The 69,602-nt window shown below is 42.3% G+C and overlaps 6 protein-coding genes across 8 annotated transcripts; 2 read left to right on the top strand and 4 right to left on the bottom strand.

Annotated features, from left to right (window-relative positions):
- Window positions 1–353: 353 nt before the first annotated feature.
- LOC101957130 (coiled-coil domain-containing protein 25) lies at window positions 354–1,038 on the top strand. Its single transcript, XM_078020231.1, has one exon. The coding sequence runs from the start codon at window positions 374–376 to the stop codon at window positions 944–946; it is 573 nt and encodes a 190-aa protein (XP_077876357.1). The 5' UTR covers window positions 354–373; the 3' UTR covers window positions 947–1,038.
- A 12,345-nt stretch (window positions 1,039–13,383) lies between these two features.
- LOC101961309 (HLA class II histocompatibility antigen, DO beta chain) lies at window positions 13,384–25,647 on the bottom strand. Of its 2 annotated transcripts, none has more exons than XM_005318844.4 (7): window positions 25,550–25,647; window positions 17,586–17,677; window positions 15,811–16,080; window positions 15,086–15,367; window positions 14,546–14,656; window positions 14,269–14,297; window positions 13,384–14,097 (listed from the first exon to the last, which is right to left on the bottom strand). In XM_005318844.4, exons 2-7 carry the CDS (start codon window positions 17,674–17,676, stop codon window positions 14,032–14,034), a joined length of 849 nt encoding a protein of 282 aa, XP_005318901.2. In that variant the 5' UTR covers window position 17,677; window positions 25,550–25,647; the 3' UTR covers window positions 13,384–14,031. The 2 variants fall into 2 exon arrangements, with proteins under 2 accessions (XP_005318901.2, XP_077876356.1); XM_078020230.1 differs by having other exon boundaries at window positions 15,811–16,077.
- Window positions 25,648–27,040: 1,393 nt separating this feature from the next.
- On the bottom strand, window positions 27,041–36,791 carry Tap2 (transporter 2, ATP binding cassette subfamily B member). The gene is made up of 12 exons (XM_005318843.5): window positions 36,593–36,791; window positions 35,676–36,168; window positions 35,473–35,587; window positions 33,243–33,373; window positions 32,817–33,022; window positions 31,373–31,570; window positions 31,080–31,208; window positions 29,058–29,246; window positions 28,704–28,877; window positions 28,384–28,543; window positions 27,892–28,028; window positions 27,041–27,522 (listed from the first exon to the last, which is right to left on the bottom strand). Exons 2-12 carry the CDS (start codon window positions 36,166–36,168, stop codon window positions 27,343–27,345), a joined length of 2,112 nt encoding a protein of 703 aa, XP_005318900.2. The 5' UTR covers window positions 36,593–36,791; the 3' UTR covers window positions 27,041–27,342.
- Window positions 36,792–38,549: 1,758 nt separating this feature from the next.
- Psmb8 (proteasome 20S subunit beta 8) lies at window positions 38,550–42,185 on the bottom strand. Its single transcript, XM_005318842.5, has 6 exons — window positions 41,406–42,185; window positions 40,532–40,679; window positions 40,262–40,373; window positions 39,732–39,861; window positions 39,143–39,347; window positions 38,550–38,873 (listed from the first exon to the last, which is right to left on the bottom strand). Exons 1-6 carry the CDS (start codon window positions 41,550–41,552, stop codon window positions 38,785–38,787), a joined length of 831 nt encoding a protein of 276 aa, XP_005318899.2. The 5' UTR covers window positions 41,553–42,185; the 3' UTR covers window positions 38,550–38,784.
- A 559-nt stretch (window positions 42,186–42,744) lies between these two features.
- Tap1 (transporter 1, ATP binding cassette subfamily B member) lies at window positions 42,745–51,501 on the bottom strand. Its single transcript, XM_005318839.5, has 11 exons — window positions 50,561–51,501; window positions 49,961–50,075; window positions 49,683–49,813; window positions 48,585–48,790; window positions 47,789–47,986; window positions 46,865–46,993; window positions 46,517–46,705; window positions 45,111–45,284; window positions 44,724–44,886; window positions 44,303–44,439; window positions 42,745–43,372 (listed from the first exon to the last, which is right to left on the bottom strand). Exons 1-11 carry the CDS (start codon window positions 51,159–51,161, stop codon window positions 43,166–43,168), a joined length of 2,250 nt encoding a protein of 749 aa, XP_005318896.2. The 5' UTR covers window positions 51,162–51,501; the 3' UTR covers window positions 42,745–43,165.
- A 187-nt stretch (window positions 51,502–51,688) lies between these two features.
- Psmb9 (proteasome 20S subunit beta 9) lies at window positions 51,689–56,623 on the top strand. 2 transcript variants are annotated; one of them, XM_005318841.4, is made up of 6 exons: window positions 51,689–51,848; window positions 53,856–53,923; window positions 54,676–54,807; window positions 55,389–55,518; window positions 55,768–55,909; window positions 56,447–56,623. In XM_005318841.4, exons 1-6 carry the CDS (start codon window positions 51,789–51,791, stop codon window positions 56,572–56,574), a joined length of 660 nt encoding a protein of 219 aa, XP_005318898.1. In that variant the 5' UTR covers window positions 51,689–51,788; the 3' UTR covers window positions 56,575–56,623. The 2 variants fall into 2 exon arrangements, with proteins under 2 accessions (XP_005318898.1, XP_077876355.1); XM_078020229.1 differs by lacking the exon at window positions 53,856–53,923 and having other exon boundaries at window positions 51,728–51,848.
- Window positions 56,624–69,602: the final 12,979 nt, after the last annotated feature.

The raw sequence follows: 69,602 nt of genomic DNA, 5'->3' as shown, positions 1-69,602 counted from the left end.
GAGGAAATGAAAAAAAACAATGAAAATCATCAAAGAGTCCTCCTGCTGGGTTCTGGGGTGGTCGCATGGCCATCATGGTGTTCTACTTCACTAGCAGCAGTGGAAGGGCCTGGGACACAGCGCAGAGCAGTAGACTGGAATGTCGATAGCAGCCACTCACTGGGCAAGAGTCGATGTTCCGGGTTTTTGAAAAGTGACACGATGCTCCTGATTTGGTTTTGGCAGGCAAGGAAAAGGGTTCCTCTCCAGTGTGAATTCTTTTGAGCATGTGAAAGGACTGGATTGAGTGAAGACTTTCCCTCATTACTTACATATTCTCCAGTGTGAATTCATGCATGCCTTTGATATTAATTCATCTGCTTACACTATTTACATGGGAAAGGATAAATATGAAAATGAAGATCTGATAAAGTATGGCTGGCCTGAAGATATTTGTTTTCATGTGGACAAACTCTCTTCAGCTCACGTATACCTTCAATTACATAAGGGAGAGAAAATAAAAGACATTCCAAAGGAAGTGCTGATGGACTGTGCCCACCTTGTGAAGGCCAATAGCATTCAAGGCTGCAAGACGAACAACGTTAATGTGGTATATACACCGTGGTCTAACCTGAAGAAAACAGCTGACATGGATGAGGGGCAGATAGGCTTTCACAGGCAGAAGAATGTAAAAATTATGACGGTGGAGAAAAAAGTGAATGAGATACTGAACCCATTAGAAAAGACCAAGTTAGAGTGGTTTCCAGACCTAGCTGCAGAGAAGGAAAGCAGAGACTGGGAAGAGAGAAATGAGAAAAAAGCCCAAATTCAGGAAATGAAAAGGAGAGAAAAAGAAGAAATGAAGAAGAAGAGGGAGATGGATGAACTTAGGAGCTATTCATCACTAATGAAGGTTGAGAACATGTCTTCAAATCAGGATGGCAATGATTCAGATGAGTTCATGTGAAAGGAGAAAAGGATTCTGAAAGCTGTGAATGCAGAGAACTTTGCGGACCTTGTGATTTCATCTATGTTCTAAATTATAAACAACAACCAAAATTCTGCCTTCATTCTACACAGATATTATTAATTTTGGAGTTTTTAAAAAAATCCCTTTTTTTGCTGACAAAAAAAGAACATATATATATTATAGTTGAACTTGAAGACAGCATATATAACTTTAGGAAAACAAAAATATTTTTGCCAGAACACGTCTCAGTACCTTGTGAGAGCTCACTGCCCTTGTTCTTGAGATAGACTTTAGAGTAAACCAACTCTGAAAAGTATTTTTGTGACTGTGGTTCATCCCTGAAAACAGATGTCTTGAAATGCTTTTCATAGCCTAAAATACCTTCACTTCTGTTAAGAAGAATGTGTTGGTGGGCAATTCAGGCCAAGATTCTCCCACTCCCAATTTCCTGATTAGAAAAGCAGAGTTTTGAAGGTGATAGTGATATTTCAAAAGATTGCTGGCTTCAACATTCCCATTCCCACATGTCGTCAGTCTGTTAGTGTAGTGGTCCTCAGCTTGTCCCAGCTCCTTTGTCCTCCTCCCTTTTTTGAAGTGAGGGCCTTCATCTTTGTAGCATCGTATTGAAAGAAATAGATGGTCTAAATCAGGTTTTGCCTTGTGCACCTTGCCTGAGCACCAAGTAATCCAAGCTACAGGTGCGACAACTTCTAGGCTCCATTTCTCTGCGCTGAGGGGGACCAGAGGGTGCTCTGTAAACCTAGAGGGAGATACAGGTTACCTGATTTTCATCTTGAAATTCAAGATGAAGCAAAAGTACACATTGAATTATCAAGCATTTTCTTTGCCAGCCAAGTAATTTACGTCCTGACCTTGAAATAGTAATTATTTTTGAGTTTTAACCCTTGAGATTGGATCTCTCAGTTACAGGCTCCTAACTTAGGTAACATTACTACTCAGCTGAAACACTCACTACCCATTGTAATTCTGACCAGGAGATACATTTTTATTGCCACATGTAAGGCAACCCCTGAAGGGAGTGACAAGACAAAACATCGAAAGAGCCTGCAGGACCCCTGCTTGAAGATTGTAACACCCAGAACCCTGCCTGGAGCTGTTATTCTAACTTGTCAAAAGTGACTTTCAGCAAACCTTGTAGCTGCCTAGCACTTTGGAAGTGTGGGTAAAACTAGAAGACATTTTCTTTTATTTTAAGTTGGTGTATGGGCTTGATCTGGAAAATTCCTGAGGCATAACTCATAGGCCAGATTTTGAGGGGTATGAAAATACCAGAGGTCAGTGTGTGGGCATGTGTGTCTAATGTTTTAGACTGGAGTTCTGTGATTAAAAAATTATAATAAAGTATTGGGGTTTTTTTTAATCTGGAAAAAAAAGAAAATCATCAAAGAGAGGTATTACACTAAAGGAAAAACTAAACAGAGGAGAAACCAAGTCAAGTTTAATACCAAAAATAAACAAAAATGGCTGGGAATACAAATAATGTCTCAACAATAACACTGAATGTTAATGGCCTAGATTCACCAATCAAAAGACATAGGCTGCCAGATTGGATTTAAAAAAAAAAAACCAACAATATACTGCCTCCAAGAGACTCATAGGAAAAGACATCCACAGGCTGAAGGTGAAGGGTTGGGAAAAATTATATTACTCACATGGACTGCGGAAGCAAGCAGGGGTTTTCATCCTCATATCAGATAATGAAGACTTCAAGCTAAATTCAATCAAAAGGGATATTGAAGGACACTTCATACTGCTCAAAGGACCCATACACCAACAACACATAACAATTATAAATATCTATGCCCCTCAAAATGGAGTATCTGCATTCATCAAACAAACTCTTCTCAAGAGTCAAATAGACCACAAAACAATTACTCTGAATGACTTTAACACACCTCTTTCACCACTGGACATATCTACCAAATGAAAGCTGAACAAAGAAACTATAGAACTCAATAATTCAATCAATGACTTAGATTTAACTGACATATATAGAATATTTCATCCTTCAACAAGCAAATACTCTTTCTTCTCAGCAGTACATGAATCCTTCTTTAAAATAGACTACATATTATGCCACAAAGCAACTCTAATCAAATACAAATAAGTAGAGATACTACCCTGCCTTCTATCAGATAATAATGGAAGAAAGTTTGAAATCAATGATAAAATAAAAAATAAAAGCTACTCTAACACCTGGAGAAAAAATAATATGCTACTGAATGAACAGTGGGTTGAAAAAGACATCAAGGAGGAGATTAAAAATTTCTTAGAGGTAAATGAGAACACTGATACAATTTATCAAATTCCCTGGAACACTATGAAGGCAGTACTAAGAGGAACGTTTATTGCATGGAGTTCATTCCTTAAAAGAAGAAAAAGTCAACAAATAAATGACCTAACATTACATCTCAAAGCCCTAGAAAATGAAGAACAAATCAACACCAAAAGCAGAAGACAGGAAGTAATTAAAATCAGAACTAAAATCGATAAACTTGAAACAAAAGAAACAATTTTTTAAATAATGACAGAACAAAAAATTAAAATTAAAAAGTTAAATAAAAATAAATAAATTTGAAAAACTCTTAGCCATGATAACAAAGAGGAGAGAAAAAACTCAAATTACTAATATACGTGATGAAAAAGGAAATATCACAGAAGACACTACAGAAATACAGAAGATAATTAGAAATTATTTTGAAAACTTGTACTCCAATAAAGTAGAAAATATCAAAAACATGGACAAATTTCTAGAGTCATATGATTTTCCCAAATTTAATCAGGATGATATATACAATTTAAACAGATCAATTTCAAACAATGAAATAGAAGATGCCATCAGAAGCCTACTAACCAAGAAAAGCCCAGGACCAGATGGATACACAGCTGACTTATACAAGACCTTTAATAAAGAACTAATACCAAAACTCTTTAAATTATTTCATGAAATAGAAAAAGAGGAAGCACTTCCAAACTCATTCTATGAGGCCAATATCACTTTGATTCCAAAACCAGGCAAAGACTTATCAAAAAAATAACACTTCAGACCAATAGTCCAATGAATATGGATGCAAAATTTCTCAAAAAATTTTGGCAAATCAAATTCGAAAACATATCAAAAAGACAGTGCACCACTATCAATTGGGGTTCATCCCAAGGATTCAAGATTGATTCAACATACAGAAATCAAAAAATGTAACTCACCACATCAATAGACTTAAAGATAAAAATCATATGATCATCTCAATAGATGCAGAAAAGCATTCTACAAAATACAGCACCCCTTCACATTCAACACACTAGAAAAACTAGGGATAAGAGAAACATATCTCGACTTTGTAAAAGCTATCTATACTAGGCTCAGGCCAACATCATTCTAAAGGGAGAAAAATTGAAAGTATTCCCTCTAAAACTGGAACAACTTAGGGATACCCTCTTTCACCACTTCTGTTTTACATAGTTCTTGAAACACTAGCTAGAGCAATTAGACAGATGAGAGAAATTAAAGGGATGTGGATAGGAAAAGAAGAACTTAAATTAGAACTATTTGCTGATGATATGATTCTGTACATAGAAGATCCAAAAAATTCCACCAGAAAACTTCTAGAACTAGTAAATAAATTCAGCAAAGTAGCAGGATATAAAATCAACACCAACAAATCAAAGGCATTTCTGTACATCAGTGACAAATCCTCTGAGAAGGAAATCTACCTCACTTACACACTTACAATAGCTTCAAAAAAAAAAAAAAAAAAAAAAACCTTGGGAATCAGCTGAATGAAAGAGGTGAAAAACCTCTAAAACAAAGACTACAGAACACTAAAGAAAGAAATTAAAGAATACCTGAGAAAATGAAAAGATCTAGCTGGGGCTGGGGCTGGGGCTCAGTGGGGGCACACTTGCTTGGCATGTGTGAGGCACTGGGTTTGATTCTCAGCACTGCATATAAATAAATAAAAATAAAGCTCTATCAACAACTAAAAAAAATAAAAGAAAATAAAATGATCTCCCTTGTTCTTGGATATGCAGAATTAATGTTGTCAAATTTAATTACTATCAATAGCACTATACAGATTTAATATAATTCCAATCAAAATTCCAATGACATTCCCTTAGAAATAGAAAAAGCAGTCATGAAATTTATCTGGAAAAATAAGAGACCCAGAATAACTAAAGTAATTTTTAGCAAGAAGAGCAAAGCAGGTGGCATCGCTATACCAGACCTTAAACTATACTACAGAGCAATAGTAACAAAAACAGCATGGTATTGGCACCAAAATAGACTTGTAGACCAATGGTACAGAATAGAGAACACAGAGATAATACAAAGAAATATGGTTATATCATACTAGACAAAGGAGCCAAAAATATATATTGGATAAAAGATAACCTCTCCAACAAATGGTGCTAGGAAAACTGAAAATCCACATGCAGCAAAATGAAATTAAGCCCCTATCTTTCACCATGCACAAAACTTAGATCAAAGTGGATCAAGGACCTTGGAATTAGTTCAGAACACTGCACCTCTTAGAAGAAAAAGTAGGCCCAAATCTCCATCATGTCAGATTAGACCCGATTTCCTTAACAAGACTCCTATAGCACAAGAAATAAAATCAAGAATCAATAAATGAGATAGATTCAAACTACAAGCTTCTTCTTACCAAAAGAACACTCAGTAAAGTGAAGAGAGAGCCTACAGAGTGGGAGCAAATTTTTACCACACGCACATCAGTTAGAGCACTAATCTCTGGGATATTCAAAGAACTCAAAAATCTTAACACCAAAAAAAAAAAAAAAAAACAAATAACCCAATCAATAAATGGTCCAAGGAACTGGATAGACAAATATATGAAAATAAATATTCATCATCTCTAGCAATTAGAGAAATGCAAATCAAAACTACTCTAAGATTTCATCTCACTCCAGTCAGAATGGCAGCTATTAAGAATACAAACAACAATTAGTGTTGGCAAGGATGTGGGAAAAGGCACACTCATACATTGCTGGTGGGACTGTAAATTGGTGCAACCAATCTGGAAAGCAGTATGGAGATTCCTTGGAAAAATGGGTATGGAACCACCATTTGACCCAGCTATTCCTCTTCTTGGATTATACCCAAAGGACCTAAAAATAGCATATTACAGGGATACATATAGAAATTTAGTGATCCTGTAGCTAGACAGCCACATCAATGTTTGTAGCAGCATAATTCACAATAGCTAAACTGTGGAACCAACCTAGATGCCCTTCAGTAAATGAATGGACAAAGAAAATACATACACAATGAAATATTACTCGGCATTAAAAAAAATAAAATCATGACATTTGCAGGTAAATGGATGGAGTTGGAGAATATCATGCTAAGTGAAGTTAGACAATCCCAAAAAATTAAAGGCCAAATGTTGTCTCTAACATGTGGATGCTGATCCATAATAGGGGTTGGGGGGAGCATGGGAGGAATGGAGGAACTTTGAAGAGGATAAAGTTGAGGGAGGGGAAGGGAGGGACATAGGTATAGGAAAGATGGTAGAATGAGATGAACATCATTACTCTAAGTACATGTATGAAGACACAAATGGTGTGACTCTACTTTGTACAACCACAGAAATGAGAAATTGTGCTCTATATGTGTACTATGAATGAAATGCATTCTGCTGTCATGTATAATAAATTAAATAGACTAAAAAAGAATTTCCATATCTTGCTTAAATTAATATAAATCTGAAGTAATTTCTTACACAGTAAATTCTAGAGTAACCACTAATAAAATATAGTGAAAAATTTTAAGGGAATTAGTTAAGAGAATTTCCATTACAGTAGAAAATCAGGGCTGCCACCCCCACCACAGGCTACAACTCCATCAGAGTGCACAGGCCTGGGGACAAGACTGCCTCCAACTAGGATTCAGAGGGGAGATCTGGGGCTGGGGTTGTGGCTCAGTGGTAGAGCGCTTTCTAGCATGTGTGAGGCACTGGGTTCAATTCCTGGCACCACATAAAAATAAACAAATAAAAAAATAAAATAAAATAAAGGTATGCTGTCCATCTACAGCTACAAAAATTTTTTTTAAAAAAAAGCGGGGGCAGAGAGAGACCCACTGTGGTTTCCACAGGCTGTTGCTGCCTGGAGCCTGGGAGTCAGGGTGCCCAGCTGAGCCCTGGTGGTGTCTGGTTTCACAGGGTCACAGCTGGAGATATTTACTTCAAGATGAATTGTACCATGTGTCTGTCTGACCATATCTAATTTAAATAACATTTAGAGGAGAATATGGACATAAAACATTAAAAATGCCCAGGTTTGAGTCAAGATTTGGGAGGTGTTGAAGAGATGAATGTATTCTGCATACAACAAGGGCCTGGGGGAGTCCCCAGTGTTTGTACAACCCCTCTCCTGAGCCCACGAAAATTTACTTGTTGAAGTTCTAATCCCAGTGTAACTGTGTTTGGAGATAGAGTATTTAAGAGATAATTGAGGCTAAATATGGTCAAAAGAGTGGAGAGGAGGGAAGGGAAGAAATAAAAGGAAGAGAAGGGAAGGGAAGGGTGGGGTGCACCCCAAAACCAATAAAACTGGCACCTTATGAGTAAAATAAATCTTCCTTTCTCTCCTCCTCCTTCTCCTTCTGCTTCTCCTCCTTGTCTCTCTCTATATATATATTAATATTTCCAGATCATGAACCCACACAAAAAAGGTTAGATTGCTACCAAGCAGCATGATATCCCACTTTGGGAAGAAGAGATTAGGACTCAATTGTTATTGGGCACTTATAACACTGCCTGGGAGAAAGGAAGCCAGGCCATAATACTCTCTGCTCCAGAACATTTGAAAACAAATTGGTAGAAAAAAGGGTTTTAGTCAAGCCAGTTTTGAAGGAGGATGAAAAAAAAAAAAAAACTTGTTTCAAAAGTTTCATCTCCAAAATCCTTGAAAATAAGCCTAGTTTTTAAAGAAGAGGCAAGGAAATGACATGGGCAGGAAATATACCTATAGAGACTTAGGGATCCTGCAGCTCCACAGGCCTGAGTGGGCATCTCTGCTCCCGTCTTCTGTGGAGACTCCCTGGGTGGGGTATCTGGCCCTTAGCTTCCTCCTTCAGCAGAAGAATATATTCCAATTCAGGGAGGGAGTGCCCCTCAAAGAGTCTGATTCAAAATTGGAAGGTGTTTTAGTCAGCTTTGAGTCACAGTGACCAAAAGAAGTGACAAGAACAACATAAAGGAGGAAAAGTTTATTTGTGTTTTTGGATTTCAGAGATCTCAGAGTCTGGACAGCCAACTCCACTGCTCTGTGCCTGAGGAGAGACAGAACCTCAGGGCAGAAGGGTGTGGAGGGGAAAATCAGCTCAAGACATGGTAATCAGAAAGCAGAGATAGATAGATGATAGATAGATAGATAGATAGATAGATAGATAGATAGATAGATAGATAGATAGGGAACTGCCCTCACCAGGAATAAAATATAAACCCCAAATGCAGACACCCTCAGTGACCTACCTCCTCTACCTACATCCTACTTGCCTACAGTTACCACCCAGTTAATTCCTCTCAGTGGATCAATTCACTTATTAGGTTACAACTCTCATAATCATATTATTTCACCTATGAATGTTCTTTTATTGCCTCACACAGGACCTTTTGGGGGACACCTCATATCTAAACCTTAGCAATAGGAAAACAGGCAGGTTTTATTCCAAGCCAGCTTGGAAGGAAGATGGTTGAAATATAATTGTTTCAACATTTCCATGTCAGAAAAGCCCTGGGACAGGACAGCTTTTAAAAGTGCATTAGAAAGAAAGACAGAAATTTCACAAGTTTTACCTTCTTAGGAGTCATTGTGGCCCAGGGACTCAGAAATAGGAAGGTTTTGCCTATTTCTGAGTCCCTGGAGCCTTCTCATATCAAAAGGAGCCAGGCCATCCTGAGATGAGGATCTATGCGTCACCATTGAACACTAGGTTTATCAGTGTGGGAGGCCACCCCTGAGCTATTGGCATAGCCTCTACTCAGATATGAAGCTAAGGAAATTTGGGTCTGGCCTTGCAATCATTTTGTGGTGTTTTATGCACAGCACGTGACCTCAGTCTTCACTCAGCTATAGAGGCTGCTTAGTAGCTCTGGAGTCCAGCATTACCCATTGGATTTGAACAGCCCACCTTCTACCTTATTTGGCAAAAGAACATTCCATGGATATCCTTTGAAGCCCCCTTTGTATAAATAAAGGAAATGCAGGCTTGCTTGCTCTCTCTTTCCAGCATGGAAGCTCGACCCATAAGGTTGAAGGAGAGCCGTTCTTTCCCCCATGTTTTGGGTACTACTTTCTGTATTGTGTGATTTTCCACCATCTTCTTCTTAGCTTTATATTGCACCCAGTTTGTCTCATCTGTGCGGGTCACAGGTGAGACGTCAGGATGCAGACAACTCTTCTCTTTGGTCCACAGGGTGAGCTTTCATGAACTGCATGTGGAGAGCTGCACTGACCTCAGTTCATTCAAGGAGCCTCATCTGTACCTGGACCTGATTCAGATGATGAGACTCTGGAGTTGACACTGGTTAGAAGAGGAAATGAGACTTTTGGAAGTCTTGAGTGGAAAGCAGTTTACTGTGTACGTGGAAGGAATATGAATGATTTGTGGTCAGAAGGATGAATTTAGTGGTTTTCAACTGATCACAAGTTCCTTGACACTCAAGAAGAGAACCTAGTTCCCCTCCTCATGAATGTGGCTGACTTCTTCAATTCACTCCAGTGATGAGACAAAGCAGAATTGAAGGTGTGCAGCCACAGACAAAAAGACACTGGGGTTTCCTGCTTGCTCTGCTCTCTCTTGGATCATTCACTCCTGGCTAAGTCATCTTCCACTGGACAGTCACCTAAAGAGAGTTCCCCATGGCCAGGAACTGAGGGCTGTGGCCACGAGCTACAGGAATGAGCTGTGGATGAGGTCCTTCCTTCCCTGCCCATCAGCCTTCAAGTTCTGGTCTTGAACATTGCCCATAGGAAAGTGGCAAGATCATAAACCCTGGTAATTTCAAGCTGCTCCATTTGGGAGTGATTTTTAAAAATCACTAAGTAAGAAATGTACAGGGAACAACTATGCAATTGAGGGATTTTTAGTTCAAAATCCCCAAGAGAAAGCTCTATTTGTATTTATTAAGTAAGTGTAAAAGGTCAAAGAGAGCCAGGTGTAGTGGAGCTCACCTGTAAGTCCAGCCTAAGGAGGCTGAGGCAGGAGGATTGAAGTTCAAAGCTAGTCTCAGCAATTTATCCAGGCCCTAAGCAACTTAGTGAGACACTGTTTCAGAATAGAATATAAAATGGATGGTGATGTGACTCAGTGGTTAAGTGTCCTTGGGCTCAATCCCAGTACAGAAGAAGAAGGAGAAGGAGAAAGAGAAGAAGGAGGAGGAGGAGGAGGAGGAGGAGGAGGAGGAGGAGGAGGAGGAGAGAGAGAAGAAGAAGAAGAAGAAGAAGAAGAAGAAGAAGAAGAAGAAGAAGAAGAAGAAGAAGAAGAAGAAGAAGAAGAAGAAGAAGAAGAAGAAGAAGAAAGAAGAAGAAGAAGAAGAAGTCAGAGAGAGAAAAAGAAATATAGTCTTTCACATTGAACCAGACATTTGCCAGTTCTGATGCTCTTACTTTTTCTAGGAGTCTGAGTTTTCCACTGGTATTGTTTGCTGTCAAACTAAAGAATTCCTTTACCGTTCATACAGTACAGATTACTATTTGTTATGATTTGGATGTGAGGTGCCCCCAAAAGCTCACATGTGAGACAGATGTACTCTAATGGATTGACTGTGTTTTACTCAGAGACTTGAAGGCATTGCCTCCCTTTCTTCTTGTTCTATGGTTTTTGATAAGTCATCGGGCAGAAAAGGAGGTTCCAGAGAACAAGAAACAGGAAAAGTAATGGGTAGGCCCCAAACCTTTGATGTTAACAGCCACAATAAGCCTTATGAGTCACCCGTCCAATTAAAAGGCTGATAGGTTGAGTGGCAGAGATGTGCTATTGGCAAGATATGCATTTGCAGTATAAATACTGAAGTGAAAGTCAATTCATGGGAAAAGATACACCATACCAACAGTAAGCCTATGCAGGCTGGGTGGCCACGGTGCTATCAGGAAAAAAACACATTTCAAAATAAAATGTATTGTTAGAGGTAAAGAATAACCCTTCATGAGGATAAAAGAGTCAACAGGAAGACAGCACTCAGAAATAAATGAGGCAAAAACCACAGAATTACATGGAGAAACATACAACTCCAGAATTGCAACCAGAGAGTTTCATACACTTCTCAGCAACTTCTTGAAGAATCTACTAAATAAAGAGTTCCAAACAACACAATGACTATGTCAGTAATTCACAAACTTTTTGGTATCACAATCCCTTAAAAATTGAGAATGCTAAAAGAACTCTGGTACAGAGTGGAATACTATTTATCCAGAAAAAAAGACGAAATCCTGTCATTTTTGACAACATATAGAACTGATGACCATTATGTTAAGTGAAATAAGCCAGGCACAGAGAAACAAGTACTATGTGATCTCACTCATGTATATCCTAAAAAAAGTCAAATTTCATAGGACTCAAGAGTGGTTACCAGAGGCTGCAGAGATTAAGGGGGTGGGGAGGATGGGTAAATGTTGATCAATGGGAACTAAAATATAGAAAAGAAAAATATCATCTGGTGTTCTATTTCACCGTAGGGTGACTATAAATAATAATTGTTCTATATGTTTAAAAAAACTATCAGAAAGAATTTTAATGCTTTCACCACCAAGAAATAATAAATGTTTCAGGAAGCAGATATGCTTACCCTGATTTAAACATCACATAATGTCTACATGCATTGAAACCTCACTCCATAAAATATGTACAATTTCTATATGTTGATTAAAATTTTTAGAAGAAGAAATGGACTTCGGTTTATATGGGTTATGTCAAGCAACACTAATATTTGTTTTGTGTGTCTTTAAATAGCAGAAATAAATGCATTACATGTCACACAAATAGCATATTTTTGTGGAAAATAGCTATATTTTTCAGCCCAGAACAACACTGAAATATAAGAAATTGTTTTTCATTTTTAAACTCTCTACTGTGAGACTTAGTAACGACAACTTGGTTATGTATTCTTCTCTGTTCAAACTGTAACAATCATTCTTTTGGTTGAAGTACATGAAGAAATTTGGCTGTGCTCTGAAATGTAGTTAGAAAGAGAAGAATTTTAATAGTTTTTCAGATATTATGGATATTCTTCTACAATATTAAAACTCAGCAAGCAGCAGAATTTTACAGGTTAGTTTCAAAATAGAATCTGAAAACTTGTCAATGAACTTATCATGTTCTGTTGTGTTAAAAATTAATTGGTTTATCTTACACTTTGAATGGATCTTTTATCCTTCCACTTTGCCACATCATGCATTGATTATTTGGAAATTATTGGTTCATGGAGTTATGCAGATCTTTAAAATGTTAACACATTTCATTAAACAATGCTTTCAAAACCATGTATGCTCAAATCATCACCAATAACATCAGGCAAATATTTAGAAGAAGAAATGTGGCAAACAAGTTTTTTATATTTTTTTAATTTTCTCTTGAAAATACAATTTTTATTGTCAATGAAATTTTCCTCCAGGTAATAGGCCTATTTGCTTGATTTTGAGAAAACTTATATCAAATGCCCAAATCTAAATAACCACACTGTTTCTCAATTATTCTTTCAAGGAAAAGTGATGATCCATTAAATGGTGAGGGGGCTAATTCCACTCACAACTCAAGCATGATACAACTGCCTTTCCATCTGTATGCAACAGGAAAGCTCCCTATTTTGTCAAACTGACTTTAAAAATATATACTTGAGGTTCAAGATTTAGCAAAATGAATGATTTTTATTGCTTCATCAAGACCATTCTTAAGCAAAACTGGCATTTGTTGTTTGAAAGTGCATGGCAGTGAAGAATACAAGACTTACCTATAGAGCTTGGTATCAGTCCTTCAACTGAGCTAAGGCACCAACAGTATTACTTACTATAGATTTTGCACCCACAATGCAAATAATGCAGTGAAAATAGCAAATAGTATACAGTGAATAAACAAAGAAGGGATTACAAAACTAGAAAAATCACCAAGTTGCAATCTCAAATATATTAACAGAACTAGGCAATTAGTATCAATGGTTGCTAACATCATAAAACTCTTCTTATGCAAGTAGAATTACATGTCTTTTGGTGAAAGATTACACAGCCACCAATAGATTTTCCAAAAAGATCAAACCAGAGTCTAATCCCACCTCTGCACCAGATGCTAATTGGTAAAAAATACAGAGGGCAAAGGGGCATGTTAAACTGCACCATGTTTATGCAGGCACCAAAATCCAGGGTGTGGGAAGTACTTCAGGTCAAATGACTGGAGCTTTTCCTGAATTAATCATAATGAAAAGATGGGATGGGGGAGAAACCTGAGATCTAGGAGACATAAAAGATAACTAAGTGTGGTGTGCAAGAATCACTCTTGGGTGAATAGGCTATAAATAACTACAAGAAAGAGAGCATCATAAATGGGAAGATAGAGACTTGATTGTCCTGAGGCACATGAAAACTTTTGTAGTGGCTGGAAAAGTGCTGTTTCTTGACCTAAATGGTGAATATAGGGGTTCTGCCTTAATCCATTAAATCATATATTTTGTGTGGTTATCTATATTTCTGTTTTATTTTGCAATAATTGTTTTTTTTAAATAGTAAATGGAAACAGCAACTGAGCATCTGTCCTCTGAAGACAGTGGAGACTGCAGTTGAAAGATAGATTTAGGAATTGTGGGGGTTAGGGCTGGGCTCTAGAAAAGCATAGTTGGGGACTGGAAAGAGTTAGGTCTTCTGGAAATTTCTGAACCATGTGTTTGGAATGGGAACTAATAAAGCACACAATGAGAGGAAGGACAGAGTTGGGGGATGCATGATCTCACAGCACAAAACTCCAAAATCCATTCAGGATTCCAAGGATCATGGAACAAAATATCCCAGAACAGTGACCTCTCCAATGTCCTTTCCTAAGCCACAGCACTACTTCAGGTTTCAGGAGAGAAGCTTTGATTAGGACCAGAGTTTGGCTTCTGTAGAATAGCTCTTGAGATCTGCGGAAACAGTGATGAAGGTCTCATGAAGCAACCCCACCCCCCATTCCAGGAACTCAGGAGACATACCACCAGCCGGGGCCACCCTCTGCCTCCTTTACCCCGTTGACTCCCTCTAGCCAATGCACTGTCTGAAGATGCCACACAGAGACAAGGAAGAAAAGATATTACCTTATCACCAGACTGAGTCTCCACAGATCCTGGAAAGAGACAGTGAAATGATCCATTTAGGACCATTCCATTTAGGACCAAATTTGATTATTCTGAGGGATGGGGAATGGCCTGCACTGTCAAAACTTGTGTCTGCTCACCCTAGGGTTGTTTCTGGCTTCAGGGATCCTAGTGAACCCTGTGAAGTACAGTCTTCCCTGCCTCAAATCTTGATGTAGGGAAAGTCAGAAACCAGGGAAGAAACAGGGCAGGTGGTAAGGTTTCAGAGGCTCATTACCTTTACGAGCCCTGAGATGGATGATGATCCCCACCAGAAGGAAGGTTAGCCCAAGTAGGAAGGCTCCAACTCCACTGAGTATCTTTTTCCAAGAATATTCACGCTGAGCTCCTGCAGAAAACAAGTTTAAAGTTAGTGAGTAGCACCCAGTAGTTGGTGCACCTTCTTAAAATTCCAAAGTCTATAGTGGACACCAGTGCTATATAGAGAAGAAAAATATTAGAAGTGGCACTCTGAGGTCAAAGTCTGCAACTACAGAGTTGCCTCCCACTTTTTATTGATTCTTATATTCCATAAAGGAGAGTAGTTCCCAGAGGGGGAAGCAAATAATGAGATGATTAAACCTCCTTATTTCTTGGAAGACTTGAAGATCAATAGCTGCCCTCTTTTCTCCCATCCTAAAGCAAAGACTCTGATTTTTGTGACCCTCCCAGATCAAGGGAAAGAATTGTGTTGTGACCAAGATAAATGGGGAAGTGACACTGAGCTTGTAAATGTTTGATCCTGAGTCAGGCCCAGAGAGTACAAGAAACTACTCACTCCACTCCACAGAAACGGGGCTGGGCAGACTGGGGTGCTCAACAAGGCAGCTGTAAACATCTCCAGGTGAAGGAGTCACTTCCAGCATCACCATGGTCTGAAAGGTCCAGTCTCCGTTCCTGATAAGACCAGTGGACAAAACGCCAGCTCTCTCCTCCTGTCCATTCCAGAACCACCTGATCTTTATGTCCCCTGGATAGAAGCCTGTCACAGAGCAGAGCAGCAGGTTGTGCTGATGCAGGAATGGGGTCTTCTCTGGGTACACTGTCACCTCTGGTTGCACTAGGAAGGGAGAGAAAAATGAGACCAGCCAAGCCAGAGCAGGAGCTTCTTTAGGGGCTATCACTACCCCAATCTCTATCCCAGATCACCCAAGTGAAAAATAAAAGTGTAGAGATATTGCATCCCTCAAAGACTAAGAAATAGGTTATTTCAATGCCCCCTGAAGAGTATTTAGATCTTATCAAGTCCTCTTACAATCACCCCTTCTATTGAGAGAAGACCCTGAGAACCTAGGAGGTCTGGGACCAAGATCACAGTGACCTGAGCTGTGAGGATAATGAGTGACTCACAGATAGCTGGGGACAGAACATATTCACAGACTCTCTGACCTGTAACCCATTTATCCTGAAGCAGAAATTTACCTGTCATAAGGAAGAAGAACCGTAGCCAGGCTCTCGTGGAGTAGACTCCTGAACCCCCACTAGACCCATCTTTCTCCTCACCTTTTCTCCCCACAGTGAAGGGGGCCCCCAAATTGTAGTTGTGTCTACAGAGCATGTCCACAGATGCCCTGCTCCTCTCCAGTATATCAGGCCGATTGTTCCACTGCTCAGCATCAGGCAGCCCCAGCTCTGTCAATGCCACAAACACTCCGAGATCACTGTCAAAACGTGCATACTCCTCCAGGTTGAAGATGAATCTGACCACAAAATGCACCTTCTCTGTCCCATTGGTGAAGTAACAGTCGGCCTTTGCCTGAATCACAAAATCTTCTACGGGGGGAAGAAAAGGAGGGAGACCATGAAACAGCCTCCCCCTCTGGGAAGTCCCATTCCTGCCACATTATGTCAGACCACACAGATCTGAGAGGAGGCTTTTGACATCAGTATGCTCAAAAGTATAATGTTTAGGGAGAAAAGAAACAGAATGTGATTCAATGCACAAAGACACATTTTTAAAACTTCAAATATATGCAGAAAAATAAGACTACATATTTTTAAAAGCCTCCCTCATGTTCAAGACATACCAGACACACTAAGAATGAATACCTCTGGAGAGGAGAGAGTAATAATGGAGACAAAGGAGGAGAGGAGGGTCTTCCTACTGACCAGTGACTACAAAGTGCTGTGGACTCATTGAGATTTTTTAGTTCAATCCTATGTCCTTAATAATAGTAAAAGAAAATTCAAATGAGGTTAATGATGCAGGTAGGTCAGGGGAGACCTTCCTGAAGAAATGACACTTGAGACTTGAAGAAGAATTGCTGTTGATCTTGAGTTGTAAATTTACTTTTATTTCTAAGTTCAGAGAGCCCTCGGCAACTCCTCAGCTGAGCCATAAGGATGATTTTCCTGGGCCAACCAGGCTCATCTCTCACTCAGCAGCCAATTTCAGGTGAGGTTCCAACCTCCAATTTTTCCACATTTATATTTTTCTCTGTTACCCTTTATAGTCTAAATAAGAAAAATCATCTGAATTTTTAATCATCATTTAAAATCTGTACCGATTATTTTTAATTATATTGCTTAATGAATAGTATAAACTCAAAGTAGTTTCTATTCTCTGAGAACCATGATACTTTTCCCCAGAGTCAGTTCCTCTTTTGTCTTCAATGAAACTCTGACATTTAAAGGGGATTCTGTTCTTAGCACCGTACATCCTGTTTTCTGCTCATAAATATGTGCTTTCATGGTCTAATATCACTGCATGTTTGCATAGCCTGTCTTCTTAGCAAGAAAAATAACAGTGGCAAATTATCTGTACCCAGTAACCTGAGAACAAGGATAACTAATGTATTCAACTTCTCAAAACTGCTTACTACAACTGAGACCACATAATAAGATCTAATAAAAAAAATGACTAAATAAATTGTTTCCAGTACAATTTGTCTATAAACACCCCTACTAGATAAAGACAGAAATCATTATAATTGTCAGAATAATAAACTCCTGGTTTAAGAATGGCAGCTATTCTCAGACTGTCTCCAGCTTTTACAGTTGCTGTGACTGATATTGATATAATAAAAAATGTAACAAGACAAAATGTTTCCCTTCTTCCTATCCTTGAATCTTTGTCTAGGAACTGGAAGTCCTTCTCCCAGGGTACATTGTGCATGATAAAGAAGAAAAGAGCACTTCTCTGTCAATGGGAAGAACTCTGCTTTTGGATGCCAGAAGCCACTTCCACTCCGTCCAGTGACCTGGATCTATAAGGAAAGACATCCCTCCCCCATGCCAATCCTAGCACACACACCCAGAAAGACTTTCTCTGCACTTACCTGGAGAGTCTCTGTCTTGAGTCATGGAGAAATTTAGCCTGATCAGATTCACTAGCAGAACTGTCACCCAGGGGGCCCATGCAGAGCTCATTCTGAAGGGCAGTAAATGAGACAGTAAAATTATCAACTTCTCTAGAATAGAACTTGCCTCAAAACTCAGTGGGAAAAAAAAAAAACATTGAGTATAGATAACTCTTTGGCCTCCATGGGATTGGAAACTTCCTCAGACTGTTAACCAATCAAGATAGAAGAGTTTTGCATCATTAGGCACTGGGCAGAATACTTTCATAAAGTTGTGCTATACTGTTCAAAAATTGGTCACCTGTAGAATCACTGAGAGTAGTTTAGGTAAGTGAGAAATGGGCTAAGATAAGAAGAAATACATATTCCCCATAGCATGGAGTACAAGGCATAAAGAACGAGGCAGATTGCTTCTTATATGTCCTGTTATACTTACTTAGCACTGTCCCTTGACTGTTCTGAAAACTTCCTATGGAATAGTTGACATTGACAACAGAGAGTGTGTAAATAAAGAAAAAGTGGATAGCATTCTTAGGTATATGTCCTAAGAGGAGTTAGTGAAGTGGTTATCAGAGAAGAAATAGAATAGATAACAGCCTGGAGAGTATGATTACCTGTAAGCCAAGAAAGAGCCACACAAAGAAAGAAAGGAATATGGAGAGAGGATTCTCAAAAGAATAAAATACTGCAAAATTGTTTCTTAAGGATAGAATACAAGAAAGCAATGAGGAGTTCCAGTCAGCAGGATGGCAGAATAAGACTCTCTAGTACATCTTGGCTGACAAAAACATCATTTAGAACAACCTCCCATGGAAGAAAATACTTTCAAAAGAGCTAAGGAAACCAGGTAAAAAATATAGATATAGCAACTGGATGTAGCACAGAATTAAGAAAAGATGCATTGAATCAGTTTTATATTACAGCTCATCATGAAGAGATACCTACATGGAGGAAGGAGAGTGGGGTAAGCATCCAGTACCAGGTTGCCCCCAGTGCTGGGCATGCTCCCAAGACCCAGACTCCTGGTCAGCCTGGTGAACTCAGTCTCTGTTGCTGCCTTGGTCTGGACCACCTCCAGCACTGGGATAGCTCTGAAGGTCAAGGAATTTAGGCCTGACCCTACAGGTAAAGGATTCATGATTATCTAATGCCAGGCCAACCCCTGTGTCCCCAAACTCCAGGCCAGTACCTGTGGACTAAGCTAACAAGATTGACCCTTATGCCAGAGAGGCTAATGTAGTCACAAGACTCTAGGCCAGCCTGGTGGATTCGGGCTCTGGATGCCCCAGCACGAGGCTGGACTCTGTGGCCCCAATATTCAAGGTCCCAGCACCAGGCCAATTCCTGCAGGATCAATCATCAGGCCAGTAAACATAGGCCCAGCCTCCAGTCCAGACTCTGTGGATACAGTTTCCAGGTCCACCCAGTGCCAAGTCAGCCCTTCAGGTTCACCCCAGCATCAAGTTGGCATTCCTGGCCTTAAGCAACAGGTAGGCACCCATAAAAAATGGCTCCAGGCCTATCCAATGCCAAGATTTCCCCATGGCCCACCCACTCAACCCTTCCCTGTAGATCTAAGCACCACATCATGTTCCAGAACAGTATTCTGTGTATCTAAGTCCCAAGCTGGTTCCCAAGGCCCCAAGACCTATGTCAGCCCTCACTGAGCTAGCATCTAGCGAGGCGCCTCCAGGACAGCACCAGCAAATACAGGATCCGAGTCAGTCCCCAGTGCCCTAAGTTCCAGGCCAGCTCCAGAACCAGGCCAGAATCTACAATCCTAGGCTCCAGGCTCCATGCCTGCCATTGTTCCAAGCCAGCCCTGGGGGTCCACACCAGTCTGTCGGGAGCTGCCCTGGATGCAGACAACTTTAAGTCTTGATGCACAATTATTGCATTCATTCTGGCACAGTAGAGCCAGGTCGCAATAACTTGGGTATTACCCCAGCTCAGATAACAAGGCGTGGCTCCAGGAGTAGGCGTCACCCACTGGGGTTGAGTTACACTCACCTGTTCCTTTGTAATCCTACCCCTTTGCCATTTGGGGGATAGAATGTTCCATGGAAACTCCCCTTGTGTGTCCCCTATATAAGAATAAAGAATTCTAGTGGCTCTCTCTCTCTCTTTCCACAGACCCTTAAGGTTGGAGAACTGTCACTTAAGTTATTGGAATAGTCAGATTTTGTGAACCCAGCATGAGGTTGCCAGCTAGGACAGATGGCGATATCAGTCCCTGTGGTGGTACCAGGCTCCAGAGGACCTAAGGTCCAGACTTGGTTTAGCAAATCCCCTGGTGATAGGCCATACTCCATAAATCCAAGACCACCCTTGAAGATCTAAACTCTAGGTTAGTCCATGGACCTAGGACCCATACCCACCACCTCAGACTTAGGCTCCAAACCCCGCCCAATGCCAGATGGCTCATGTAGACTCAGGCTTCAGGCAGGCTCCATTGAACTCAGGTTCCAACCCCATCCTGGGGTACTTAGGTTCCAGGGTCATTCTTGCAGACTCAATCAATCAGCTTGTCCACACTACTGGGTCCATTCTTTCACCCAACCCAATGAACCCTGGTGCAAGGCTCTCCCACCTGCTGACCAGTTGCAGACCAGCCTGCCCAAAGGCTTATTCAAATAAGAAGGCATCAGTGTAAGGCAACCAAAACAAAAATGAGAAAGTGAAGAGACACATACCATCAAATACCATTGTTGAATCCCCCAAATGGAGCTATATGAACTAAGAATAAGAATTATTTTAAAAGAGTTCAGACTTCCAGAAAAATAAATGAAAAATAATTCAATGAAATTGGGAAAACAAATAACTAAAATGAGAAATTTGATGAAGAAGTTGAAATTATTTTTAAAAGTCAAATCCTGGAGCTGAAAAAACAATAAATGAAATGAAAAGCACAATCCAGCAAATTAATCAAGCAGAAGAAAGAATCTGTGAACTTGAAAACAGTTTATTTGAAAAAATATAAAGGAGGAAAAAAATGATGAAAATTAATTATGAAATGTTGTGGGATTTATGGAACAACATCAAAAAAACAAATACATAAGCATAGAATTTTAACAAGAAGAAAAGATAAAAGAGTAGGAAGTTTATTTAAATAGGTTATAGCATAAAAATTTCCAAACCTTAGGAAATATAAAAATATCAAAGTATAGAAAGTTCAAAGGTCTCCAGAGTCTATTTAAACAACATACACCAAGGAGTATTATAATCAAATTGTCAAAACTCAAAGACAAAGAGGATACTGAAAGCATCCAGAGAAAAGAAGCAAATAGCATGTATAAGGGAATTTATATACACATGGTAGATTTATCAGCAGAAACCATACAGGCCAGGAGAAAATGAGATATTATATTTGAATGCTAAAGGAAAAAAAAACCTGCCAACTAAGAAAACTTTACCCTGCAAAACTGACCTTCAGAAAGAAAGGAGAGGGCTGGGGTTGTGACTTAGTGGTAGAGTGCTTGCCTAGCATGTGTGAGGCACTGATTCTCAGCACCATATATAAATAAATAAATGGGAAAAAGGTCCATCAATAACTAAAAATATACTTTTTAAAAAAAGAAATGAAAGAAAGATGAAGACTTGCCCAGAAAAACAAAAGTTGAGAGAGTTTATCCCCACAGGAGCCAATTTGCAAGTTAATGCTAAAGGAAGTTCTTCAAGCTGAAAGAAAAGATAATTAGTAACACAAAAACATAGGAAAGTTTTAAAATCATTAGTAAAAAAGATGTAAACAATGACATCAAGAATTTTTAAATGTGGGAAAGAAAGAGTAAAAATGTAGAGTGTTGGGGGTTTGTAGGTATTTTTAGCAACCAAAGCTAAGTTGCTTAAAATAGCCTGTTATAACTATGTGATGTTTCTTGTCAGACTGGTGGTAACCACGAAACAAAAATCTATCTTAGGTGCACAAAAGGTAAAAAGTAAGGAATCAGCTGGATGTGGGCATGCACACCTGCAATCCCAGCTACTCAAGAGACTGAGGCAGGAGGATGGCAAGTTTGTGGCCAGTGCAGACTCTTAGCAAGACCGGTCTCAAAACAAGATAAAGACAGGCTGGTGCTGTAGCTCAGTGTTAGAGCTCTTTGCCTAACATGTGCAAGATCCTAAATTCAATCTCTGGTACTAAAAAAAAAAAAAAAAAAAAAAAAAAAGTTTGGTTTTGGGGTTTTGTTTTTTTTTTTTTTTTTTTTTGGTTTTTTGATTTTTTGGTTTTTGGGGGTTTTTTACTGAGGAATCAATGCACATCACAAGGAAAAATCACTTGATTGCAAAGGAATGCATCAACAGACAAAGAAAAAAACCAAGGATCTACAAGACAACCAGAAGACAATTTTTTTAAAATTGCAGTGTAAGTCCTTACATTCATGCACTGACAAATGCTCCCTTTTCTTGGACCTCCACTGTAGAAGGGTCAAGTGTTGGACCCTCTTTGCTGGGGCACAATTGAAAGCAACACTAAAACCAGAACTTAATCTTGGCATTCAATAAACCACATATATTTAAAATGTAAAAAAGAAAATCTTAAATTAACCATAGTGTTTGGTGAAAGATATTTTTTTAACAAAAGGATTGTTACATTTTGATGTGTTTCCTAACATTAGGGATGGGGCAAAGGATCAGGGAAATCTATCACTGAGCTATGTATATACATAGCTCAGTGGTTACAGCTTAAAAATTAATGGTTAATTTTCCTGATCATGTCAAAACATCAACATATTCTGCATAGGTGCATTTGTGGAAATATTTTTCTCCTTTCTCAGTATTCTTCAGAAGTCCTATTATAGTTAACAAATAAATGTTGAAGAAATGTAAAAAAAATGCAAATATAGATAAGATTAAATTATCCAATCAAACGATATAGAAGACTAAGTGCATTTTTAAGTGAAATCAAACCATATGATTCCTACAGGAGACTCAAACCTTACGAACATACATAGGCTACAAGTAAAGAGGTGCAAAAAGATATTGCATACAAATGGCACTCAAAGAGAACAGGAGTGAATGTACTTATATCTGATAATGTCGCATTCCACGACTAAACACTCAGGGTCACTCAGGGTGAACTGGGCTGCATGAAATAATCACACAGAGACAGAGAACTACCTTTTTCTTTGGGTCCTGTGATGGTTTGTCTGACTTTAGAGGCTGGGGGGTGGAGAGAAAGAGAGGGAGCACCAGCACAGCCTTGCATTGAAGTGGTGAAATCAAACATAAATCAGTCTAACCAACTGAGTCATCACTGAGGGCAGCTGCTAGAGCACCACCCAAACCTACAACAGTTTCTTCCGGAGTGAGGAAACCACCTTTACTTAAATAGCAGTTGTTTGTTACTGTAGGGATGGAGAAATTGCTTTCTCTACCTATCTGAAGTTCTCTAGAGGGAGCCCTGTGAATTGGACTAACAAAAGACAGATTCAAGAGAAAAGAGCACAAGTTTATTTAATATAAGTCTTATGTGACATTAAGCCTGAGTGTATTTATAGTAGGTTTGATGAAGAACAGAAAGTCATGGGAATTGTGATGGAACAAAAGTATGAACTTAGCAAACTGGGAAAAGCTAAGCTAGTCTTGCTTGTTTGGGTTCCTCTCACTCCCCCTCCACCTTACCTGAGGGTCTAGAACCTGACTCAGAGGAGGTGGGCAAGATCAAAAAGCCCTTCTTGAACCCACCATTTCTCAGATTCCTTCAGCTTAAAATATCAAATGTACAAAGGAGTCATAGTACATGGGATGTGACATGGTGTTATCAGAAGCAATAAAAAGCATGAGGGGAGAAGAGGCATAAGCCTCAACCTGCCCCTTCTTGCTTACAATGGCAAAAGAATTCCAATAACATGACCACCCATCAACAGGAGGAGACAGGCTAAATGAAACATGATACTTTCATAAAATTGAATCCACATGACCATAAAATTTTAATTTACAATAGTATATTTAGAGAACTATTGTGAAAATATGAAGAAATATTGATTTCACCACTGCTTACATATACATTAAATTTCTCTAAGATGATAAACATAACTCTTAGAGCTGGATTGCCTAAAAACTGTGGGGAATGATGGGCATGAAGCAGTCCTCTGTATATTTTTATGTCTTTTCAATTTGAAATCCCATTAATATATTGCCTATTAAATAAACAAATAAGTTGTGTCTTTCAAAAAGAGAACGGTAGGAGTATAAGTAGACCCAGAGAATAAAGACAACTTCTTTGAAGTAGTTTTGTTGCAAAGTTGGTAAAAGCCTACCTTGTCCTTCTTGTGTGACCCAGGGTAGTTAAGGTTTTTGAAACTCCATTTTCTCATGCTTAGAATTGAGATAGTAATACCTGCCGCATAGGATTGCTTTGATGATAAAGTAAAGATGTATATGCCAGGCACCCATCATAGCCATAAGCACACCATAAGCACCCAGTGAATGGTTATTATTATTATAAGTATGATAAAAAAAATCATAAGATTCCATGAAACTCTAGATTCAAAACCCTTTCCGAGGACCACTAGATGGCACCAGACTCAAGTGGGTGGTCCTTCAGCTCACTACACCAGGACCCAAGGAAAAGCTGTTCCCTAACCCCTCCTTCTTTCCCCTCAAATGCTGACAACTCTACATTTCCTCTTCTTTATTTACAACTGCGGTGTGGCCTCCCAGAGACTATCCCACAGGGCAGGGGCTGTAAGGACTTGAAGCCAAATGCTTTTCCACAGAGTGCAGAGCAGTGGTGGGTTTTTGTTCTGGGGCCCAAAGAAATCCCTCTCCACTCATATTTTCCTTTAGAAAGAGTAAGACTGGGGGCTGGGGTTGTGGCTCAGTGGCAGAACACTTGCCTTGCACATGTGAGGCACTGGGTTTGATCCTCAGCACCACATAAAAATAAACAAACAAAATAAAGATATTGTGTCTATCTATAACTAAAAATTTTTTTTAAAAAGGGAATTTAAGGTGAGTAACAACAAGGGGAAATTATGGGACAAGGAAATCACATAGTGCTAAGAGTAGGAGAAATAATGAAGGGAACTCTGGACAAACTAGAATTACTAATATCTGCAATTACCAGGCAGATCACACTTGAAGGAATTTGTCTGTCTACACTGAATACTTTGACTACCAGGGAACATTTTCTGGATCCCTGACAGGCTTACCTGGGTGTTTCCTCTGAGATGAGAAATTGGTGTAGGGGGAGGGGAGATCTTAAGATCTTTAATTCTATTGCATCTTCCTGCACTGCCCATTGGGATGCCTAAGTTTTCTCCCTGTTCTATTGAACAGGATAGGACAGACAGATCATAAAATAGGCAAGCAGTTAAGGGAATATGTCCCCACCCAGAAAAGCATCTCTAAATAAATATCTCTAAATAATATTCCATGAAATTAACCTGTAGAAACATTCCCAACATTCCAGTCAACTCCTTTGTCCTGGGGCAGAAGAAAAAGGGAAGTGGGACAGATCTGAGTGAAGGCTACAGACTTAAGGGATAACCAATCAGAATACTGTATGCCTAACCAATAACAGCACTTTTCCAATACCTGATTAGCATAAATATTGGTCAATGCCCCTGCCCAGAAGCTATATAAGCCCCAAGACAGCAACCTGCTATCGGATCCCCTCTCACCCAGCAAGAGCTCTGCTTCTTTTTTTCCTTCAAATAAATCCTTCTCCTTTCACTTTTACCTTCCATTGATACCCATAGATTTCATTCTTTGAATTCATGAGACATGGACCCAGAAAGAAATCACTAGGTGGCAACTGGAGTCACTGCACCACTACAACAGCAGAGGCTGAAAATCCAGTTTCACTGTCACTGATTAACTGCCTGATTTCAGGCCAGTTTCTCTATAAAAAATCTGAGAGGTGGGTGGGAACGGAGCTCCTGGGTAGCAGCAGGATGACACAAAGGCTGTACAAGAGCTCTCCATTCTCACCCTACCTGCTCCCAGCAGCTGCTAGGCAGAAGAAATTCCAAACAGCAGTTCTGGCAAGTTCATCGCCCAAACTGGAAAGTACCTGCTGTTTCCGGGAATGTGAAAGTTTCTATTTCCTAGAATAGAGAGAGTTCCAAAACAAGTCCCTCCCAGCAGCCAGTGACGTGTGCAGTGTGGATTCTTGGTGGTTGGTACTTGTAAGGAGGACTGGGGTTTATTCATTTATCCAACAGATGTATTATTAATTGTCTATTGTCAATCAGGCCATGCGCTGGGGAGCAATATATAGCTTAATAGCTTAATAGCTTAATAGGATATGGCTATATAGCTTAATAGGATAAATGAGTTTGAATGTGAGGTGTCCACCCAAAGCTCCTGTGTTTATGCAGGAATGTTTAGAGATGAAATGATTAGAATATTAGAGCTATAACCTAATTGATGGATTAATCCATCCATTTGATGGATTAACAATTTGAATGGACTACTTGGATAGCAACTGGTAACTATAGGCATGGGTTAGAGGAAGATTATTGGCTGCATGCCTTTGGGATTTTTATTTTGCTAGAGACATCTGGTGTCTGGAAACAGCCAGTGGACATTTCCTCTGGTCAACCATCCAGGGACAATGTGAATCGCTTTCCCACTCTGCAGTGGCCCACATAGCACCTGAGATGGGTGTGACCTGCCAAGATGTCAATCAACCTGCTCACTACAAGACATCAGGAAGCAAGACTCTGCCCTTGAAACCTTACCCCTGCCTTTGATGTACTGGCTTAAATAAGCCACCAGAGCCATTTGTCTTTGTCTAGTTCCAGAACCCATGTGGACTAGATCTATCAGGGGCTTTGCATTCTATAAATATATTTCTGAGTGTTCATACTTTGTTATTTGCTAGTTATTTGAGACTGTAAGTTTTAGGGTGGCTTGGATTCCCCTGGGCAGGAAGGAGCCTTACTGAGACGCTGGCCTTTGACCCCTGATAGTTTAGGGTGTGGACTGTAGGTTCAGACCTGGTTTCAAACTCCAACTCTACCACTGTGTAACCTTGGAAAAGTCATATAATCAGTTTCCACATGTATGAGGATAATAAATAATCACCAACCTCATAGTATTGGGGGCAAGGATTAATAGTGATGAAAAATGACTTGTCATAGTTCCTACTCATATTAAAACTCTGTAAATGGTAGCTATTATCAATATATTTATACTGCTAATTAGAGATCTGTGCTTTTTTGGGAAAAACCCTAGCTTCCCCCAAAAAAGCCGGCACTAATGGAAGTGGGGAAGGATTCAGAAAGGCAACCCATGAATATTTATGTCATATTGGGTTAACTGGTATTTCAAAGAACAGATACGTGACTCAGCGGGCAGTCAGCAAAACAGTAACCTTGGTTCTCTCTGGAAAGTGAAATGGTGGGTAGTTTTGACTTTCTTCTTTGTCCTTTTCCATAGTTTCTAAATGAATGTGTACTTGTTTATATACATATAAGAAAAAGCATTTTTAAACATATTTATTATGCCACTAGACACTACACATAGGCAAAACTATTAACCAAGGGAAAAAAAGTTTCTGACAAGACAGCGCCCACCCAGCCCAAGACAGCCCACCACAGCCATCCGCCATCCCCTCACTCCCACCCACCCCAGCCTGCCAAAAGTACACATGGTCCAAATCTCCATCATGCTTCCAGCACCAGGAAGAGCTACTCAGGGTAAAACCCAGGGGAATTCAGAGCAGGAGCTTCTCTGAGTCTGGGTTGCAGCAATAGTCCTGAGAAGGTCCCAGTGTCCGGAGGCCTCACTCCTCTAGATGCTGCTGTACCAGGCGGGAGTAGATGTCCTGGCCCTCCCTGAGCTGGGCGTGGTCCAGCAGCTCCCCCTGCTTGAGCACTAGGATCTGGTCAGCATTCTGAACCGTGTGCAGCCTGTGAGCGATCACCAGCACCGTTCGGTCCCCACGAGATTTCCAGGCCTGGAGCTGAAGGGGCAGGACCACAGTGTCTCAGAAAGGTAAGAACAGCATGGACACCACCACCTGCCTGGGCACCATCTCTAGTGACTTAGGGTGTAGAAGACGTGAAACATGAGATGAGTGTGAAGGGCCGTAGATAAGGGTCTGCCCTGCCCTTCTCTCCGCTGCCACTGGAGGATGGGAAAGGGACCCTTGGAGGAATCAGGTAGGCCCCCGCACCACTGCATTCTCCATTTCATTCCCAACCCTACATAGGCACAGCCTCCCTTTGCACCAGCAGGCTACTGTCCTCCCTAGCCAGTTCTGCATGGGCTGATCCTTCAATTGTGACCCTTAGATTCCACTGTTCCCTGCCCTTCCCTCTCTGGTACTCACGGCCTGCTCACACTGCACATCCAGGGCACTGGTGGCCTCATCCAGGATGAGGATCCGTGGATCCCGCACAAGGGCCCGGGCAATGGCCAGGCGCTGTTTCTGTCCTGCAGCCAACTGGCTCCCTTTCTCCCCTACATCTGAGGAAACCAGAGAAATTCCATTCCTCAGATACAGGGATCAGGATGCCTCTTCTTGAGCAGAGAGACAAGTGCCCAGCAGCTCTTCCCACAAGCCCTTCAAGAGGTAAGAGGGCCCCGTGGGGGAAGGCTGGGAGGTGGGGACCGTGGCTGCCTGTGTGGAAGAAGCCCTACTTCCACGATGCTCCCAAGCAAGGGAACAAGCAAGAGAGGGAGGCTGGGGAAGAACGGTGAATGGGAACAGAGGGACGGCAGGAAAGGAGTAAACAGGTTACAGGAACCCAACCTCACCCCATGGATAAGCTCCACTTTCTCTGTTGACTGAAAGGGCAGACTTACAACCTGTGAAGAGTACCTGTATATATCCCATGCTTCATTTCACTTATGAAGTCATACGCATGGGCCGCCCGGGCGGCAGCCATCACCTTGTCGTCCTCACAGTTCCTCAGCCCGTAAGCAATGTTGTCCCTCACAGAACCCGAAAACAGCACGGGCTCCTGCCCAACCAAAGCCACCTGTACACAGGGAATGGGATCAGAGGACAGTGTGCAAATCCTATGCTGGGACCCTCCGTTCCTCCTTGCCTGCCTCCCTCAGAATGGACCCCTGGCATTTCTCCCTGTGGATCAGCCATCCTCCTCTCCTACCCACTCCCTTCCCTCCCTCCCCACCCACCTGGCTGTGCAGGTAGTGGTGCTCATAGTTTGAGATGGGCTCCCCATCCAACAGCAGCCGCCCTCCTGTAGGCTGGTACAGATTCTGCAGAAGGGCAGCCACAGTGCTCTTCCCAGAACCATTGGGTCCCACCAGCGCTGTCATCTCTCCAGCGTGGAGGGTGAACGTCAGCCCCTGGAAAATCAGGAGAGTCAGGGGCCTGCCACTTTTCCCTCAGCATCCCTTTCCTTCTTTTCCTAGCAGAAGCAAAATCAGCTCCTCAAAGGAAAATGATCTCCAGTCTTTGGTACCTGATCACCCAAAAGCAGTAGGGAGCCAGGGACAAGTTCCCTCCCTGGGGCGTTTCTCAGGCACCTTGAGCACAGGTTGGTCAGGGCGATTGGGATATGCAAATGAGACGTCTTGGAATTCCACAATCCCCTGCAGTGTAGGAGGGGCCAGAGTCCCTGGCTCAGGCAGGTTGGGCTTTCTGTCCAGGTATCGGAAAACCTTCTCTGCAGCTCCCACGTTGCTCAGCATATCACCAAAACCAAATACCAGAGCCTGGGAAACAAGAATGGACAGGTCAGCTAAGCAAACATCCTATGGAAACCAACCTCCCAATTCCTCACACTCCCCTGCAACACTCCACCCACTCAAAAAAGATACTCCTTATTTAAATGTGAAATTTAGAATTTAAAAGTGGCACTAACATCTCAGTGTTCTAATTTGCAATGAAGAGGATGTAAATTCCATATTCTGACCACACAGCACTATGCCTATCGCCAGACCTTGGAAATTACTGTTTTATATCCCTCATGCACAGTTCTGTCTTGCTTGACTAGACAGGAAACACCTTAAAAGCAGACATTGCACCTAACTCACCTTTGGAGCCACCAGAGTACCTAGCACAGTTCCCAATAATAAAAGATGATCAGTAAATGTCAGAGAAATTACAAAATAAAACCCATGATGCGGTAACTAGCTTTGAACTGATAAATATAGGAAAAGGGCCTAATCCTCATTCTGCCTTTCCTAATCAAACTGCATCACTGGGTAACCCAATAATAGATGAGAACAAGTCTTTCTTAATAACTGATACAATAGAGTTTTACCATTTTGCAGCCCCAATAATTTAACAGTTCTAGGCATTGAACATGAAAGTCTGATATTACCACAAGAGACACCGTAAGTCTCCTGGAGGAAGAACCCACCACCACCTAGGAAGTACTAAAAGAAAGGAGAGAGAGGGGGGGGGGAGAGAGGGAGAGAGAGAGAGAGAGAGAGAGAGAGATGGAGGGAGGGAGGGAGGAAGGGAGGGACAAAGGAAGGAGGAAGGGAGGGAGGGAAGAAGGAAGGAAAAGAAGGAAAGAAGGAAGGAATCCTGAATCTCACAAACTTAAGATTTGTCTACCAATGGGCAGGGAAAATAGAGGTAGAGAAACCTACTAAAATAGAACCACATCTAGGTGTAGTGGGGCACCCTGTAATCCCAGTGGCTCTGAAGGCTGAATCAGGATCACAAGTTCAAAGCCAGCCTCAGCAACTTAGGGAGACCCTAAGCAACTTAGGGAGACCCTGTCTCTAAATAAAATATATAAAGGACTAGGGATGTGGCTCAGTGGTTAAGTGGCTTAGGTTCAATCCTGGTACCGACAAATAAATAAATAAAAACCCAGAGATTCCTTCAACAAAATCCAAGCCATAAGAAATTCCCAAACAAACCACTTAATTCTTCAACAAATAAACTGCAAAGAGAGAAATTTTTTGAGAGATTTAAAATTCATATTAACCAATCACAGCATGTAGACCTTATCTGGAATCTACTACACCATGTCTAAGACAACTGGAGACTTGACCTTTGATTGCATATAAAGAATTATGTCAATTTTTAGGGGTGATAATAGCTTTTTGATTAAGTATTTTTTTAGACGTTTCTATTTTAGTGATATATACCAAAATGTTTACAGATAATGAATTTGTTTTAAAATAATATGGTGGGGAAAGTGAGTGGGGATACAGACCAAACAAGATTGGCCATGAGATGTTAATTGTTAAAGCTGGTATTGGGCATATGTGAATTTGTTATATTACTTTCTTTTTTATTATTATTTTTTAGTTGTATAAAGACACAATATCTTTTTATTTATTTATTTTTATGTGGTGCTGAGGATTGAACCCAGAGTCTCACGCATGCGAGGCAAGCGCTCTACCACTGAGCTACAACCCCAACCCCTCTTTTTTTTTTTTTTTTAATGCTTGAAATTCTCCACAACAAAGTGAATTGGGGTTTTCTATTTTGTTTTGTATTTTTAAGGGGAAGAAATAAAACCCAAGACCCATAAGGGCTGAGAGAAAACCAGAGTAAAACGGGAGAGCACGTGGGTCCTCACTCACTCGAACGTAGTTCCCCACGTCCTCCTGGTAGAGCAGAAAGGAGAGCAGCCCGCCCCTCGTGACCTCACCAGCCAGGATCTGCTGCAGCCCGCAGCTCAGCACCAGCACCTGCACACCCAAGGTCAGCACCTGCGAGGGGGGAAGAGGAGAGGCTGTAAGGTCTCTGCTTTCTATCCCCGCACCTGCCCCTGTGAGAGACACTCGTGAGGGACACCCAGAACCTGCTGTCTCCCCGCCCTCATCCTTTCTCCTTTCCCTTCCCACGCCTTCATCCTGCCCCTCAGCTGTCTCACCCTCCGTATAAGCAGGTACAGAGCACGTTCCAGGTCCCGTCGCCACCACAACTGCCGGCACCGCTCCATAGCCTTCGTATAGAGGCAGACCTCATCCTCCTCAGCCCCAAAACTGCGCACGGTCTGCAGCCCGCCAACTGCCTCCCGCACCACCTGCCCTGCCTTCGCCACTGCATCCTGGATCTCCAGCAGCACCGCCTGGAAGAGTGGCACAGCGACATCCCCGGTGATGCCACAGAAGACAGGAGGCCCCAGGTACCCTCCAGCCCTTGGGATACTCCCCAACCTACAGAAAACATCAAATGGTTCTTTTACTCTCTTCCTTAATTTTCCTTACAGAAGGAATAATGTGTAAAGGAGGGAGAAAACCATACTATTGAGTGCTCACTGTTAGGTAGTATGGGAGATATATGCTTGCTTGCTTTATTTATTTGTTTGTTTTTAGCCTTCTAATAAGGTAATTCTTCAACCTCCTGTGTCTGATGAGGAAGGAAAGATACTTTTCCCAAGAAGTGAGAGCTAGCTAAGAAAGGTGAAGATGTAATCCAAAATGGATCAAAGACCCAAATGTAAGAGCTAAAACTATCATGAAAACATAGGAGAAAAACTTCATGATTTGGCAATGATTTCTTAGATATGACACCAAAAGCATAGGCAACCAAAAAAAATGGATAAATTGGACTTCATCAAAATTAAAAACTTTGGTACATCAAAGGGTGCTATCAGTGAAAAGGCCATCACAAAATGCAAGAAAACATTTGCAAATTATATATTCGATAGGGGAATGTCATCCACAATCTGTAAAGAACTCTTACAAATCAACAAAAACAAAAGGCAACCCAATTTAAAAATGGGCAAAGAAATTGAGCAGATACTCCTCCAAAGAGCATACAAAAATGTCCAATAAGCCCTTGAAACATGCTTAACATCATTAATCACTAGGGAAATGCAATCAAAACCATAATGAGTTACATCACAATCATTAAAATGGCTATTATTTTTAAAAAAAGAAAAGAAAAACAGAAGAAAGTGAGTATTGGCAAGGATATGAAAATATCGGAATCCTTGCACATTTCTAGTAGAAATGTAAAATGGGGCAGTTACTGTGGAACAGTAGAGCAGTTCCTTAAAAATTAAATATATTTACAATATGATCCAGCAATTATATTTCTGCACGTATACCCCAAAGAATTGAAAGCAGAGTCTCAGGAGTTGGTATATTCCCACACTCATGTACATGTTTGCTTACAGTTTAAGGGGGCCATGGACCTTCTGACTCAAATGTCCATCAATGTATGACTGAATAAGCAAAAGGTACAAATATATAATATACTCTAAGGGCTGAAAAGAGAAGATTTCTCTCTAGGAGATCCTACAGCTATGAATGTGGACTCCTCGCCTCTATGCTTTATTCTCCTCTCAGTTCCCTAACATCCACACATACCTGATGGCGCATATTGTACAGCTTTTCCACTGCTATTAGGAGGGGCATTTCGAGCATGGAGAGGAAGGTGAGTCTCGGTGACACGCTCAGCATGAAGCCATACAGCCCGATCACTTTCACCAGGCTCCGCAAGATTACATTGGCATTTAAAGGAAGCCAGCGGCTCATCAGGGTGGTATCTGAGCTCAGCCGTGAATTCAACTCCCCTGAGAACAACAGAGCAGATGAGGAAACCATAACACTGCAGCATCCCCAAAACTCCCTCCTGACCATCACCACCGACAGAAACCCCTCCTTTCTTACAGAGAGACGTGCATCACTACACTGTCCCAGAAGAGAACTCTGGGCCCTGGCAAATAGTAAAGATGGGAGGGTATTGGGGACAAGGAATGGCCAGGGGAATCCCAGACCTGACTCAGCCCTCACCTGTCTTAGTCTCCTGGAAGAAACTGAGGTCCTGCCGCAGCAGGGAGGAGAAAAGCTGCTCCCGGGTCCGCAAGTTGATTCTGGACATGATGAAGAAAAAGGAGCCCCCTCGGAAACCTGCAGACAGCGAGCTGTGGGAAGGGAGAAGAAAGCAGGAAGTTGAAGAGGAGACAGAGGCACAGAGAAGAGTGGGAGGCGAGAGAAGCAGAGAAGACCAGAATTAAAAGAAATACAAAAGTTAGGGACAGCAGACCATGGAAAGCAAAAAGGAAAGAGAGGGAGAGAGGAAGAGTGGGGGGAGACAGAGAGACAGAGACGAGAGACAGAGAAGAGAAGAGGAGGTTTGGGAATAAAGAGACCTGGTAAGCCAGATGTGGGAGCAAAGTCATCACATGTACAATTCATGAGTGCTCATGGAGTTCACTCTGTGTTACACAAGGCAAGGCGGAATACAACAGAAGTGAAAGGAAGTAGCCCAGGGCTTGCTTCTGGCCTCCCTCTATGTTGTCCCTCTGGGCTTCTTCTCTGTCTTGGTCTCTTTTCTCCCTGGCTCCAAAACCCTTCTTCATAATCATAGATACTTCATTATGGGAATTCAGCACAGATCTCCCTGCCCTTCCGTTCTCCAGAGACATAGAATCACACTGACCCTGCCTTTCATTCTTGAAGACTTCCCCTTCGACCAACCAAAATTTTACTATAAAGGAGGGCCAGGGCTGTGGCTTACTGGTAAAGCACTTGTCTAGCATGCATGAGGCACTGGGTTCGATCTCCAGCACCACATTAAAAATAAACAAATAAAATAAAGGTATTGTGTCCATCTACAATTGAAAAAATACACTTAAAAAACTTAAAGGAAAAATATTTTTAAAAACATAAAAATGTGTGTTTATAAAACACAGACTTCTAATAATATTTAGTTACATATATAAAAGGCTGTTGGGGTGATCAGACATGAAATCAGGGGGGTTTTGGACTGGTGATCTAAATAAGAAGGAAAAGAAAAGAAACACATATAGAAGAAACATTTTGAAAGTAGGAAATAGCAGGACTAGTGTTTGATATGAGGAAGATATCCATGGTGCAGACGCTCAGAGCCCAGGATACTGATGGTTTCATGAATGAAAAGACAGAGCCAATTTCTGGATGACCAGAACAGTGTGTGATACATTTGGAGTTCTGAGTACACGGAGTGTGAGTGGGCTATTCAACAGGGACTCTATTGGATATAAGGGGACAATCCTTAGGGAAATATGGATCTGGTGATAATATCCAGAGATGAACTCAATTAGCTTAATAGGAAAAATGTTACTAAAGATCAAAAAAATGAGTTAAAAGCAAAGTCCATATTTAAGTGTGCAGAGGAGGAAAGCTCTTCAAAGGAGGCAGAATGATTTGGAAAGTAGGAAGGGAATCCATAAAAGCTAACTGCAGAAAGAGATCAATAAAGAGATTATAATATAGCCAAATGCTACAGAGAAGCCAAAAAGAACTGTGGCCTGATTAGAAGGGGGTGGGGGATAGTGGATTGGTCAATAAGAAGTTCACATTTGAGTAGTTCCAACAGAAAGTACCATGTATAGAATGAAGACATAATGAAATAATTGGCTTTTGAGAGTATTTGAAAGGAAGTATGGCCACGAAAAAGGAGCAGTTGCAAGCTAAAGTGAGCATCTCCTTAAATTTTGCACCCTAGCTGCTTCATTCACCTCATCCAGTCCCAGCCTGTTTGTGACAGCAGATTCTTGTGTATGTCTAAAAAGAGGGGAAAGCAAGTCAAAAGAAAGAGTAAAGATGCTGGAAATAAGGGAGATAGGCCTCTGAGTGAGAGCTTCCGGGATTTGCAAAATGAATGAACACTGAAGGGTGGAGAGAGATAGGGATATGTCCACCTTGGAGAGATGCTTTGAAGACACACAGGGGTGGGAGGGAGGAGGCAGAAAAGAGAAGTGGAATTTCATGGAGAAATGTTGATAGGCAACTGAAAGACATTCCCTTTGACACATAAATTCCTTCTGTACTACATCCAACCATACTCATATTGGTAATAATGTATTATAAACTTTGAAGATATTGGGTAAATGCGAATAAAGGAAGAAATGAGTGGACGAAAGTGAATAGTGGATAAATACATGTATATTTCAGTTTAAGTATTTTGTGTTTTGTGCAAAATAGATTTAGAAGTGAAGACCCCTGTATAGACTTGGGGATCCAACTGCCCATCACCTACCTCCCAACAGAGAACAGGCACATGGAAAATATGGCACTGGCAAAAGCATCAGGGTCAAAATCACCGCCCAGGATGTCAATCACCCGACCGGAATAGTGAGGGATCAATGTTTCACCTGAAAAAAAGCATGAGAACACCAGATGAATGTGCTGGTGCCAAGGCCCTTGACCAGACTCGAACTCACAATGCCCGGCCCCACTCACCCAACACAGCAGTAACAAGGAAGAAGAAGGCGGCCAAGAGGAATGGCAGGTCTGGCCTGGAGAGCTTCAGCAACCTCCACATCAGGTCTCTGTTGTTCTCCTGGCTCGGCTCTCTCTCCTCAGCTCCAGGAGGGCTCAAAACAGCCCATATCGCCCAGCTTAGCACTGCAGCCCCATACCCCGCTAGCAGCCAGCTCCAAGAGGCTGAAGCCACTCTGACTGGGGGAGCACTCAATGTCCCCCCCACGAAGGATCTCAGAGAGAGGAACAAGGGGGTCCCCAGGCACAGCAGGGGCAGCAAGGTCCTCACAAATCCCAGAAGCCCCCACAGCTTTAGCAGCCCCCACAGGCCTCCAAGTCTCAAGGTTCCTTCCAGCCATAGTCCTGGAAGCCCTTGAGGAAGCAAAGTCCCCAGAGTCCCCTGAAGCAGCCAGAGTAAGACTGCGTCCAATAGCAGCAGGGAGGCCCAGGGCCTCAGGTCAGGGAGCGCCATCTACGGGTAGAAAGTGAAAAATTTGGGAAGTGGAGTAGCATTCTCTGTCCCCGCCACCCTGTGTCCCCCCCCCCACCACCGGTCCCCTGGCTTCTCATTTCATCCGATCCCAACCTGTAAGATTCCCTGGGTACCCAGTGCTCATCAGCACGTCCCTCCTAGGGCTGACGGCACTCTGCCCGTCAGAGGGAGCTGGGAAGCCTCACGCTTTAAAAATAAGAAATCCCCTAATCGGGTCCCGCCGCCATCCGCGCCAGCCGCCGCGGAGCTCCAAAGAGCCAAGCGAGCTCAGCCCTGCTCTCTTCCTTTCCTCTGGGTCCAGAGGATCGGGAAGCAAAGGGTGTGGCGTTGGGTGGGCGGTGGGGTGGGAGGTGGTCGGCGGCGCCCCTGCTCGCGCTCCAAGTTTCCGTGCGCACAAACTCACCAGCGGCGGCGGCGTGAATGTAGCTCTGCGCGGCTGTCGGTTAGGTGCTGGGGACTGAGCCTGAAATCCGCTCCTACTGTCTCAACTCGGTTTCCCTCTTTGGTCTGCCAGCGGTGTTCTCCCAGCCCGGCGCCGGGGCCTCGCGGCTTTCGCTTTCTCTTCCCAGCTCCTGCCTCTTTCTGGGCGCGGCGGCCAACAGGCGGCGCCAGAGACTCGCAGACTGCGGAGCCGGGATCCGCAGGTCGCGCTCGCAAATCCCAACCCTGGAGTGTGGTTCATCCTCTGTGGCGGTTAGTTTTTAATGTAAAATTGCAAAACTGCTTCAGGGTCTGAGGTGCTTTGTAACTTTGTTCAGTTTTCCCTCTGGCTCGGAACCTATTTCAGGAAGTGCCCCATTCTCCCAGAAGAGCCCGTTTTAGGGCCTTGGGGTAAAACAGCCAGAGCCAGAGCCAAACAGGCAGGGTCGCTCATTAATGAGAAGTTCCAGACACTCTTAACCAGGTCAAAGAAGGTTTCCACTAATAGATTTTGAACTTAGCGAGGTTCTGGCCTTTATCTTCATGTGTTCTTCTCAACAGAGCACTTGTAACAGGGCCTGTACGTTTGTGTTCAGAATTATGCCGAATATTGGCATATGAGGAAAATGCCAGGTACTGGTCTATTTTAATGCAGATTAGAATAACAATTGGGCACGCCTGTAATCCCAGCGATTTGGGAGGCTGAGGCAGAAGGACTGAGCTTTAGCAATTTAGAGAGACCCTGCTCAAAAAAACAAAAATGCTGGGACTGGGGTTGTGGCTCAGTGGTATAGAGTGCTTGCCTAGCAGGTGTGAGGCACTGGGTTTTATCCTCGGCACCACATTAAAAAAATAAATAAAATAAAGGTATTGTGTCCATCTACAACAATAAATAAGTTCTTCAAAAAATAAATAAATAAAAGGGCTGATAGATAAAAAAAAAGGGCTCAGTGGTGAAGTGCCCTGGGTTCAATTCCATTACAAAAAAGAAAAATGCCATTAGGTTTCTTCAGGTTCTACTTGACCCAGAGCCTATCTATAGAAACTGCAAATTCATTCACTTCAGAAATGACTCTCTTCCGGTTGAAACTACACCCAAAACTTGAAAAATACATGCATAAAAACCTCAAAGCAGTGATCACTTGGATTCCAAACTCCCCTTTTAAAAAGTTATTTGTGTAACATTTAAAGTTGAAAATAGTTGCAGGAAAGTGTTGAAGTAGATAATTATTAAAATGTCTCTGAACTTATTTGCTCTGGGGTCTTAAGGGTCTTTTCCCAGCTGCTCCCAACTGTTAAGCGGCTCCTTTAACCACCTCTTTTCTGACCAAGATGTGGTCCATGCTCCTTCCTGCAGCTCCTGTGTGAATCAGAGAATCTCACTGTATCTGTCTTGTTTTGTTTTGTTTTGTTTCTAACCTGGATCTTTTATTTTTACCTCATATTCCCCACTTGATTCCTGTTTATGTCTTCTTCCTCTTCAATCATGATGATTCTGTCAACTTCCAATCACCCTAAATGCCCATCTTACATTCAAAAAACAATACTTCCAAGGTGTTGCTTAGGGTTAAGTGGTACAGTATTTACAACTACCACACATATGTGAGGTGGAAACTTTTTCATTCCATTTTACAGTCAAAAACCAGCTGTTCTAGGTGCCCTCCCCCCAAGTAGCCCAGAAAGTTAATAACAGACCACATAGGAGTCTCCAGATAATGTCTCTTTAGAAAGGACCCTGAGTTAAATGAAATTGCAAATAAGTGTCCAAAGAGAACATCATCAGTCCTCCTGAGGTCCTAGAGAGAAAAACTATATGGTCAGACCGCATTTCTTCGGTAAGAATCTAAGTCCCTTCTCTGGAAAAGTGTCTCGATTTCCTCCCCTCTACTCCAACCTGCCAAATAAAACCACAGTCCCCATTCCTCAGCACACAACACAGATGCATTTATAACCGTTTTTACTTTATTGGGCTTAGGGGGCACCCAGGAGGGATGCTCCCTGAAATAAAGAACACAAAAAAGGATGAGCTGGGTCCAACCCTCCAGGTCCCCACTGACTGCGGAGCCAGTTCTCTATCTCTGGCTTTGGTGGGGCTACTCCTTTTTCTGGGACTTAGGATGACCAGCTCCCTGAGTCTACCAGGCTAGCCCGAGGAGGCCTGCCCAGTCTCCACCATTACTGACTGGCATCCCGGTACTGGTGCAGCAGGTCACTGACATCTGTACTTTCCACTTTCACCCAACCGTCTTCCTTCATATGGTACACTGTGGACAAATGAGAGAAGAGCATGGAGTCACCCTTCCCTTCAGCAAGTTCCTGTTCACAGTTTTATGTTGAAGGCAACAAGAATACACATGTGCACACACAGACCCACAAACACACACACACACACACACACACACACATGCTCAAAACGCTTATTACTGGGCACTTCTTACTCTGAAAACCTCCTCCCTACCACTCTGCCTCCCCTGAGTACCCTAAAATTAAATCCCAATTCCCAGGCATGATGGTGGGATTATCAGTCTCTTACTATTAACAACGCCTCCAGAATAGCTGTCTCTGTGAGTGGCATGAACAATAGCCCTGCGACCAAGGTCATAGGCTTCTTCAGTACTAAGATTGGGCCGATAGCCACTGTCCATAACCCCGTAGGCATAACTGTTCCCACTACCCGTGGAGAACATATGTCCTGAGAGTCGAGTCCCATTTTCATCCACATAGTAAAGTCCTGGACCCTGTAGGATGAAACAAAGTTCTGAATTGAATTTGAAAAGGAAATGTAGGTAACATAGAGGCTTAAGGGTGAGTCATAAAAAGTTTTCAAAAGAATGAAAATTACCATAAGAACATTTGAATTAGGATAATTAGGATTTGGTAAAAATCACTTTAGAAATAAAAGGAAAAACAAAACTGGGATTCAGCTATTTTAGCAAAATAGTTTATGAAGTACATAAAGTGTCCACATCTGGACCAAGAAATAGCCTGTGCATATACTGAAACAGTTCTAGAATCAAACATTCTATATGCTGTACATCTTGTCCAGGCAGAAGTGGGAGGGTAGCAGGCAGAAGGGCTCACTTATCTGTGCTGGAGGATCATGGGAAATGGAGAGTACCCACCTTCTTGTCCCAGCCACAGATCATACTGCCCATGGAGAGGCCCATACCCCGGTACTGACACATCATGTTGGAGAGCAGTTTGGAGGCAGCTGACACTGAGATCCGCTCCCCATTCCGCAAGTAGTACAGCCTGTATGAGGACAGGAGGTGGAGGAGGGAGTTTAGCTCTCTCCCACCTGATGAATCAGGAAATGATTAAAAGCTAAATACTTGGAAGGAATTATTTTATAGGCTCCAAGGATCGAGGAAAGATGTGGAATGTAAAGTATCTAAAACACATTTTTAAAACCTAGTAAATGATACTACATCATCACAGCTGATAGTGTCCACACTAAATAATTGAGAAAATATTTGGTTTATAGGCAGCAGTACAGATGAAGATTTGGGAGGCTTTTATCACTCAAAGGCTGTTTGGGAAGTACTCTTTTAGCATTAATATAGACCACAGGGGACAAGGGCGAGGAGCAGTGATCTAGGAGACCCAGGAATCAACTACTAGACTAAGAAAGGGAGTGTGAGGCCTCACCCACCTGCACTCCTTGGCCAACAGGCGCTCCCAGTACTGACAGTCTGCTGCACAGCCAGACATGGTGCCAAGCAGGTAGGGATTAATCTCAATCACCTTGTTCACCCTTAAGGTGGCTGAAAGAAGACAGAGTTTTGATCGAGGCAGAATGACCCCACAATTCTTCTTATGTGCCTTAGATCAATATCTGCTTTGGCTTTGGTGCAAACATTGGGCTCCTGCTGAGAAGAGGGCCCAGCTCTTCAGATTCTGCTGAAGAAGCCTGCACACTCACCAATGTAACTTCCGGCCGAGGCCCGGGAATCCACTGCTACAATAACTCCATGCTGGAACTTGAAGGCCAGTGTGGTTGTGCCATGGGCCATCTCAATCTGGACATTTCTTTCTTCATCCCTACCCAAGGACTGCAGGAATTCAGTGGGCTATGAGAGAGAAAGAGGAAGAGAAAGGGGCACTGAACACTTCTATAGCAGGAAACTCCGAAGAAAACTGTTTTATTAAAGAGGGCTGGGAATAAGATGTGTAAGAATTCTCGAGCCACCAATATATGTGATAGTTAGAAACCAATTCTGGAATGAAATGACTTGGGAGAAGGAAAAAAAAGCAGCACAGGGCACCAAACGTTTCCACTTTCCAGTGCCACAGAAATGAAGGAAAACAAATGTTGCCATAACTAAAAATGTTTAAGAATGATTTTAAGGGGTTTTCCCCCATTGATAGGTCGTTTTATGAACATATTCTCATTTTAAGGAAGAGGGGCTTGAAACCTAGACTGAATGACTTGTTCTCGGACACACTGTGAGTTGCTGAGACCAGACTAGCCACCAAAGTTCACAGGTCTTCCAAGACCCTGAACAGCCCTTATACAATGTGACAACTTAATGAAAAAGGCTTGTGTGTGGTGGAGAAGGGGGAGGAAAGCTCTCTTGCTGTGGGAAGGGCGTCCCAACCTCATCCCTAACTTTTTGTCCTCGACTGCACTTGCTAGCCCTCAGGTACCCACGCTCCTGTGGGCTCCTCTCTGGGCCGGCCCTGGATGCTGCTCTTCTTCGCTGAAGGATCACCCCCTAGGCGTTTCCCGCCTCTGGCAAGGCAACCTCAAAACAGACCCTCCTTCCTCCACGCTTAGGGTTTCCCGCCACCCTCACCTGCATTCCCCGGGGGAGGGCGAGCTCCGGAGTTCGCATAGAGAAACTGTAGTGTCCCGGGTCGGAGCGATGCCTGTTTCCGGCAACGGGGACAACCCAGTCGGGCCGCTGCCCTCCGGGGGCTCCGCACACGTCCAGCAGCGCCATGATCGCTTAACACCCGGAGATCCGACGACTCTCAGAGGAGGAAGTGAAAGCGAAAGCCGTGGCACCAAGGGGAGGGAACCAGAATTTTTTTTTTTTTCCCACATCCCCCTGCCCTTTCCGAGAAAAGGCCAGGGGATGTCTGAACCAAGAGTACTATACTGGGGACAGACGTCTCTTCTCCGCATCACAGAGGTCGACAAACGATGATGGGCTATCCGAAGGGTGGGGAGAGCGCGCCTTCGGACGCCCTCTTGGAGTAGATTACAGTGAGAGACACCAGGCAGCATCCGCTGGAAACAGCCAAGGAGTGGGCAGGGTCGTGTCACCTAAAGACGTAGCCTCAATCAGAAAGGTGCAAGTCTGCAAGGGGCAGGAGGCGGTTTCATGTCGGGGCATATGAGGGTGAGGGACAGTGTTCCTGTTAGCATCTTTCTATAAAAATCAGAGGAGAGTAGAAGTAGATGGCGGGGACGGTGGGGACACTGCGTCTGGGGCCACCGGAAAGAATGTACCGCATTGTACCAGGTCCCAAGGAGAAGGAGAGTCTCTGAATCTCTTTCCACGTGGTCCCTTGTCGGGCCCCTCCTGGTTCAACGGTCTCCTAACCAGAGGCCACCCACAAGAACATGCCTTTCGGCCCACCTCTCCTCGCCTGGCTCCTGACTGCAATAAAACGCTGCAGAGTTGAATCCCCGCCTCTTCTTGCAACCTGTGTCGGCCTCATCTGCCCAGCAACTGTTAACGTCACACACCCTGGCCCTCCCTGAATGGAAGAAATTTACTAGATAAGCCCGCCCACTACTCTGAGATTACCCCGGGGGCAGGTGCCACTCTGAACTGGGTGAGCCTCACAGAAAGGATCTAAGTGAACCGGGTGGGTGGTGTGAAGCCCTGCTAGCCCCTGCTCGCGCGCTTGCGCTTCCTCCCTTGGGTTCGCCCTCGGTGTTCCAGTTCTGAAAGAGCCGGCTCTCAGCTGCAGCTGCTGGTGTCCTGAGGAGGACCACATCAGAGTCTTGCTCATCCTTGGGAGCAGACCAGTGTGGGGGAATAGAGGGGTGACCACAGAAATAAAATATTGGGGGAGAGGATGGTGCCCCTAGGGCTGTCAAATATTAATAATACTAAAAGAAGACCTTCCTAAAAGTACACTGCAAAAGGTGTTGAACTCTTGGGGTGCCGGAAACAGCAGAAATCACAGTACAAAACACCAACTTTATTATAAATATCAAGAACCCACAGAGTACTTATGGGCCAGCATATGCCTTTGGACATATTGAAGGCTGCTGGTCTCCCCTTTCTGTACATTCTGAATATTTCTTCTCATTTTTAGAGTGCTATTCAGACCAAAGCATCAAATGTATCTCTAAACCCATGGAGGGTTTACAAAATCCTGTTTGTCTTCCAGGAAGTCTTTATTATCAAGAGGAGCTTGGAGAAGAAGTAACACACATACAAATTTCAAGAATCACCCAGGAGGTTACGTCTTAACATGTAACTCTTCCTAGCAGCAGCTGCCCACTCTATAGCTTTGGTAGGACCTTTGCTCCCAAGTTCTCCACCACAGAGAACAGAAGAAAATGGAGGGAAAGGTAATGTGCAGGTGGAGAAGTCTTTCATTCTGGAGCACCTGCAGGAGCCTGCACCATGTCGAAGTAGCATCCCCTATTCTCCATGAGCTGCTGGTGGGTTCCCTCCTCACAGATGGTGCCTCCTTTCAGAAAGAGGATGTGGTCAGCCTGCTCCACCAAGCTGAGATTCTGGGTGATAAGAAGTACAGAGCGAGAGAAACGCTCTGGGCTTTCATACAGGAGTTGCTGCACCTGAGGAAAGACAGAAACCCTGTCAGGACGGGACCCCTCACTCCCAGCACAAGAACCATCCATCTATGTTTCCAGGGCTAGGACAGACCTCACAGGGTCACTGTCTGGTCTTCCAACAACCCCAAGGGCACTGAAGATTCCTGTTTTGAGTGTTTCTCTGTCGAACCTTTGTTTTATTAAGGAATATTCATTCACATGAGGCGGTACAAAGTAGGAATCTCATGGTGAAACTAAATCTCCTCTCTGCCTATGGACCAGGATTACTTTATTTTATTTTATGTTATTTTTGGTACTGAGGATTGAACTAAGGGGTGCTTAACCACTGAGCCACATCCCCAGCTCTTTTTATTTTTTATTTTGAGACAGGGTCTCACTAAATTGCTTAGGTTAGCTTTAAATTTGGAGCCTCATGCTTCAGCCTCCTAAATCAATGAAATTATAGGCACATGCCACTGTACCAAGCAGGAATTTTTTTTTTTTTTTAGATTTTTAGCAAATATAATTTAGTAGTAGTAAAAAGCATTTGCACTCAAGTCAGACAAATCTGAATTTGGGTCCAGGCCAAACAGCAGGTTATTCAACCTCTCTTAGCCTCCATTGTATCTGTAGAAGAGGACAATAATGTCCAGCTCACAAGGAATCATGATTAATAAATTGATGACACAGTACTATAAAGTAGTAGCAAGTCTAGTACATAAGTACAGGATTAATTAATATTAATTTTAGAATAGTCTTTTCTTTATGTTTGCCTTTATGGATTCAGAGATAATCTCTTTTAACTGGTTCTGAATGTCTTGGGGGAAAAGCTAATGGGAACTGAAAATTCCAAGGACCAGTTTGGATAATTATAACATTGGTGTAACTAATGTAGGATGAGTAAAGGAAGTAAGGTTCAGTGGGATCTAGGCATTAAGAAGATGGCTGTCTTACCCGTAACTGGCTGTTTGCATCCAGGGCACTCGTGGCGTCATCTAGAATGAGTACACGTGGCTTCCGAATCAATGCTCGGGCCAAGGCCACTGCCTGTCGCTGACCTCCTGACAGCTGGCCCCCAGCCTCACCTACCTCTGCAGAGACAAGAGCCCAGATGACAGCTGGATAGACCCATGTGTTTACGTGTGCAAACACACACACACACACACACAAACACACACCAAGGACTGATGGATACAACTGGACAGGGGAGGTTCTGGGAGGGTGGGCAGAGTTCTGAGACTCTGAAGCCACCACAGCAACAAGATCTTACAACTTCAAATTGATGTCCACGGGACAGGAGGAATGGAATAATAAAGATAAGACTACTGGGGTTTCAGAAGGGTAAAAGTGTTCAGGTGGTAAGATGAATGGGTACCTGTGTCATAGCCCTGAGGGAGCCCAGAAATGAAACTATGGGCTCCAGACTGTATTGCAGCACTTTTTATCTCCTCCATAGTTGGCTTCTGGATCAGACCATAGGCAATATTTTCTTGAATACTTCTTCCAAACAGCTGTGGTTCTTGTCCCACTGCAGCCACCTAAGATATGGTGAAGAATCACAGAACAAGTAACAGAGGAGTATAGCTATCTGGAGACAGGACACTCATGATTGACAGCATATCATAAAATTACATTCCTCTCCTGACCACACTTCCATATCCACCCAAAGTCTCCTAATCATCCCTAACCTTCCTTTCACTTCAATGACAATGCTCTTTTAGGTTGGCGCTCCCCTTCTTCCCCATGCCATCTTCTTGCTCACCTGTCTGTGCAGGTAGCGATGTTCATATTGAGGAAGGGGCTCCCCATCCAGCAGCAGCTGGCCCATGGTGGGCTGGTAAAGATTCTGCAGCAGGGCAGCCACAGTGCTCTTCCCTGATCCATTGGGTCCCACTAGTGCTGTCACTTTACCAGGATATAGGGTGAATGTCAGCCCCTGGAAGTCAGAGAATCACAATAAGAGGCACTCTAATCAAGGACTCTAACATTAAGACTGTCATTGTCGGGCTGGGGATGTGGCTCAAGCAGTAGCGCACTCGCTCGTCTAGCATGCGTGCGGCCCGGGTTCGATCCTCAGCACCACATACCAACAAAGATGTTGTGTCCACTGAGAACTAAAAAATAAATATTAAAAATTCTCTCTCTATCTCTCTCTCTCCTCTCTCTCTCTCTCAAAAAAAAAAAAAAAAAAAAAAGACTGTCATTGTCTTGTTACTTAGCATGACGTCTTACCCCAGAGAAGAAAGGAGAAAATGAGGACATATAGGAATTCTTAAATATCTATCTATATGATATAGATAGATATATAGATATAGATAGATAGATAAATTTTAAGCAAATATAACTTATTTTCTTAAAATAAGTAAAATGACACAATACCTTTATTTTTGTTTATTTTCATTTTATGTGGTGCCGGGGATTGAACACAGTGCCTCACACAAGCGAGGCAAGCGCTCTACCACTGAGCCACAACCCCAGCCTTGACATATAGGAATTCTTACTAGCCCATATGCAGACTTCTGGGATGATACCTCCCCAAGGAGAAAAGATGGGAGATGAGACAAAGAAGAAGGTAAAGAAAAGCACCACTATGCCACACACATGATACTGGATACCACCAGGAAGCAGAAAAAAAAAAAATCACATTCTTAATCACACAAGAAAAGAAAGAAGACCAGGAACACATATTTTGGTGAGCAAGTCCTTGGAACATGAGAGTCTTCTCTTTAAAACCTCTTTTCCCATTCTCCTTGGAAGTTCAAACTAATCCCTGAGTTTGGGGAAGATTTATGGAACAGATATGCTTACCAATGCCTGTTTATTTTTTACTTATTTATTTTGGTACCAGGGATCGAACCCAGAGGCACTCAACCACTGAGCCACATCCCCAGCGTTTTTTGTTTTGTTGTTTTGTTTTAGATAGTTCTCACTAAGTTGCTTAAGGCCTCATTAAGTTGCTGAGGCTGGCTCTGAACTAGTGATCCTATTACCTTAGCCTCCCAAGCCACTGGGATTACAGGCATGTGCCACCATATCCAGCCTTATCAATGTCTTTTACAGCTTAAGAAGGATTGGGTTTGATGTTTAGCAGGCTAGAAGCAGAAAGAAAATTTAGGATGACAGAGGTTAAGGTGAGGTGGCTGGAATACAGAGATTGAGAGGCTATACCTGCAGCACTGGGACATCTGGATCATTAGGATAGGCAAAGGAGACATCTTGGAACTGGACAAGGCTCTCCATGTTTGAGGGAATCAATAGACCCCTGGGTGGGCAGCGAGGAGTCCGGTCCAGATATTCAAATATTTTCTCTGAGGAACCTATAGCCTTCTGTACCCGGGGATAGGTGGAAAGCAGCACCTGTAGGAGAGATATGAATGTGAGAGGGGCAGTGGGGAGTCCTAACCTACTTGCCAGCATTATATGACGTGAGAAGGGTAAAGAGTGGAAGGAAAGGAACACAGGTGTGATGGGATGGAGAAGGAATGGCACTGGGGAGTGAAACTGGAGGGACCTCACCTTGACAGCACCGGTGAACTGTATCTGGTAGAGAACAAATGCAACGAGGTTCCCACTGCTTACAGTCCCTGTTGTCACCATCTGCCCACCAATGTATAGGATTCCCACCTTCAGCAGCAGCCCTGAGATCTATGGAGAGACCACACAGAGAGACTTTTAAAAAGAAGAATTATGGAAGGGACACAAAGAACCAGAGTGGTTAATATAACGGAGAGATAAAGTCCCTTTCTCTCAATCTATAGTAGCAGGCTCCATAAGTAGAAAGGAAGAATGAACCAGAGAATCCACAGAGTCTGACTCAAATACAGATCCTCACATCACCATTATCAACTTATTTGGGGAGCATTTTACTCTTCACAAAAAGACTTTCATGAATATGCTGTCAGCTAATATTAGTATCAAGAGTCCCTGTAAAGGAGGGTCTATCATTTCCATTTTTCTAAATGAGGAAACAGCCTCAGAGAAGGTAAGTTACTTGCCTGTACTCAGAGCTAGTAAACGGCAGCATCAAGCCAGGACTGCTGATTGCTGTTCAGTTCCCTTTACATTACATCACAGATGCCCCTGATCCCTGGCTTCTAGTATTCCCATGGCTCTCACTAGCATATGGGCACAGCACCACTATGAAGTGGGCCCAGGTGCAGAAATTTATGACTCCCTTAGCTTTTGCTGAGAGGCAAAGGAAGGCCCTAGGACTGGAAGGCATGACATCTTTCCAATCCACAAGGTTGGGTGAACTTTGTGTACCATAGTAGAAGCTACTTAGCAACCCTAAAAGAAGAAGGAAGTTAGAGACAACGAGTAGAGTAACTGAGTCTCAGTGCTATGATGAAAACTCTGAACCAACCATGTCCTGGTGCAGGAAGAATGGAAGGAAGATCAGGAAAAGGACAAGGGAGTGGCAACTCATCTCCAGGTTCTCACATCAGTGGTGCACAGGTTGAATGCATAAGCCAGGGCCTCCTTTTGGTTGAGCGTCTTCATTTCCTCCAGCTTCTGCCTAAACTTCTGGGCCTCGCCTTCCTCATTGGCAAAGCTCCGGACTGTAGGCATAGCTGATAGGGCCTCGATGGCCACCTGGCTGGCATCTGCCAGAGAGTCCCGCACCTGTACTCCCAGTGACTGTGAAGACAAGGACAAGAAATGTCACATAAGGTTAGCAAACCATAAGAGACACTATTATCTGAACTACCTTCTTAAAAATTAAAGTCAGGAAGAGAAAGAGGGACAGGAGGGAAGACAAGGGGGCACAACTATACCACTGGACACTAAAGACATGCAGGGAAGAGGAAAAATTCTCAAAATAGTTTGAGGATCATATTCTTTTTTTTTTTTTTTTTTTTTTTTTTTTTTTTAAATATTTATTATATATGTATCTTTAATTTTAGGTGGATATATTAGTTTGTTTGTATGTGGTGCTGAGGATCGAACCCAGTGCCTCATGCATGCTAGGTGAGCACTCTACCACTGAGCCACCATCCCAGCCCGAGGATCATATTCTTAAGGAGAGATTGTGGGCAGAAGTTAGAAGAGAACATGGAGATCAATGCTGAGCAATGTGTGAACATGGATTATAGGAACTACAGGGACAGGGAGTTCCATGAAGATGGAGAATCAGTGAAGGTACCAAGAGAGTCATGCTGTAAGTAATCTGAGGGAAAATGAGTCTCCCAGTCAGTGATGATGGTCTGTGTAGGTTGAGCCAACTCCCTGGACATACCTGGCACCATTTTCCCAGCTTCTCAGGCAGAAGGAAAAGCAGAGGCAGGGCAGCCAGGGTGACCAGGGTGAGGGTCAGTGATCCCCAGAGCATGAGCCCCAAGAGACACAGTCCTCGCACCAGGTACCACATCAATATGCTCAGCTCCTCACTCAGAGACTCACACACGGAGGATGTGTCATCTGTTACTCGAGAGGTGATGTTACCTGCCAGGGTCGGGGAGAAGAGAGTGGAAGGAATGAGACCAGTTCACAGAGTGATGAGAAGAATGAACAAAGAGCCAGGATGCCAGGGTTGGGGTGTCAACATGGGTTTCTAAGGAGGCTAGGCAAATAAGCTTAGGAGTCTGTGGAGGTGTGGGAACCTCAATGCAGAAAAAATGAGTGTCAGAGAGGAAAAGCCTGGCCAAAGGCCTTCATTTCAACTCTAAGAAAGTTGGTTTGCATGTGATTTTATATTTCTCTAAAAGCTTTCTCTTCCTTAAAGCTTTGTATATCCCACACTATTCACAAGAAGGAGCTCAAACTGGTCGTGCAGCAGACCCGGAGACCCAGAGGGAGGGTGCTGCTAGGAAGCAGTCCAGGAGTCCAGGATGAATGCTGCATTGGGAATCAAGATGCTGGGTCTAACACCAAGTCTGCCTCTAACCAAATATGACTATCCAGGTTTCAGCATTTAGGGTCTAGACCTCATGAGGCAGTTGGACTTCATGATCTCAACATTCCCAGGTTTCAAATTCTATAGTTTCTGTCTAGGACACATGGGGACAGATTTATGTGGAATTCTGGATGAAAACATTTTTTAAGGTAAAGAGAACAATATTGTTTCTGAGGTATATCAAATAAGAATGTGTGGTTTAGGGCTGGGTTTGTGGCTCAGCGGTAGAGCACCCGCCTAGCATGTATGAGGCCCTGGGTTCAATCCTCAGCACCACATAAAAGTAAATAAATAAAACAAAGTATTGTGTCCAACTACAACTAATAAATAAATAAGAATGTGTGGGTTTAAGAAAGGCAGAGGAAATCTGCAAGATTAAAAGTAAAAGAGCTTATATGGAGATAAAGAGCATAAGAGTGTATAAGGAATTTCATGAGAAACCTGTTTGGTTCTGCTGGAAAAACTCCGTCTCCTGTTGCAAGACAGCCTGAAACACCTTTCCCTGAAAGTGACTATGTACACGCCCCATTGTGCTGTTATAGATCCCATCGCCCACGAACTCCAGCAGTGCACTAAAAAGAAATGGGGGAGAAGAAGGGTCAGGGTATGTTCAGGCAAGGAAGAGAAGGTCCCAGATATGCCTGCAGGAGTGCACTTTGGATGGTCTCCCCAGTATCCAACCCTCTCTTTTCCAGGGTTCCAATGTTCAACTCCCAGACCTGGCTATGGTGAGAATGGACATAAGAGTGATGTTTCGGGTTAAAGTAGTAGCTGTCTTATCTTGTAGAATCCAGTCCGTGAGGCGGCCAGTGAAGAATGGAATGGCCATCTCCCCTGGGAGAGAAGAGAGATGGGTCAGTCACGAACTTTAAGTCTGAGCACATCATTTCTCCTCAAACTGTCTCCTCCCTGCCCCTCTCCAGGCTTACCATTACCCTGCAGGGCAGCTGCAGAAAAAAAGACTTTGAGTTCATAGCCCAAACTGAATATGACTGAACTCACAATCCTGTGGTTGCCCTACCAGCCCCTTCAGGGAGTTTAATTAAGAAGGATGGAGATGGTGCAGTAAAATACCCTCCTGTTAGAAATAAGATGTTCTGCCTCAGAGAAAGGACTTGCCCAGAGGGACCCAGGCCAGCACTGAAGCCCAGGACTTCTGCTCCCATCCAGTCCAGCCTGGAATGGTCCCTGCAGACCTGAGCTAGGTAGAGGTCCACCCATCAACATTTCCCAGAACCCACACTGCTCTTCTTGGACCATCACCCTGGATTCCTGCCCAGCCCCCTGTATCCTTCCCTTCAGCCCTGCATCTCCCTTACCAAGACAGGAGAGAACCAGTAGGACCAGGATCAGAGGGAGACGTCGCACCTCTGAGCCCAGGCAGCCTAGAAGTCGACGTACTGCAACCCCAGAGTCTCCATGACCGCTGGCCTCCCAGAGGCTCCCGAGCTTGTGCCACAGTGCGGCTGCAGGCAGTGCGGCTACATAGCTGAGGACGAACGCATCCAGGCGACTTCCCCAGTGCAACAGTCTGGTGCTATCAACATCCCCGAGGGCTCCCCACGAGCCCAGCTCTCGAAACAAGGCAAGTCCCGGCAAGGCCAAACCCAGCGCCGCCGCCAATGGCTCCAAAACTGCCAGCCACCCGTGGCCCCTTGTGCTTCCGCCCTTGCAGCCAACTGTTGCCTTGAGGATCCCGCGGACCCCCAGCCACAGTATGATCCAGCGGCTCAGGCCCACCACCCAGGTCCGGAGCAGCAGCAGCGAAGAGGGCACTAGCCGGGAGACTATTCCGGGCAGCGCAGTCCGGAGCAGCACACAGTCGGCGGAAAGTAGCAGTGATGCCCCCAGCCACGCTCCCAGGGAAGCTCCGGAGCAGCGGAAGAACCTGCAGCGGGCGGACCACTTTGGACAGGCCATTGCCTCGCAGGCGCTGTCCCTGGTCCCGGCCTGGGACTCTCCGCTTTCCCGACTGGGCCGGAGTCTCTGCTGCCGGAATCCACGATCCTGTGGGCGACCGGACCAGCGGCTGGGGGAGGGAAGAGCCGCCGGCCAAGGCGGAGCTCTAGGAAAGTCCCAGGAACCGGCTGATGCCGGACGCGCTTGCTAGAAGTGAGGCTGTTTAGGGGAAAGGGAAATCGAAAGCGGCCGCCGCTCATTAGACCCGCCCACTTCTAAAAGCGACCCGCCCAAACTATTTTGGAAGTGGTCATTGAAATCAGAACCGACATTCTGGCTAGCAGCCCTAGTGTCCCCATTGTCGCCATCACACACACACACCCCACCCCCCCGCGCGCCGCTTCCCTCCACTCCCGGCCTCCTTCAGGTCCACGGGCACAAATTTTCTCACCCCAGCCTCTTGGCTGGACTCTTTCGTCACCTGTCTCCGGGCAGATCTGCCCAGCACAGGTTAAGACAGCGTGCGACGCCTCGCCGGCGCCCCCTGGCGGAAGTAGTGAGGGGGCGGGGCTGCGAGCCGTAGGCAGCGCGCTGCTGCTGATTGGAAACCAGTGCCCCAGTCAGCAAGGAGCGCGGCGTTTGGCTGGGATGCTGCGGGCTGGAGCACCTACCGGGGACTTCTCCCGGACCGGAGAAGTCCACACTGGGGTAATGAGTCTGGGTCTGAGGGTTGGCAGAGGGCTCAGGGAGGTGGAGACAGGGGGACCCTGGAAGAGCAGGGCAGTGAATAGAGAAACTAACCAGAAGTTTAGGGAGGTAGCCTGGAGCAGCCAGTGCTTGCACTCCGCAATGAACATAGGTGCCCCTATTCATAAGGAAGACGTTCAGGGTCTCCGTGCGACCGTGTTGGAAAAGGGAGCTTTGGCTCTTAGCTGGTAGCGTCAAGGGGAAGCTGCTCTGAAGCGCTTTCGCTTTCACTCTGGTGTGTACAGTGGGGGTGAGTTAAATCAAGAGAGGAGCTTGGAGACTGCAAAGAGATAAGGAAATGGTGCCCTGAATGAAGCAGGACAGCACTTGGAAGAAAGAAATATGAGCATTTATGCAGAAGGACCAATTCATTACACAAAACTTTGCCCCTGGGTAACTCGCAGCCCAAGCACTAATAAAGGAAGGAAGGTGTCCTTATGTGAGTCAGTGATGCTCTTTCCCGGAAGGCTCCTGCTTGGCACAGGTGCTGCCGTGCTCCCTACCTTACCTCTTTCATGCCCGCTGGGGGAGTTTGCCCATACCGGGTGCCTGGAGCATATGAAAGCATATGGCTGGTTTCTGCTCTCTGACCACTGACTGCCACCACTCTAGGCCTCAGGTGGTTTTGTTATAAAGAGATGGCCTCTGAGATATAGTACTCCTGTTCTCTGGCCCTTTATATATAAGTCAGTATGTCAGAAAGTGCACTCGAGGTAGGCTCCCTAGGGGCCAGAGTAAGGCATGGAGACCTGTCCACTTCTAAAAGCTACCGGCCCAAACTATTTTGGAAGTGGTCATTGAAATCAGAACTGACATTCTGGCTAGCAGCCCTGGTGTCCTGCTTGTCGCCATCACACACTCACTTCCCTCCTCTCCCGGCCTCCTTCAGATCCACATTCACAAATTTTCTCGTCCTAGCCACTTGGAGGGACTCTTTCTTTACCTGTCTCTGGGCAGATCTGCCCAGTACAAGTTAGGACAGCTCAAGATGCCTCACCAGCGCCAGGTGAGCAGTGGAAAGCACAAGAAGTCCAATCAAGGGATAGGAGTTAGACCTGGGTTTTAGTTCCAGGTCTGCTATTAATTCTGCATGACCTTGGCTAAGTAATTTCTTCTCCGTGACTCAGTTTCCTCCACTGAACAGAGAATCTTTAAGGCTCCTTCCAACTCAACAAGATCTGGAAAAGTATATCTTTATCCTCTTTCATTCTTCCTTAATCCTTTTCTTGACCTGGAAATTTCAGTTCAAATTATCCAGTCAAGAGATCTGGACAGAGATCAGCACTCTCCTAGTACAGACTCTTCCCCTGGCTGCAAAGACTTTGATTTACCTCTTGCAATCCTTCTATGTATTCTTGTTTCTTCCCTCCTACCTTGACCCGTGGCCATGCCAACCACTGACCTCCTTGATGTTTTCCATTGCCTGGTAAATTTAAAAAGCTCACTTCTGATTAAGCAAGAATGGAGGTAGAGGATTTGGGATCAAAAAAAGACCTGACCTTGTTTACCAAATTCACAGTAACTTGCACTATCAGATCTGGACCACATCTGCACCTACAACAGGCACAAGATAGTGGAGACTATTCACTTGTGGGCTTCTTCACCAGCACATGGAAGTGAACCCCCTCCAGCCCTCCCCTCAGTAGGATCACTTCTCCCTTTAGGAACCTCATCTCCACCTCTCTTTTGAGTGGTAAGAATTCCACTTAGGGAAGTTGGGGCTTAGAGATAGTTCTTTCTGTGCGGTCTTAGAGCCAGGCTATGACATTTGCCTATAGCTGAATGAAACAGTAGAGAAAGAAGAAAGATGTAGGGGGAAAAAAATCCTGTGCTAGGAGTCAGCTCTGGCCTGAACTACTGTGTGACCTTGAGCCAGTCACCTTCCCTCTCCGGGAATGTTTCCTGTTCTATAGCTTAAGGGATGGGGACTTTTCCTGCTCTGACATTTCATACTCTGTGTCTCTGCAGACAACCATCATGGCAGTGGAGTTTGATGGGGGTGTCGTGGTGGGTTCTGATTCCCGGGTGTCTGCAGGGTGAGTACAGTGAAGGTGTATACCTTTGGAAGGAAGCTAATGATGGCCCCCAATACACATTTTTTCTGACCCATTTGTGAAAAAACCTGATAGGTTAGAGCTTTCAGGAAATGAAGCTGACCTTTTAAAAAATCCACTATACTATGACCTTGGGTAGATGTATGGGTGCTGAATTCATGGAGGAGGATCTAGGGTCTGAGTGCCTAAATAGCCTGTCCTTGTCATATGTCAGGATAAGTGTAAAGGACTAGGGTCTGAATGTGGCACAGGCTGTAGGTTTCTGAGGAGTCTTCTTCCATCTGTGTTTAAGGATAAACAAGATGGCTTCATCAAGTAAGCATCTCACTTCTCATTTTTACATTTTCATTTAATTTTGTCTCTTCTCCCCTCCTAGCCAGTTTTCTCACATGCAACATGAGTATATAGGATTAGATCAGTATTACTTACTTTATGTTCTGTAGAACAGAACTCCTCCAAGATGATTAATAGGGAAGAAAAATTCATGAGGCACATGTTTCTTAACTCTGTATATTTGTTTTGTTGTAAAATCTAAGTCTGAAAAGAAGTCTAATTAATAATGATTAATAGAGTGATTATTTTATCTGAGGTTATTTTATTTTTGTTGGCTGCTTTAATCCAAGCATTAAATTTCATGCTATTCTCTTTTCAAATAACCTTGAGAAACAATAGATGATTAGCCCCCAAAATTCCTGCAACTCTAACATTAATGACCATTGGCTGTTTCCCAACAGAGAGGCAGTGGTCAACCGGGTGTTTGACAAGCTGTCCCCTCTACACCATCGTATCTACTGTGCCCTCTCTGGTTCAGCCGCTGATGCCCAAGCCATTGCGGACATGGCCGCCTACCAGCTGGAGTTGCATGGGTATGACACCCTGGGGACCTGACTCCAGATGAAGTATCTTGTTCCAGGAGCAATGTTTCAGCTTCTGTTTCTATTAGCTTTGAACAGTTTCCACATCTGTAAAGTGGAGTAAATAGTACCTACCCTGATTCCCCAGATGGCTGTTTTGAGAATCAAATGATAAATGTGAAAGCCGTTTGAAAACTGTAAATACTATCCTAAGAAAACTCATTAGGAAGAAAACAATGATGTGGGGCCCACCATAATATCAGGCAGTCACCACATGAGAAATCAAAGTCCCTAGGACTGAGGTGAAGCTTATCTGCTTTTCCCCGTAAGGGCAGGGCCCTTGCAACCAAAAGAGACTTGTACCATTGCAAGGTGGGTGGGGTGGAGCTGAGTGGAAGAGGGTGAATAACTGAAAGCTCCTTACAAATTGGTGGTGTGGCTCTCTAGTTTCTCTGTAGATGAGGGAGAGAAACTGGAGTTTGAACTATTGCAGCTGTAGGTTCAAGTGTCACTTGGCAGGGATGACAGTAACGGCACAGGAGGGTGGGACTTAAGAAAATGTTATCAACCCTTATTCCTAATATCTCCTTCAGGTTGGAACTGGAAGAACCTCCACTGGTTCTGGCTGCTGCAAATGTGATAAGGAATATCACCTACAAATATAAGGAAGACTTGTCGGCACACCTCATGGTAGCTGGCTGGGACCAACGTGAAGGGGGCCAGGTGAGTCCCTCCCAAGGCACCCCCTTCTTGGGGGTTTCCCCTCTCCCTACACAGGAGATGGAGATCATAAGTCATTCCAGCAATGAGTTCCAAAGACACTGCCTCTTAAAAAGTACACTACAGCCTCAACTGTTGGGGATATGAAAAACAGGGGCTTCCCTACAGGGTGCAGAGACGACCTGCTTGACTCAATGGGAACGAGTGGCTCTATGATTCTTTGGTCTGACCTGAGGGTGCCTCCGCTGCCAGGTATATGGAACCCTGGGAGGAATGCTGACTCGACAGCCCTTTGCCATTGGTGGATCTGGCAGCACCTACATCTACGGTTACGTGGATGCAGCATATAAACCAGGCATGACCCCTGAGGAGTGCAGGCGCTTCACCACAGATGGTAACTAACCATGCGGGAGGTAACCTGGGGGTGGGAGGCTGCACGTGGGAAGAAAGTAGGTTACGAGGAACAGGAACATAGATGGCCACTTAATTTAATGTCCAAACTGGGACACTTTGAAAGGGAAATTGGGAAGGACAAATATAAGACTGAATGGGGTTTGAGGACAATAGGGGTAAATCAGAACTGTTCAGAACAAAATAAGCGAGGATATGTGGTCCTCGTAGGAACCAGTGGTGTGCTGGGCTGGCTCATGCCAATGCATGAGGGCTGACTGTTGAATATCCGAGGGTTTGGAACTTCTTGTTAATCTGTTGGTAGTTTGAAACTCATCAGTGGCCACATCTAAACCAAGGGCATGAGTGGGTGCTACATATGAAGGCTTCTTTTTGGTTGCTTTTCTGAAGCTGGTTTACCAGTTCACCACTAAATATGCCTCTCTGGAAGCGGGGTTTTGAGGTGGACCGGAGGGGAAGGAAAAGATTTTTGAAGCTAAGTCATTCTCTCCTCCTCTCTCTAACTTGAAATCCTCTGCAGCTATCACTCTGGCCATGAACCGGGATGGCTCCAGTGGAGGTGTCATCTACCTGGTCACTATCACCGCTGCTGGTGTGGATCATCGAGTAATCTTGGGGAATGAGCTGCCAAAATTCTATGACGAGTGAATCTTCCTCTGACTTTCCTTCCTTGTTTTTAATAAACTCCACAGGACCAGAGGCCAGTGTGGTGAATGGGGAATGGGTGTCAGAGAGGTGAATATTAGGAGAGGGGGCTTCTTCCCTCCCAGATGTCAGCATATCCTTTTTATTCTTGTCTCAGATCTGAAACATCTTTCCTAGAGAAAGGAGACAGGAGAATACTAGAAATAGGAGGGAACCTATATGTGATAGGTCATCATGTACTCAGTGATTTTTAAACATTATAGATAATTTTTTAAAAATCTCATAGGGCTGCTGGGTGTGGCTCAGTGGCAGAGCACATGCCCTGGATTCAATCCCTAACACACACACATAATAATAATAATAATAATAATAATAATAATAATAATAATAACAATAATAATAATAATAATAATAAAAAAACAACTTATTCCAAGGCTTAAGAGATAAGGGTACAAAAATTAACCCGAAAGTTTGTCTGTTGACACTTAGGAAATTGTTACAGATGTTTGAGTAACTGGGTTAAACACAGCTGAGTTCTGGTACTATCTTTGCCTGCACTTCCTGAGTGACAGGGCAACTTATTTCCCTTCAGAGAGCCTTCCTTTTCTTCTCTATACCAGAAAGTGGTGAGTGTTTTCTTTCTCCAGCATCCAATGACCTTTTGCTAATAAGTGATCCCTTGGGGACTGGGATTATGGCTCAGTTGTAAAGCACTCGTCTGGCATGTGTGAGGCACTGGGTTCAATCCTCAGCACCACATTTAAAAAGTAAATAAATAAGTAAAATAAAGGTATTGTGTCCATCTACAACTAAAGAAAATATATTTTTTTTAAAAATGATCCCTTGGGCTGGGGATGTGGCTCAACTGGTAACGCGCTCACCTGGCATGTGCTGGGTGCTGGGTTCGATCCTCAGTACCACATAAAATAAAATAAAGATGTCGTGTCCACCGAAAACTGAAAAATAAATATTAAAAAAAAAATTCTCTCTCTCTCTCTCTCTTTAAAAAAAAAAAATGATCCCTTAAGAGGTCCATTCAACGGAAATATAAGTAGCATGTCAGGCTAAACCTGAATTCAGAGTACTCAGAGACAATCACATACCCTTAGGAGTAAGTGTGGGGAAAATCTAAAATCATAAAAGCCTCCTTGGTATTTATTTTGAATTTTAAAAATAATAGTTTAAGAGCCTCTCTCTCCCGGTGATCACAACTAGAAACTCTGTACAGGATACAAAAAACAAGTACTTGAGGAGTCTGAAAGTAAACAAGAGCAGGTGGGCTGTGAAGAGAGTCAGAACTCAAAGGCCATGTGCAAGGCCTTTCTTCCCCCAGCTTTGCCCTGAAGTCATTCTCTGGGTACAGACGTGCACTAGAGCATAGCACAAATGCTAAGTCTCCAAAACAAATACTAGAGGAAGTAAGAAAAAGGGCAGGAGAGTGTAGCGGAATCTCCAGAAAAGACCCCTGAGGCTGGGGATTCCCTGATTCCAGGTCTGAACCCTCTGATTGCTCAGTTACCCTAGAGCTGCACAAGCCAGAGACTTACCCGTGTGACACACCCTAAGCAACACAGCAAGACTGAGAACTGAACCAAGATTGAAACCTATTAAAACTGGAAGGCTTGATTTTTTTTTATTGGCCAACTAACTGCTCTTATATCCCTACCCTTCATTCCAAAAAGAGTTTATAACAGTTTAAAGACAGATATGATATATATATATATATATATATATATATATATATATATATATTACATAGGATTGAACTAAGGAGTGCTTAACTACTGAGCCACATCCCCAGCCCTTTTTTGAATTTTATTTTTTAGAGACAGGGTTTTGTGAGGGTCTCACTAAATTGCTGAGGCTGGCCTTGAAACTCTCAATTCTCCTGCCTCAACCTCCTGAGCCCCTGGAATTACAGGTGTATGCCACCATACCCAGCCAGACATAATTTTTAAAAGTACAAATCAGGGTAAAGGGAAAATTAGGTTAAAAGAATAAATGAATCTAAAGGCTAAAATGTGTATATACATTAAAGTGGTATGGAGCTGGCTTACACTGGCTTGCAAGAACAGACTGTAAAATATAACCTGTCTCAAAACAAAAAATAAAAGGGGCTAGGTCCCATTGGCTCAGAGGCTGAGGCAGAAGGATAGTGAGTTCAAAGAATTTCTCAATACAGTTGTTAATCATTGGTAATTTGATATTGACCATGATGGAAGTATTTACACTACAGAAATCAGCAGTGCTACCAGTCAGATCTTGTTTTTTCCCCCAGAAAGCCAGTTTAACAAGACACATATGTACCAGCCAGCCATCAATGAATAAAATACAGTTGGCTCTGACCCACAGGGTATAGAAAGAGAACAAGGAAATAAAACTTAGAACAAGATTTCACATGATTTATATTTTGAAAGCCACCCAAAAATCCCAAATATATAACTTCTTAAGTCACACAGGACTTTTACTGAAATAGAATATGCATTATGCTATAAAGAAAACTGCAGTAAATTTCAAAGTCTCAGTTTTAGAAACTATGTTCTGCAATAGAATGAGAACTTGGTTAACAAAATGATATCTAAAATTCTTTTATCTAACAGAGTATTGATAAATAACATTGATTTAAAAGTCAATCATGAGAAAAATGAACTCATTTGAAACCAGGTTAAAAAAAAAATGTTACCCCATGTTTTGGAATACTGATATAGCAGTAATTTGGAAGACTTTTATGACTTCAATATATTTATTAGAACAAGAAAGTTAAAAATAAATGGCTAAGAAATTCTCCTCAAAAAGCTGGGGGGAGGGCCGGGGTTGTAGCTCAGTGGTAGAACACTCGCCAAGCATGCACAAGGCATTGGATTCGATCCTCAGCACTACATAAATGTAAAATAAAGATTAAAAAAAATCTGGGGGGAGAGGTGGGAATGTGGCTCAGTGGTTAAAGTGTTCCTGGGTTCAATCCTTGGTACAAAAAAAATCTGTGGGAAAATAGAAATTGAATAAACCTAAAGAAATAAGAAGAAAAAAAATATTTTAAAAAAATAGAAACTAATGAAATAGAGAACTAAAACTAAGTAGTGAAGAGTCACAAAACAAAAGGTATAGCCAGGCATGGTGGTACATACCTATAATCCCAGAGGCTAGGGAGGCTGAGGAAGGAGGATTGCAAGTTCAAAACCAAGCCTCAGCAACTTAGCAAGACTGTAAGCATCCTATTGAGACCCTGCCTCAAAATAAAAAATAAAAAGGGAAGGTCCCATTGGCTCAGAGGCTGAAGCAGGAGGATCATGAGTTCAAAGCCAACCTCAGCAAAAGCAAGGTGCTAAGCAACTCGGTCAGATCCTGTCTCTAAATAAAATACAAAAATAGAGTTGGGGATGTGGCTCAGTGGTCGAGTGTCCCTGAGTTCAATCCCTAGTACAGAAAAAAAAATCTACTTCTTAAAATATATTTCTAAAATATTCAAAGTTAGAACAAGACTGTGAATAAAGGGGAGAAAATGAATAAAAATAAAGAACAAAAAAGTGAGACTTACTGTGAGTACAACAGAGATATAAACATAATAAAGGGTATTTTGAATAAATATATGCTAATAAATTTGAAAACCTTGGTGAGATAGATAGTTCCCAGAAAACCACTTAATCTACTAAAATCAGCACAAGAATAAATACAAAATCAACTACACCAATTAATATTGAAGATACAGAAAAAGTTGTTGATGCCCTCTGATAAATGATTTTTTTAAAATGCCCAGATGATCTTACAAGTGAGTAACATTGCACCAGTCATGGTATAGTGGCACACGCCTGCCTATAGTCCCTGCAGCTCAGGAGGCTGAGGCAGAGGATTCCAAGTTCAAAGCTAGCCTCAGCAACTTAGCAAGACCCTGTCTCAGTATAAAAACTGAAAAGGGCTGGGGATGTGGCTCAGTAGTTAAGCTTCCCTGGGTTCAATCCTTGGTACCAAAAAAAAAAAAAGTGATTAACATCAAACATTAAAGAACATACAACTCCCAGCCTCACAGCTCACATCTTATGTACCTTTTCTTTCCTTCCTCCTTCCTACTCCTCCTCCTCCTCCTCCTTATTCTTCCTCTCCCTTTTACTTAACTTAAAATCTTAAAATAATAAAGTTTTTATCTCACAGTTCTGGAAATCAAAGTGTCGGTAGGGTTGGTTCCTTCCAAGGGCTGAGAGGTAGAATCTGTTCCAGGCCTCTTTCCTGGCTTTTGGTGTTTTGTGGACAATCCTTGATGTTCTTGGTTTCTAGAAGCATCACTTCAGTCTCTGCCTTTATCATCTCTGGCTTTCTTCCCATGCGTGCCTGATTCTGTGTCCAAATTATTGCTTTTTTAAATCAGTCATTTGAATTTGGACCCACCATATAACCCCATCTTAACTCCATTGTCTACAAAAACCTTATTTCCAAATAAAGTCACAATAGGTTCTGGGGATTAGAAATTCCACATATTACAGGTGGGACACAATTCAACCCACAATAGAGACCTCAAACTCAAAATCATTGAACCCAGTTGTTGTTCAGATGTCCAGTATCTTGGCTTCTTCATTCTCTGCCACCCATTTTTGTTTTGTTTTATTTTGTAATACCCCAAATATTCAACAAACAGACACACCACTGAATCATCCAGATACTTTATTCATCTCTTATTATGACCACTTGGATGCAATGTTGGTGCAAAAGATAGGAAAAGGTGGAGCCATGAATAGCCACCATCAGGAAGATTCAAACCAGGGGTATTCCAGGACTTAGGTGCAGTGACTGCTGGAAAGGAATTCAGAACCCAGGAGGCCAGAGGCCAGGCAGGCAACATCTGGAGTGTGCGGCCACCATTCAAGTATCAGGAGCACAATTACCATAGTCAGAATAGGAGCAGGTGGAGGCTCCAAAACCTCAGCAAAGGTCATGTGGACCAAATCTCATCAATAGAAGCCAAATAGGTTTGTGGAGTCCTATCATGGATGTTCTCTTTGTGAGCTTGGGAAGTCCCCCCAAGAATTTCCCCCAGCTCCAAGACTTGGTGGATAAGCTGCCATCCAAAATGAAGGCTTACAAGAAGAGGAGGCAGAGGAGGTGATGAATGCAGAGGAGGCAGAGGAGGTGATGAATGCTCCCTGGGAGCACCCACACATGCTTGGAGCTGGCAAGGTATCTCAATCTTCTTCCTTCTCACATGTTATGTTATGGACTGAGTGTGATGTTGATGGTCATGTTATGGACTGAAGGTTTGTGCCCTCCCAGAATGACAGCACTTTTCTCACAAAATAGAAAAAAAATAGATTAAAAGTTTCCCAACTAATTTTATCAGGTTAATGTAGTTTTGATTCCAAATCAAAATATAGAATATTCAGGGAAAGAAAATAATAGGTCCACCTAACCTTGGATACAGATGGGAAAAAATAAATAATTATTTGTGAACTGATTTTGATGGCATTAAACCTAATAATAATACATCAAGATCAAATGGGAAATCCTTGGACAGCAAGGATGATTCAATATAATAAAATACATTGCTATAATTCACAATATTTATAAATTAAAAAATTAGAGTCATTTGCTTTTTTTCAATTGATTAGTAAAATGCACTTGATAATCTATATATTTATGATTTGGGGAAAACAATTATAGAGGGGCTGGGATTGTGGCTCAGTGGTAGAGCGCTCGCCTAGCACACGCGGGACCCGGGTTCGATCCTCAGCACCACATAAAAATAAAGCATTGTGTTGTGTCCATCTACACCTAAAAAAATAAATTAAAAAAAAAACAATTATAGAACCAAGAATCAAATCTTATTGGGGGGGTGGGTAGTGATTGAACTCAACAGTACTTAATCACTAAGCCACATTCCCAGCACTTTATTATATTTTATTTTGAGACAAGGTCTCACTAAGTTGATGAGGGCCTTATCAAGTTGTGGAGCTGGCTTTGAACTTGTGATCCTCCTGTCTCAGCCTTCTAAACTGCTGGGATCACAGGCATGCGCCACTGTACCCGGTTGAAAACATAAACATTTTTATTTTGATAACACAAACACATACTCTCTCAATCTCTCTCTCTCTCTCTCTCTCTCTCTCTCTCTCTCTCTCTCTCTCTCTCTCTCATATGTATATAAAATCTCCACAAGGAGAACACCAAACATACTTTTTTTTTAGCACAAAAAAGCAGCCATAACAAGGCACAGAGAGCAGAAACATAAATTAGAAATCAAAGGGTTAAGGCTGGGGTTATGGCTCAGAGATAGAGCGTTTGCCTAGCATGTGTGAGGCACTGTGTTCCATCCTCAGCACCACATAAAAATAAAAAAAATAAAGGTATTGTGTCCACCTACCACTAAAAAATAAATATTTTTAAAAAAGAAATCAAAGGGTTAATGTTGCATACAAATATAGCTTTTCCTTTTTGTAGCTTTGGAGATAGCTGCAGGAATGTAAAATAACCTTCTGTAGCAGCTGGTAAGGAAACTAAGGAGCACTCCCCAGCAGCATAGAGAACATTAACAAAAAGACACAAGAATGGATTTGGCTACTGTAGTGCAAAATGTCTAGGATAGAATTGAAAATTCACTTCAATACTAAGAAGTAACCACTAGAACTTGATAATACTTCCCAAAGCGCTCACTCAAGTTGTATTACATACTAAAGGTTATTTACAGAAACAATGGTTATACAGTAACTTTTAAATCTGCAATTTAGGTTTCAGATTTTCCCATTAATAATTAACTACAGGGCTGGGGATGTGGCTCAAGCGTTAACCGCGCTCTCCTGGCATGCGCGGGGTTCGATCCTCAGCACCACATAAAAATAAAATAAAGATGTTGTGTCCACCGAAAACTGAAAAATAAATATTTAAAAATTCTCTCTCTCTCTCTTTCTTTAAAAAAAAGAATTAACTACACTAAAACTCTATTAAATTATACCTAAGTGATTCAGCTATGAGAGTTTCCAACAAACATAAATACTGCCATCCAAATTATTAGCTGTGGTTTAACAATAATCTTAATACCAACAACCACTGTAGTTACTATTATCTAACTTGTTTTTCTAGTCTCATTTTCTTTGTGGTTCACAAACTCATCCTGAGCATAAGAAAAGATCAAACTTTAGTGGAACAATCTTTAGATTAAACATGTCAACTTAAAAAAAAATCACACACAAGACTACAATTGCAGCAGCTATTCCAAATACCTGCTTTGAGTTCAAGCACTCATTTAAAAAAAATAATGACTAAGGCCTTTAAATAAAACTCTACTACTAACTTTATAAGACTGAAATTTTAAGAACTATTTAGAAAATATGGTTTACTATGCACCTTTTGCATAAGAGAAAAGGAGACTGACTATAAATTATGTCAACATTTAAGTGAACTGTACTATGTCCTCGTGGCCAGAAAATTGCATTTTTTTTCCTAAAAGGAAGGCAGTCTTCATTTATTTATTTATTATGGACTTCTAAAGCTTATAGTAACTACAAACATCACTACTTTGGGAAGGTTATAAAAAATTCTTAGAAAAAAATAATTTCAAACATTAGTCAACTGCTGAAATACTGATCTACTATTAAGTTGTTCTTTAATAAGAAATAGAATTTTTGGGAACTGGGGCTATAGCTCAGCGGCAAAGTGCTCACCTAGCATGGGTGAGGCCCTAGGTTCGATCCTCAGCACCACATAAAAATAAATAAATAAATAAAGATATTGTGTACAATTACAACTAAAAAAATAAATATTTTTTTAAAAAAGAAAAGGAATAGAATTTTTCATAGCACATGCCCCAGAGTTGCCTCAATTAATTACTATAGCCATTAAAAACCAAACTCGGCTAAATGGGCAAATATTTTCCTAGCCTTACTGAACATCTGCAGCTCTATCCTGTTGTTTCAATAGGCACCACATTTGTTTGAGTAACAGTTGACTGCATCTGACAAAAATTAATAACTGAGCTTACACACACATGAAAAACCAAACACTGATACTGTGCTTCCTATACATGTACTGTCTGATGCACATGAAAACAGACCTAGTTAATGCCCTTTAGGGACAGAAGAGTTTACTTTTCCTTGACTGGTTCTCATTCTAACCAGCAAACCCTAACTTTTTGTTTATAATGATCTCTTAAAAAAAAAATCGGGACTGGGGCTGGGGCTCAGAGGTAGCACACGTGCCTGGCATGTGTGAGGCACTAGGTTCTCAGCACCACATATAAAGAAATAAAATAAAGGTCTATCAACAACTAGAAAAAACATTTTTAAAAAGAATCTTGTAACATCGATGATAGAGGGAGACCATCAATTCCATCACATGTAGTCCACCCACAGATCACTGCACGGCAGATATAATGCAGGCTGGAAAAAAAATAAGCAGCAAATTATTAAAGTAACAAAAGAATTTATCAAGATTTTCAGCTATAAAATTAATAGCATTTCTTATTGTATTTCTTATTGTATTTCTTATTTAGGGATAAGAAATACAATAAAATCAGGAAGCATTCACCATAAACCAAAAACTTATAAAGTATGTAGTGATTAACTTAATCGAGAATTTATAGAAAAACTTAAAACCCTAAGAAGTTATTGAATATGATTTTAAATAACAGCCATTTTGTGTTCTTGGGTAGGATCATAATCTTAAAAAGGTATCAATTGCCCCCCCATTAGTCTTGAATTTAATTTCATTTGAAACTCCACTTGACCTTTTTGAAGAAACTTATAAATTTACTTTAAAAAATATATGATAGAATTAAAATAATAAAATAAAATGTATATGATAGAATAAAATCATCAAATAGCTAAGCAAACCTTCAGAAAAGAATAATATAAAGGAGAGACTCATCTAAAGAAATACTAAGACCTTCTATGGAACTAACTGGGAAAAAGACTTATTATAAATCTAATAGTCATTTTTAAAATAAATTGACAAGGGAACAGAGGTATGGAAATGAGGTATAGAAATAGCTGAAAGATAAACCCATAGATTTATGGAAATCTAATATGCATTAACTTGGCACCACAAACTAATAGAGAAACTATGGATTGTAACAGATGTTATTCAAAACAAAGTTTACCATATAAAGAAATATAAAACCAGATCCTGACATAATGCCACATACAATAACAGACTACAGTCAGGTTGAAGTGAAAAGAGAAATGTGAAACTTTTATAGAATAAAATGGAAAAAATTATCTTCCAGATTAGTAGCAAAGAACTTATTCAAAAATATAAAACTTCAAAAACCATAATTGGAAATATTTTATTATTTAATTAAATTAAAATTTAAAAAAAATTTAATGAAGGGGACAGCACTTACAAAAAAGAGAATGAGAAAGGGTATTTGCATTATCTAAAACCAACCAGGGGTTTGGGGATGTGGCTCACTGGTAACACATTTACCTATCATGTACAAGGCCCTGGGTTCAATCCCCAGCACTGCAATTAATAAATAAATAAAACCAGGGATAATATCCAGAATATACAATGAACTACTGGAAATCAGTAATTAAAAAGTTAGCAACCCCTAGAGATAAATGCACCAAAAGACAACCTCTTACCTATTAGACTGGAAAGCATTGTCAGATGATGCTAAATGTTGAGGAAATAGGGCTAAGAGAAGCCCCTCACACTGCTAGTAAAAATATGAACTGGTGTAGCCATTCTGGGGAGAATTTTCTGATGCTTGATCACATTATGTGCACGAACACCCTATGATCAGTAACCTCACTCCTGGGAACATGCCCGCATCTCCTATTATATGTGTCCACAAGGAGACCTCTCCTACTGTAAGGCAGCTATTTTAAGCACCTTGTGGTGTCAGGAGATGGAGACAACCCTCAGGTCTACCAGAGAGAAGGCAGGAGAAAGGTGTGAATGGCCACCCTGGAGCACCAGGAAGAAGCCAAGAGCATTGCATTAAATGCACCCATAGTGACATGAATGGATCTAGAAAACACAAAGCTAGGGAAACAATAGAATGAGCTTTTAGCACAAAACTACTCAGTTAAAATCACACATACACACACAAACAATACAAATCTTGCAAGAATACATATAACAAAGAAATATACATAGGGCACATTAGAATGATTGTCTTTAGTGAGAGGAAAGAAATTGGAAGTAGGAAATGAAATAAATTATAATGAATACAGAGGAGATTTTATATAGACTGATGATGACCATGTACAATGAACTGAGGAATAGAATTAATTCCACCATTTGCATCTGAGGTTAAAATGAAATTAACAACTCACAAGAAAATCTTAGTTCTGAGAGCAATTTTCCTTATATTTTCATGACAAATATTAGCTAATTCCCCCATTTTTCCCATACAACTAAATAAACAGGAAACAAAGCAGTTAATTGAAGATCAAGATTTAAAAAGGGAAGGTAAGAACTAAGAATGATTCAGGCTGGGATTTTGGCTAAGTGGTAGAGAGCTTGCCTCACATATGTGAGGTACTGGATTGGATCCTCAACACCACATAAAGAAATAAATACACAAAATAAAGTTATTTGGGGCTGGGGACGTCGCTCAAGCGGTAGCGCGCTCGCCTGGCATGTGTGAGGCCCGGGTTCGATCCTCAATACCACATACAAACAAAGATGTTGTGTCCGCCAATAACTAAAAAATAAATATTAAAAAATTCTCTCTCTCTCTCTCTCTCTCTCTCTCTCTCTCTCTCTCTCTCTCTCTCTCAAAAAAAAAAAATAATAAAGTTATTAAAAAAAAAAAGAAGAAGAATGATTCTTACAGGGCTGGGGTTGTAGCTCAGTGGTAGTGTGCTTGCCTAGCATGTGTGAGGCACTGGGTTCAATCCTCAGCACCACATAATAAGTAAATAAAAAAGGTATTGTGTCCATCTACAACAAAAAATACTTTAAAAAAAAGAAAGAATTATTCTTATATTCATTCCTACATTTGCCTCTCTCCACAGTGCATTTGTGGGGTCAGGGGAGATTATTATAAATCTTTTGGAATGTAAAAAACATGTTTTATTTTATATAATAAGCTAGAATATATGGATTTTGTTTTGGTCCTCCTTAAATTCTTGAGTCTGCAGGCTATGGATATATATTGTGAAAAGAAAAACATTTTCACTCACTGGACTTACGCAGAAGCATTGGAAATTGGCTCACAATATTCAACTTTACCCAACAAGGAACATGACAGAGTTCCATGTATAGAATGTGTAATACAGAATGTATGCTTTCAAAAATGCAGAGATAAAATATAGAGATTCCATTCTCTATAAAATGGCTTGTATTTGTCAGGAGAAACAGAACCAATAGAATGAATAGATGGAGAAATGGTTTGGGTTTTGTTTGCATTGCTTAGTATCGAACCCGGGCCCTTGCACATGCCAGGCAAGTGCTCTCTCATGAAGCTATGCCCCCAGCCCTAGAAAGATTTATTTTAAGGAACTGGCTCAGTGTCTATGGAGACTGGCAAGTTCAGAATCTACCGGGCAGGCTGAAGACCCAAGGAGGAATAGATGTTGCAGCTGAAGCCTGAATGGAGTGTGGAGGTAGAGTTAGTCCTTATTCCTTGGAGAATGTCAGTCTTTCTTAAGGCCTTCAACTAATTGGAAGACCCACCTACATTGTGGAGAGTAATCTGCTTTACCAAAAATGTACTGATTTATTTTTTTATTTTTTTTTTGACTTTTTTAATATTTATTTTTTAGTTCTCGGCAGACACAACATCTTTGTTGGTATGTGGTGCTGAGGATGGAACCTGGGCCGCACGCATGCAAGGCGAGCGCGCTACCGCTTGAGCCACATCCCTAGCCCCAAAAATGTACTGATTTAAATGCTGAATTTATCTTAAAAAAAAAAAAATACCTTCACAGTGACATCTAGACTGGTAGCAAACAAATGGGTACCATACGCTGGCCAAGTCAACCCATAAAGTTAGCCATCAAGGGCACAAAGTGAAACTTTAAGGTAAATGAGGCAGGAGCGTTGATTAAGTGAACTGCTACAGTCATCCGTGAAGTGTCAGGTTGGCCTCCCATCCAAGGAGACTGTGACAAGATAGAATGGTACCAGACAAACTCTGGGTGACTCAGTTGAGGTTTCTGTCCCAACCATCACAGGCTGGCTGCTTCTGACTGCCCTAGAGAGCACAGAGAGGAGAAAGAATAAATTGAAAGCTTTTAATCCAACTTGAGACGTGAATGAAAAGTTTAGAAGTGTCTGTGGCCATCTTAAGGGAATATTTTTATCCTCAATGCGGCACAGACAAGGACGAGGGCCAGCCCAGGGTCTACTGTTGGCTGCGAAACTCCACAGGGGCCCTGATGCGAAGGTACAGCCACTGCTGGGTTGGGTCTGGATCCTGAGATATGAACTGAGAGCCCAGGAGCAGATCCAGAGCAGTCTGAGGACCATGAATCACCAAACGCCTCCATGAATATCCCACTAGCAGAAGGAGACTCTGGTATTATCTGCTGCTGTCTAATAAATGAGGCCAAAAGCAAAAATTTTCTATGGGGCATTACTGGTGCAATAAGGACAATTTTAATAGGACTATGTGTTTGGTAATATTGTATCAAGTTTATCTGATGATGGAGTGATGATGGCATTGTGATTACGCAGGAGAAATGTCCACGTTCTTAAAATGTACATGACAAAACATTTAGGAGTGAAATGTCATACTATCCATAAATTACCCTGAAATGGTTTCACAAAATAGTTCATCAACAGTAAGTGGATAAATAAAATGTTGCTTATTCATACAACAGAATACTACATAAGCAATGAAAAATTAATGAATAACTGATAATACAACAACACGGATGACTCTGTTAGAAATAATATTGAGTGCCAAGCACTGGTGGCACATGCCTGTAATCCCAGCAACTCAGGAGGCTGAGGCAGGAGGATTTTGAGTTCAAGACCAGCCTCAGCAACTTAGTGAGATCCTGTCTCAAAATGAAAAATAGAATGGACTGGGAACGTGGATCAGTGGTAAATCACCCCTGGGTTCAATCCCCAGTAACAAAATAATAATAATAATAATA

The sequence above is a fragment of the Ictidomys tridecemlineatus genome, chromosome 8, assembly GCF_052094955.1.
Source record: "Ictidomys tridecemlineatus isolate mIctTri1 chromosome 8, mIctTri1.hap1, whole genome shotgun sequence".
Lineage (NCBI taxonomy): Eukaryota > Metazoa > Chordata > Mammalia > Rodentia > Sciuridae > Ictidomys > Ictidomys tridecemlineatus.
Note: the sequence above shows the minus strand (reverse complement) of the source record. Positions and strands in the feature narration are given on the sequence as shown.

Coding starts and splice junctions, on each gene's coding strand:
- Tap1 (XM_005318839.5), bottom strand. CDS start 51,161: ATGGCCTGTCCAAAGTGGTCCGCCCGCTGCAGGTTCTTCCGCTGCTCC. Junction 48,791..49,682: donor TTTCCAGCAGAACCAAACAG/GTTTCTCATGAA, acceptor CGACCCTGGCAG/GTAACATCACCTCTCGAGTA. Junction 47,987..48,584: donor AGCTGGGAAAATGGTGCCAG/GTATGTCCAGGG, acceptor TTGTCTTCACAG/TCACTGGGAGTACAGGTGCG.
- LOC101957130 (XM_078020231.1), top strand. CDS start 374: ATGGGAAAGGATAAATATGAAAATGAAGATCTGATAAAGTATGGCTGG.
- Psmb9 (XM_005318841.4), top strand. CDS start 51,789: ATGCTGCGGGCTGGAGCACCTACCGGGGACTTCTCCCGGACCGGAGAA. Junction 53,924..54,675: donor GATTCCCGGGTGTCTGCAGG/GTGAGTACAGTG, acceptor GTTTCCCAACAG/AGAGGCAGTGGTCAACCGGG. Junction 55,910..56,446: donor CAGGCGCTTCACCACAGATG/GTAACTAACCAT, acceptor AATCCTCTGCAG/CTATCACTCTGGCCATGAAC.
- LOC101961309 (XM_005318844.4), bottom strand. CDS start 17,676: ATGAGCTCTGCATGGGCCCCCTGGGTGACAGTTCTGCTAGTGAATCTG. Junction 16,081..17,585: donor TCAAGACAGAGACTCTCCAG/GTAAGTGCAGAG, acceptor TTCCCCCCGTAG/AAGATTTTGTGATTCAGGCA. Junction 15,368..15,810: donor CTTCACTGTGGGGAGAAAAG/GTGAGGAGAAAG, acceptor CTCCCTTCCTAG/TGCAACCAGAGGTGACAGTG.
- Tap2 (XM_005318843.5), bottom strand. CDS start 36,168: ATGGCGCTCCCTGACCTGAGGCCCTGGGCCTCCCTGCTGCTATTGGAC. Junction 35,588..35,675: donor CCTTGTTACTGCTGTGTTGG/GTGAGTGGGGCC, acceptor GCTTTTTTTCAG/GTGAAACATTGATCCCTCAC. Junction 28,029..28,383: donor GAAGCATGGGATATATACAG/GTACTCTTCACA, acceptor TGGTTTCCTCAG/ATGTAGGGGAGAAAGGGAGC.
- Psmb8 (XM_005318842.5), bottom strand. CDS start 41,552: ATGGCGCTGCTGGACGTGTGCGGAGCCCCCGGAGGGCAGCGGCCCGAC. Junction 40,680..41,405: donor CCCTCCCCCGGGGAATGCAG/GTGAGGGTGGCG, acceptor TCTCTCTCATAG/CCCACTGAATTCCTGCAGTC. Junction 39,348..39,731: donor TCTGTGGCTGGGACAAGAAG/GTGGGTACTCTC, acceptor TTCATCCTACAG/GGTCCAGGACTTTACTATGT.